General features: G+C 39.3%; 2 protein-coding genes and 1 long non-coding RNA gene across 5 annotated transcripts; 2 read left to right on the forward strand and 1 right to left on the reverse strand.

Moving 5' to 3' along the window:
- Positions 1-14,510: 14,510 nt before the first annotated feature.
- On the reverse strand, positions 14,511-16,766 carry LOC126616580 (pentatricopeptide repeat-containing protein At1g08070, chloroplastic-like). The gene has a single exon (XM_050284652.1). It carries the CDS (start codon positions 16,196-16,198, stop codon positions 14,672-14,674), a length of 1,527 nt encoding a protein of 508 aa, XP_050140609.1. The 5' UTR covers positions 16,199-16,766; the 3' UTR covers positions 14,511-14,671.
- A 30,942-nt stretch (positions 16,767-47,708) lies between these two features.
- On the forward strand, positions 47,709-53,379 carry LOC126615847 (uncharacterized). Of its 3 annotated transcripts, XM_050283763.1 has the most exons (8): positions 47,709-48,185; positions 48,337-48,426; positions 48,609-49,029; positions 49,339-49,412; positions 49,523-49,645; positions 50,288-51,103; positions 51,813-52,026; positions 52,147-53,379. In XM_050283763.1, the coding sequence occupies exons 3-8, from the start codon at positions 48,735-48,737 to the stop codon at positions 52,875-52,877; spliced, it is 2,253 nt and encodes a 750-aa protein (XP_050139720.1). In that variant the 5' UTR covers positions 47,709-48,185; positions 48,337-48,426; positions 48,609-48,734; the 3' UTR covers positions 52,878-53,379. The 3 variants fall into 3 exon arrangements, with proteins under 3 accessions (XP_050139720.1, XP_050139719.1, XP_050139718.1); XM_050283762.1 differs by having other exon boundaries at positions 48,291-49,029; XM_050283761.1 differs by having other exon boundaries at positions 47,709-49,029.
- Positions 53,380-55,816: 2,437 nt separating this feature from the next.
- Positions 55,817-62,561, forward strand: LOC126616241 (uncharacterized). Its single transcript, XR_007621065.1, has 3 exons — positions 55,817-55,881; positions 61,718-61,777; positions 62,394-62,561. It is a non-coding gene; the product is annotated as an uncharacterized LOC126616241 (long non-coding RNA).
- The last annotated feature ends 9,528 nt before the right edge of the window (positions 62,562-72,089 follow it).

A 72,089-nucleotide genomic window follows, 5' to 3' on the forward strand; every position in this document is an offset into this window, starting at 1 on the left:
TTTCTTATCTTTTTAATTCTTTCTTTTTTTTCTTTTCCTTCCACTTTTCTTGTCTGCCATCTTTTGCTTTAAACAATAAGGCAATGATCCTTTCAAAACATCACCCCGTGGAGACAAGCTCCACTTCCATTTCTCTTATTTGTTTTTATTAATTCCTTTTCTCCATTTTGCTTGAAAGTGATCCTAAAATAAATTTAACTGCACATTAACACAAGATAAGGTAAAATGCCACAATTTTAACACAAAAACATCACAAAGACTTTAGAAATGGATGGTATAAATGCATGAAATATATGAGTGATCAAATACCCCCAAACTTACATTTTTGCTAGTCCTCGAGCAAAATAAAGAAAACAAAACACAACCTAAACCTTCCAACGTTTGCCTCAGGGATTTCCAACGCACATGACATGTTAAAAATCATTATTCCCACATATTTTAGTTATCTTCACACTTGAGCACATACTTAATCACAGTCACCACTTACTAGTTCACATTTAACCAATTAAAATGATGTTTTGAATGTAGTAACATGCCTTAGAGAATTTGCTCAATTCCTTACAAGATACTCTCTATTTTCACACATTTTCTGACTACACACCCTACACTAGTTATATGTAAGAAGATTGATGTAAACATGAAAACGAACACTCACATATATGTATAACAAAGAAAGCGATTTTCTGGAGTTATTAAGCATGTTTTAGATATGATCTCATGAATGGAATGCTACTACTTAGATGCAAGAACCAGTGACACCATATGCTCATACCAATTTCAAACTCCACATATTGAAACGCATGACACTCAAGATGAAGTTAAGGGTTGTAATGAGGTTTAAGGGTAATGGCTAACAAAGAAATGATAGGGATAACAAACGTTCTTAAAGCGATATCAAGCAAAGCAATGAAATAGACACTTGGAAATCACTTTAGAATGCATAATCAACTTTTAATTACAAAGGGAAGATTGATGCAACACATAGGGTCGAATTCAATGCTTTGGACCCTTTCTTCAACAAACAACACTTTAGAGCTCTTTCTCATATATTTTTCAACTCTTTTTCACTCTTTTCACAACTTTTCTTCTTTTCATTCTATTTTTCACGAATTTTTCTTTTCTACCCGTGCCTTATGAATGATTTTGGCATACACACACACACAAGAATCACTTCCCCCACACTTGTTTTTCTGCAAGAGTTCAACAAAAGGAATTCCTTCTAAATTATGCTTTACTATGCTTCAAGAACAAGGGTATGGATGGTCCTAATCTAGGCTAGGTGAGGATAGTGTGGGTAACAAAGAACATAGGCTACACAAGGCTCAACGGGGTTAAACTCAAACACATAATGAACAGGATAGGCTTTTTGGCTCTTGGCTCACTAAACAACTTCATCTTGAATATGTGTTATGCAAATCAATAACATGCTTTGAATGAAATAGGCATGAGTTCTAGCATTTGGAACTAAATGATGAAACGCCTTCTAAGTAGCAACTAAGCAAAGAATAATGAGATCATGCAACGACTTAGAAAACAAGGACAGACAGATTATTAACTCTCCAAATAAACGTTTAGGCTCAAGTCTCACAAGGTTGTAGCGTTCATTTGAGTTCCTTCTTTCAAGCATGTTACAAAAACTGATTTTTCCTTTTATGATTGCATGTGAATTCATAAATTATAACCACAACCAAGCATACACCAAAGAGTAAATCAAATTTTCATCCATGTTTTTAACTCTCTTTAACAGTCATGTAATTAAAAACCAAATCCTCATCATTGTGTTGGAAGGTACCCTAAGACACAAATAAACATACAAAAACAATTATTCAAATTTTTATGAGATTTTCGAATTTTTATGTCAAAACACACTGAAACACTCCAAAACAGCTTAAAAACACTTAAAACAGCAAGGAACAACACTAGAAGTAATGGGTGATAAACTCCTACGAATTTCATGCAAAACAATGGTTACCCCCCCCCCCACATTTAAATCAAACATTGTCCTCAATGTTTCAAGCATAAACTCACACAAACAAACAACGAATAAACATGACGAGTATGGCAATGTAAAAATTAGACAGAGTAGAGTTTAAGAACGCAAATCTAGTTTTGGAGATAGATGATCTTGTTATCTTTCCACAGCTTTGATCTCGAACTAGTTTGGAATTCTGAGCGAGGAATATGAAAGTTCCTTTGTTTCAAATCAGACTTCTACTGGGTTGATTTGATTGTGCAGTCTGCATTCTTCTCTGCTTGTTTCTTCTGCACGGCGGGCAGGCACGAGGTAGAGGTGTTGGTCTGTTTCTTTCTTCAATCTTTCCAAGTGCCCACCTCTTGCTTTCTTTCTCCTTGTCCCTAGCTGAGAGAATTGGCAAATTGTCTCCACATGCTTCGAGGTATCATTTTCACTTCCCTTATCTGTTCCCCAGGCAGATGTGGTAGACGAAAAGAAAGCATAAAATGATGAAGATGAGTACTCGAGAGCAAGGCTAGTTAAGCAATCAGGAAAAGGTTCCAGGCAGTCGCTTCCAGATCAGAAGATTGATACCAAGTGCTGGCTAATTGCTCTCTTTCTCCTTGTTCTAAAACAACGACAAGGAGAAGGACAGGGAGAAAGCATGATATGAGATACTCTTGCTTTCAACCTTCATGATATGAAATACTTTTGCTTTGGATGGGTTGTTTGCAGAGGTACCCCTAGGAATAAGGAACATTGAATGACTCGAGAGGGTTTGTTGGAAAAGCATTCTCGAAGATGATGGAAGGTTATGTATGTCTGCCTTGCCATGGAGGGTGAAGGTCGACATTTATAGGAAATAATAACCGGTACTTTTTTCACTCTTGTCGGCAACCGTTGGATGATTGAACAGTAAACTTCACGTGCTTTCTACTTTACCAGAAATCGTCGACAGATTGCCCATGATTTCTGTAAGCTGAGTGTGCATGTGATAGATGCTGACACGTCTGGATAAAGCAGATGCCTCTTCGATATCTGGAATCGGTGCTTCGACAAATTGCCCGTGATTTTCGCAAAGTTGAGCGTGCATATGAGAGATGCTGACACGTCTGGAAAAGAAGATGCCTCTCCGATTTCTGAGCTTGCCTCTTCGAAATCTGAGCTCCGTCGAGTGCAGAGGTTGCATGTGACGAGTGCGGACAAATCTGGAACAAAGGATGGCCCGTGGTTTCTGAGCAAGCCCAACTTTTGAGAAAGCTAGCGCCTCTTCGATTTTTGAATTGGCCTCTTTGAATTCTGAGCTCGCCTCTTCGATATTTGAAATCCCGTCGAGTGTTGATTTTTATAGAGGCACGCAGTTCATTTCAAAGCACACTTGAATTTGCGCTTGTATAAACTCCCTTCTTGCACTTCTAATATCTTGACTTGTCTGATCTCTTCTTTCTTCAACACCTTTGAAAATGTCTGGCCCTTCCGACCGTCGTTTTGACTTGAACCTTGGTGAAGAGGCAGTCCCGCCTTCTCCAGACAACATATGGCGCCCATCCTTCATATCCCCTATTGGCCACCTTACCGTTGGGGATTCGGTGATGAAGAATGATATGACAACTGCGGTGATGGCCCGGAACCTTGTCACTCCTAAAGATAACAGACTGCTTTCAAAACGGTCTGATGAATTGGCTGTTAAGGAGTCTCTGGCTCTTAGTGTGCAGTGTGTGGGTTCTGTGTCCAACATGGCCCAACGCTTATTTGCTCGAACCCGTCAAGTTGAATCGTTGGCGGCTGAAGTGATGAGTTCAAACAAGAGATTAGAGGGCTCAAGTATGAGAATAAACAGTTGCACAAGCTCGCACACAACTATGCCACAAACATGAAGAGGAAAATTGACCAGATGCAGGAATCTGATGGTCAGATTTTACTTGATCATCGGAGGTTTGTGGGTTTGTTCTAACAGCATTTGCCTTCATCTTCTGGGGCTGTACCGCGTAGTGAAGCTCCAAATGATCAACCTCCGATACCTCCTCCTTCTGTGGCCCCGCCAACTGCTGAGGCTCCGCTGACTACTGAGACTTCTCCTAAGCAACCTTTGTGAAGGCTCCCTCTTGTATTTATCTGCTTAATGTTCCTTCCTTTTTTATGAATGTAAAAATACCTTGCATAACTATCAGTGTTTCAAAAATAAACTCACACCAAAAACAATTAAACAAGCAACAAATAAAAATATCAATCATGGCAAAATAAAACTACAGAGAATGGAAGGTTTTTAGAAACGCAAAACTGATTGTTGAGCAATTCAAAAATCTTCCTTATTTGAATACATGGGTTGCCTCCCAAGAAGCGCTTGCTTTAACGTCTTGCAGCCGGACGATACCTCCAGCTAAGCTAGAATAGGACCCAAGGTATGAAGGGGTATGTCCTCCACGGCATGCTCCTCAAAATACTCATACATTGGCTCTCTGAATGGAAGGGAATAGTAATCCTTCCTGATTGGGGCGTTGAGCATCCTAAAGTCAATGTATTCATTCCCACCAGCTCGGATTTGATTGGGGACCTGCACCAAACAAGGTAACAACCTATTAGTTAAAATGGGAATCGAAATTGGAATAGGTGGCTTACCAATGTGTTGCAATGAAGTGGCAGCACTGTCAACAGATTTTCCAAATGTGCTTTCGGCCAAATTATGCATTTGGAGGTCAGTGGTGTGTTCTTTGTGCTCCACTCCAATTCCCTCTTCGTTGGAAATGGATGGTATAAATACATGAAATATATGAGTGATCAAATACCCCCAAACTTGCATTTTTGCTTGTCCCCATGAAACAACAGCCAAGAACTAAGTAAAAGCTCAAAACATCATCCAATAGTTAACCAAATTTCTTTAAACAAAACATTGAAATGTCATGTGTGAGCTAGCCATGTCAATGCAATTCCAAGCTCCTTTAAATCATCATATGCAAACAATTGAGCTTGTCACAAGACATACGCTCATTCACTCATAAGTTTTGGTTAATGTGTTTCACTCAAGTGATCTCATTGTACATGCCGCCATATGCTTGCTTGTCCACCTAACTCGCTATCAATATTTTAGTAATACCTTGGATCAATAGGACTTTATTACAGTTGTAATGGGGCTAAAGGTGATAGGCTAATGAAAGAAAGGATATGGAAATCAAAAATTTTGAGAAAGTACACTTTAGTAGTTTTCCAACACCTCAATATCACACCACCTCAAATTGAAAGCAAAATAATAAAACTTCGAGCACCTGTTACTCCCCAAATTCAACTTCAAAAGGAAATTTATACTCTGCAGACACATTTTCAACAAATCAACACTCTCCAATTTTATTTTATTTTATTTTATTTTATTTTTTTGATGTGGCTAACAAAGAAATGGCTTAGTTAAAGGCTCAACGGGCTACTATGGACACACATAGCATATAAGGTAGGCATGAAAGGCTCAAACGATCCAAAGATGGCCTATATCACTTCCAAGTTATTACATGAATTGATTAATGAATCGAGAAGTATAAAGCAAGTTCTAGAGATACATGTATAGTGAGATCATACGCACAAGAAGGAATGAGATTGATGCATAATGGTTCAATCATGTATAGGCTCAAAAACAAACAAGGTTTACATAATCTCACATGATTCACATATAAAACGCTAAATCATGCTCAAGTTTCACATTGACAAGACTAGGCACATTTATTTATCAAGTTGATTGCTGGAAATCACAGTTAACACAAAGACAACGAAAATAACTTAGACTTCTTGGAAGTAAGAAGGAAATTAAGATCAAATCTCATCATTGAATTGAGAAGTACCTACAAACAACAACAAAAAATACAATTTTTTCTTTTTTTTTTTTTAAAACAAGAAGTAAACTAATGACATATATTTCCACCCCCAAACTTAATTATAGCATTGTCCCCAATGATAATGAAAGGAATTTTGAACAATACGATATAAAACTGGAAGGAAAGAAATATAAAATAAAATCGAGACACATAAAGAAAGGAAAGAACACACCAATTTGTGTAGGTGAGGAGAGCAGCAATAAAAATGCATTTTTGTTCCATGGTAGAATTCCAAATCATCCCCAAACTTGTTTCAATACGTCCCATTATGCATAACAAATGTGTGAGTAACCCGTGGGATTAAGAAACTTTGCAAGAAGTTGTGGTAGAGACTGCAAAAGCATTACCTGCATAAGGGAGCAAAAGTAGGATTTAAACACACAAACCAGAAAACAAGAGAAAAACAGAACAAGAACATTTAAAATTATTCAAACTAAAGATGAAAGATAGAAAGCTTGGGTTTCCTCCCAAGTAGCGCTTTAGTTACTGTCTAGAGCTAGACATTCTGTTGGCAGTTTGATTCAAATAACAGGTTCCTTCAAAGTGATGGAATCCTTGGCAAGATCATATGGAGACTCCTTGTATAACTTCAAGCGATGTCCATTAACTTTGAAGACAAAACCAGTTTGCATGTTTTGGATATCCACAGCCCCATGAAGATGGACCTGTACAACACGATATGGACCATTCCAACGTGATTTGAGCTTTCCTGGGAATAGTTTCACTCTCGAATTAAAAAGCAAAACCTTCTGACCCGGTTGAAACTCTTTACGAAGGATGTGAGCATCATGAAATTTCTTGGTCTTATCCTTGTAAATATTTGCATTCTCATAAGCATCATTCCTTATTTCTTCCAGTTCATTCAACTGCAGCTTTCGCCTCTCTCCCGCTGCTTGGTAGTCAAAATTGAGGTGCTTAATAGCCCAATATGCCTTGTGCTCAAGTTCCATAGGTAGATGGCAAGCTTTCCCATACACTAAACGAAAAGGAGACATCCCAATTGGTGTCTTATAAGCTGTCCTATATGCCCACAAAGCATCAGTAAGCTTTAAACTCCAATCCTTTCGAGATGAACTGACAGTTTTCTCAAGAATCCTCTTGAGCTCACGATTAGATACTTCAACTTGTCCAAATGTCCGTGGATGGTATGGGGTGGCTATACGATGATGAATATGATACTTGGCACAAAGGGCAGCCATGGTGCGGTTTAAGAAATGCGTACCTTCATCACTGATGATAGCACGAGGTACTCCAAATCGGGGAAAAATAGTATTCTGCAAGAAACCGAACACCACAGAACTTTTGCATGTTGGAGAAGCTATTGCCTCCACCCACTTAGAAACATAATCAACCGCTACCAAGATGTAAAGATTGCCATGTGAAGAAGGGAAAGGTCCCATGAAGTCTATACCCCAAACATCAAATAGTTCAATCACCAAAATACTTTGTTGAGGCATCTCATTTCTCTGAGAAAGATTTCCAACTCTTTGACACTTATCACAAGCCTGGCAGCATAGGTATGCATCTTTGAATAAAGATGGCCAAAAGAAACCACTCTGTAAGATCTTGGCCGTTGTCTTTCTTGGTCCAAAATGACCACCACATGCATAGTGGTAAGCAAACTTCAAAATGCTTTCTTGTTCTTCTAAGGGGACACACCGACGAATGATTTGATCTTGGTAATGCTTGAAAAGGTATGGCTCATCCCAAAAGTAGTGTTTTACAGTGGAGAGGAACTTCTTCCTTTGTTGGTAGCTGAACTCTGATGGTATTTCTCCAGATGCCAAATAATTTGCGATGTCAGCATACCATGGTACTTGATGAGTAACCGCTAGAAGTTGCTCGTCTGGAAAGCTCTCTTGCAGGGGCAATGAATCTGCCTCATCAGTGCTTGCATTTACTAATCTTGAGAGATGATCCGCCACAACATTCTCACGTCCCTTTTTATCTAGGATCTCCAAATCAAACTCTTGCAAGAGAAGGACCCATCGAATCAATCGTGGTTTGGCCTCTTTTTTAGACAATAAGTACTTGAGAGCAGAATGATCAGAATACACAATAACTTTAGCACCAACTAAGTACGATCGAAACTTTTCAAGAGCAAATACCACTGCAAGTAATTCTTTTTCTGTAGTGGCATAATTCAGCTGAGCATCATTCAAAGTGCAGCTGGCATAATATATAACATGGGGGAGCTTGTCACGTCGCTGGCCAAGGACAGCACCCACAGCGTAATCGAAAGCATTGCACATGAGCTCAAAACGAAGGGTCCAATCTGGAGCTGTTATAATTGGGGCTGATGTGAGAAAATCCTTCAATTTGTTGAAAGCATCATGACAATCTGCATTAAAATCAAAACAAGCATCTTTAGCAAGTAAATTACAAAGAGGACGACTAATTATGGAAAAATCCTTGATGAATCTTCGATAAAAACCAGCATGTCCCAAGAAAGATCTCACATTCTTCACAGAAGTTGGTGGTGGTAATTTGGCGATCACTTTAATCTTTGCCTTGTCGACCTCTATTCCTTTGCTTGAAATTAGATGTCCTAACACAATGCCATGCTTAACCATAAAATGGCATTTCTCCCAATTTAACACAAGATTAGTCTCCCTGCATCTTTCCAAAACCAAAGACAAGTTATCCAAACATATATCGAAAGAATTACCAAAAACAGAAAAGTCATCCATAAAAACCTCAACAATATTTTCAACCATTCCAGAAAAAATACTCATCATGCATCGTTGGAAAGTGGCAGGGGCATTGCACAATCCAAATGGCATTCGTCTGTATGCAAATGTACCAAAAGGGCATGTAAACGTTGTCTTCTCTTGATCCTCAAGGGCAATTGGAATTTGGTTGTACCCTGAATAACCATCTAAGAAACAATAGAAAGAATGACCAGCTAGTCTCTCGAGCATCTGATCAATGAATGACATCGGAAAATGATCATTTCTAGTGCTGTTATTGGGCTTTCTATAGTCAACACACATTCGCCATCTGGTGGTTATCCTTGTAGGCACAAGCTCGTTGTTATCATTCTTCACCACAGTAATACCAGCTTTCTTTGGAACCAACTGAGTTGGGCTCACCCATTTACTATCCGAGATTGGATAAATAATACCTGCATCAAGCAACTTCATCACCTCAACTCTTACAACTTCCTTCATGATTGGATTTAGACGTCTTTGAGCTTCAACAATTGGTTTAGTCCCAGCTTCCATAAAAATTCTATGCATGCACAAAGCTGGACTAATGCCCTTTATGTCAGCAAGTGTCCACCCCAGAGTATCTTGATACTTGCGAAGAACTCTTAGTAATTTGTCTTCATCCGTGTCATTAAGATCAGCAGCAATAATAATAGGCAAGGTCTCATTCACCTTGAGATGAGCATACTTGAGGTGGCTCGGCAGTAGCTTGAGCTCTAACTTCGAAGCTTGCTCACTTGAAGGAAGAAGGGGCTGCTTAGGCACTCCAAGGCTTTCATAAACATGTCGCCACTTTGGATTATGAATTGGTGCACTATCCAATGCAGCAATGACGTCCACCATATTTTCTTCCATAGATAAAGTAGCATCATGGTTGGTGAGGCAAGTTAACAGCTCATCATTAGATGATTGTGAGGCAAAGTTTGCATGCACAATCCCATCCACAACATCAACACGAAAACACTTTTCAGGTTCGAAAGGACGCTTGACAGCTTCAAAGAGTTTGAATACAACTGACTATCCTTGCACTCTTAAGGTTAAAGTACCTGCTTCGACATCAATAAGTGTCCGGGTGATGGCCATGAACGGTCAGCCTAAAATGAGAGGCACTTCCTTGTCTTCCTCCATGTCAAGTATAATGAAATCAGCTGGAAGATAGAATTTATCCACTTTAATAATCACATCTTCCATAATACCCAAAGGATAGGTCACAGACCTATCTGCCAATTGAAGACTAACAGATGTGGGCTTGAGTTCTCCTTCACCTAATTTTTGAAAAACAAAATAAGGCATAAGGTTAACACTTGCTCCTAAATCAATCAATACTTTATGAAAATCAAGACTACCAATAGTACAAGAGATAGTGAAACTCCCCGGATCTTTCTTCTTGGGTGGTAGCTTATGTAAGAGGACAGCAGTGCATTGCTCAGTTAAAATCACCTTCTTGTATTCCAAGAACTTTTTCTTTTTAGGACATAGCTCCTTCAGAAATTTGGCATATGATGGGATCTGTTTAATAGCATCTAATAGAGGCAAATTAATTTGAACCTTAGCCAACGTCTTCATGAATTCAATGCATTGTTGATCCTTGGAACGTTGTTACTGCCGTTGTGGAAATGGCAAAGGTGGCTTGTATGGTGGCTTGTCAGAAGGTGCAAATAAACTACTAAGGCATTTTTCTTTGTTTGCATCAGAGTTGGGTCGAGATTGCACTTTGTCACTTGTACTAGGATCTGGAATACCTGCTACAAAAATAGCCTCTAACCAAGACTTTGCAGCTAACGGTGCACTTTCAGTAAACTCTTCTTCTTCCACTTCGGCTTCATGGTACACCACTTCTCTGTTGTCATAACTCTTGTCACTTCTCAATGTCCGTATTACTTTGCAATGCTTCATCCCTCTTGGATTTTGCTCAGATTGGCTCGGGAACTTTCCTTTCTCTTTTTCATTGAACATGGTAGCAAGCTGTCCAACTTGAGTCTCCAAATTCCCCAATGATGCCGTGAGATTCTGAATGCTAGTTTGTATGGATTGGACAAAATTTCTGGTGCTATTAGAGAGAGCAGACATATGTTGAGCTAGCTGTGACATTTGGTCTTCAAGAGATGGTTTCTTAGTCTCACTAGTTGATTGGTAAGACTGTTGGTATTGACGTGGCTGTTGGTTGCCACCCCAACTGAGATTGGGGTGGTTCTTCCACCCAGGATTATATGTATTGGAATAAGGGTCACTTCTGGGTCTAATGAAATTATTCACCATATTCACATGCTCTTGCACAAGCTCAGGATAGCTATCCTTGTTGGGGCATTGAGTGATGTCATGAGTTTTCTCACTACAAATGATGCAAGCTTCCTGGGCATTGGGCATGGAAGAGACCTGCATTAAGGCAGCAAACTTAGCATTAAAATTCTTTTCCATTTTAGCAATTTGAGCAGAAACATTAGGAGAACTCTGAGAAATCTCAAAAACTCCCCTCTTTTGTGTTTGTTCTTCTGTCCATTGTTGGGATTCAGAAGCCATCATATCAAACAACTCAAATGCTTCCCTTGCAGATTTTGACATTAACGACCCTCCAGCAGATGCATTCACTTGACTCTTGGTGGTGGCATTGAGACCATCATAAAATATGTTCATTTGAAGCTTAGAATCAAACCCAGCATGAGGACATTTTGTGTACATCTCATTATACCTTTCCCAAGCTTCATGGAAAGACTCGTTTGGTTTTTTAGCGAAAGCCAATATCTCTTTCTTAAGTGCAAGAGTCTTGGAAGAAGGAAAAAACTTATTGAGAAATTTTTCTTGCAATTTTGTCCATGTTGTAATGCTATTGGCAGGCAGAGAATGCAGCCACGCCTTGGCTTTGTCCTTCAAAGAGAACGGGAACAAGCGTAACTTGATAGCTTCAGAAGAGAAACTTCTGATTATGGTGTTGTCACATGCCTCAATAAAATCAGCCAAATGCATGTTGGGATCACTGTTTGGCAACCCATGAAATGATGGCAATATGTTGAGGATGTGAGGTTTGATTTCAAAGGTTGTCCCATCTTCCACATCTGGATATATAATGCACCTTGGCACTGCATTAATTCTCGCTGCCAATGAATTCCTTAAAGGTTGACCTGCTGCAGGTAAGGCTAAGGCCATGTGTGCAACTGGTGCCAAAGGTTGGAAAATAGATGTGCTGCTCTCAGGATCACAGAACAAATCCTTAAGAAAAGTATCACCAAGATTGGAATCTTGCGCTAAATATTTTTCTAATGCTAACTTCCTTGCACTTCTCTCTGGTTCAGGGTCGTAAGGAATAAGCACTTGATTCTTGGACCTTGTTCCAATCACCATATACTACACCTAAACAAACAACAGAAATATTAAGCCGAAAAAATAAAAAATAAAAATAAAAATAAAAGTAAAGTAAAATAAAACTTAACAGAAACTAACTAAACAACAAAAAGGAAAAGAAGTAAGTAAACCTAGATGAATTAAAAACACAATTTATGCAAATTGGCAACCACTAGTTAGTTAAACAAAGACAAAAATCTCACACCACACATCCACTGCACTTAATCAAAGATCGAAATTCAACTAAATTAATTGCTGTTTTTTTTTTTTAATTTTAATTTAATGATTAATAAAAATAAGACTTAAACATAAGCATAAGAAAAATAAACACAAAAGCTCGGGAACAGTTGGCACAGTCCCCGGCAACGGCGCCAATTTCTTGATAGCGATTTTACCACTTGTAAAACAAAGGGTTAAACCATAGAAAATTCTTGCAAGAGAACAAGTGTTTGTAGTATAGAATGGCTCAAGCAAGGTCGATCTCCTCAGGGACTGATATAAACAATTTACGAGTTTTTGTGTATTTACTTATTTAACTCTAAGAATTACACTAATTTTACGAAACTAAATACTATTGGATGTGAATTAAACAAATATCTAAAATGGGAATTTGCTTATAGGAACAATGATTCAACTTAACAAAACAATTAAAAATATAAACTCAAGATAATACAATTAATTTAAGAAAATTAGATTGACAAGGTGCTAGAGTTCAACCTTTACCAACAACACTCCTACGTGGCTCTTCCAATTGCTTAAATAATTGAAAATACCTATTCTTTGAAGGTTGGATTTTCCTTATGTATGTTTTACTTGTGACATTCAAGCTAAAACGCATACCACTACATGCAATTTATTCATGACATTTGGATTAAATATAAACATGAATGATTCATTAATCTTGATGAAAATTAAACCATGTAATCCCTAAGAGTTTGATATTTACCTTAGGAGAAATTACAATCCTTAATCACAAGAAGCATAACCAATTTTAACGTGACATTCGTTCAAAATTGCATCTAATGACTTTTCTAAACATCCTAATGGTGATCAAGCATCAAGACACATAGATAGTTTAATTTAGAGATTGAAAATATCAAAGCAAGCATTTAACAACACTTAAGCAATTGAAAGAGAAATCTACGTAATCATGTTGCGGCTCATGACCTCACTCAAGCAAAATAAATTAGTTACACATACATGTATTAATACATAAGAAATTATCCATAAAAAAATAACAAAGAATGAAAACACCCGTTTTTTTTCCAGACGAGCTCTCCGTTCCCTTTTCTTCCTCTCTTGACTTCCTCTTTCTCTGCGCCTGTTCTCTGCTCACTGCCATGTGCCTCTATTCCTGCCGTGCTCTCCCTCTCTCTGCGCCTCCTTTCTCTGCGCCTCTGCTTCTTGTGTTTCCTTTCTTTCCGCACTGCCCTCCTCTCTCCTCTCTTATCTCCTTCTGTCCGTGTCTCTCTCCTCTCTTATTACTTTCTTTTTTTTTTCTTTTCTTTTCCTTCTGTCAGTCCATGTGCCTTCTCTGTCAGTCTCCATTATGTTATTTCCCCTTTTCCTTTCTGCTGTGCTATCCTTGCTGTTCCTGCTTCTTGTATTCTTTTTTTTTTATGGTTCTTCTACTCCTCTTTGTCTGCCCGCTCTGTCTTTCCACCCCACTATCCCTGTCCCGTGTGCCTTTCTTCATCTTTTCTTATCTTTTTAATTCTTTCTTTTTTTTCTTTTCCTTCCACTTTTCTTGTCTGCCATCTTTTGCTTTAAACAATAAGGCAATGATCCTTTCAAAACATCATCCCGTGGAGACAAGCTCCACTTCCATTTCTCTTATTTGTTTTTATTAATTCCTTTTCTCCATTTTGCTTGAAAGTGATCCTAAAATAAATTTAACTGCACATTAACACAAGATAAGGTAAAATGCCACAATTTTAACACAAAAACATCGCAAAGACTTTAGAAATAGATGGTATAAATGCATGAAATATATGAGTGATCAGCATGGTCTTCCCAGCACCATAAGGGCCCCGCAACTAAAGTCACCGATTTTCTTCCCTTTGAAAATATAGTTGTACACGTCGAATGCGTACTTTATGTTGAAATGTTTTTTGCACTCAACCACTGCCGGCGAGTCATCCAAATGTGCCAATGTTGGAAGTGCGCAATTTGCCAAAAGCAAAATGACCATAATTGGAAACATGTTTAGTCCGGCCATAATGATGGAAATAATGAGTAACTTTTGAATTTCTTAGAAAATAATCCCTTAAATGCAGTTGAACTTTGGTGCAAGGAGTTCTACACTTATAAGGAAAAAGACAAAGGTGAGAGTCATTCGTAAAATGAAAAACGCATTTTCCTTTAAAACTACTTTAGCAACGTATTTACTGATGTGAGGTATCAAATACAAGGGTTTCTAATTTGGTATTTATCTTTGTACCATAAATGCAACTTACAAGTTCCCTTAAAATGTTTAATCAATCTTAACAATCACATAACTATTTATTATTTTGCACAAATATTACTTGTTTGCAAATTAAATTAATTCACTGTCTAGTTTATTACAATAGAGTTGCAAAAACCATGAACTGAACTTACATATCGTGTTAGTGACTATCATTGCGTGAAAAAGTAACGACAATCAGGAAAAAGAACACGACTAGCCTTAATTGTTCTGCAATAAATGGACAAACGTATTTATCAAGTGTTATTATTCCTATTATAACAAAATGAAAATGTAAATATCGTATTGTCTAATAATCGGAGTGTAAAGTTTTGAAGTGTTTGAGAGAGTAGATTTGTTGCTCAATCTAAAAGAACGTTAATGTGTTTGGATCCACATCTATCTGACTGTACGCTGCTAATTTCTTCAACCCCATTTGTCTCATTTCATCACGAACCTTATTAGCCTCATCCCACCGTTCGTGAGTGGCGTATGTATTCGATATGAGAGCATAAGTTCCGATGCTTACTCCTCTACTCTTGAGGAGACCATTTCTGATCCTCTTAAGCATCTTCTCATTCCCATGAATTTTGCAAGCATTAAGCAACGCTCCCCAAACAACGCCGTCTGCTTCTGTTGGCATTTCCTTCATGAAATTCTCTGCTTCCTCTAAGAACCCCGCTCGACCATACATATCAACTAGGCAGGCGTAGTGCAGTGTTTGAGGGGCAATCCGATAAACATTTTTCATAGCATTGAAAATCATCAACCCTTGATCGACTAGACCTGCGTGACTGCATGCTGATAACAAGCCAAGGAAGGTTACATCATCAGGAGGAATCCCGTGGACTAGCATGAGCGAAAAGAGCTGCAACGTGTGTATACCATACCCATTCATGGCCATGCCGCTTATGATGGTACTCCACGAAATGTGATCCTTGCAAACCAGGGTTTTAAAAACAGAAACTGCCATACCTACTTCACCACACTTTACATACATGTTTATTAATGCATTTCCCAGAATGCCATTCAACACGAGATCTGGGCGTGCACTTATATACGAATTCACCCACTGGCCTAAACTCAATGCCCCAATCGAAGAACACGCTGACAATACATTTACAATGGTAGCCTCATTAGGCTCAACTTCCTCTCCCTGAACCATCCCCTGAAAAAGCTTCACTGCCTCATCGCAAAATCCTCTTTGTGCATAACCACCCACCATGCTAGTCCACGAATACACATCTCTCCTGGGCATATTTACAAACAGGTACCGTGCACTCACCAAAGACCCACATCTCATGTAAAAATCCAACACTGCATTGTCCAAAATAACATTCCTTTCAGATAACTTCCTCATACAATATCCATGAACAGATTTACCAAACTTTAAAGCTCCTAAACTCGAACAAGCGGACATGACAATGACAAGAGTAGTAGAATTAGGCGGCACATCCATGGACATAAACTTAACAATTGCTTCCTCCACAAATCCACACTTGTTAAGACCCGAAATCATCGAAGTCCACGAAACAACATCAGGGTTTGGTATGGAATCGAAAACCCTGGTAGCAGATACAATGTCAGCTTGGGTTACGTAGAAGTGAAGCAACGAGTTTTGGATGAAGGTATCGGAAAAGTGCCCGGTTTTTACGACTCGGGCGTGGACTTCCCGGCCCTTGTTGTCATCATGGAGGAAGCAACATGCCTTGAGAGCGTAAGTGAAGGTGTAGTGGTTGTGGGAGGTTGGGTAGTGGAGCATTTGGTTGTAGAGGAAAAGGGCAGTTTGTGGGGCGGGGGAGTTTGTGAGATGTCCCAGTAGAGGGTTTAAGAGTTGGGGTTTAGGGTTTTTGATGATTTGGGCAAGGATGATTTGCTTTAATTGTCGTTTCATTGTATGTTTTGACGAAAATGTATACACAGTAGGTGTCGGAATTGCTGGGCATTCATCTTTTTCTTGAGGAGAAATCGGACATCTGAAACAATTGTGGAATTTGGGTTGCGCAGAGGAAGCGATGCGGAGGAAGGAGGGGGATCCGCCGGTCGGGGTTGGTACGTGCGGTTTGGGGTGGGTACAGGGCTGTTGCAAATATTCTTAATACTAAACAGGGTGGGGCGGGGCAGGTCCTAATATATGAGATTAAATCTCTACCCTTGGTTCTAATCTAAAGCGCAAACAGTCTGACTCTCTGTCTGTTTCTCCTTCATTCATTCTCTCGAACTCGAAGCTTCAACTTACTTCGACTCTCGGACTCTCGGTCTCTCGGTCTCTCGGTCTCTCACTCTGACCCAAATTCATAGCACAGCCGAGCTCCGTTACGTTCGTCGTCGTCAATCGATCATCGAACTCTGTCCTTTCGGTCGAGCACTATGGGTATTTGTTAGTATTGTCCTTGTTCTGTGGGTTTTCAAATTCCATTTAAATTTATTGACTTTGATTAGGATGGGGAGTCTTTAATCCCAACCCTCTGCGCCAAACATAGATTTTGATCAAATTTCCCAATTGGATTAGACTATTTCCTTCAAATTTCCCAGTTCGATTAGACTATTTCCTTTCTGCTTTCAATCTTTAGTTTTGTGTCTGACTGGATTTCGAACTCTTTCGAGGTTGGTTAGGTGGTGTGCTTGTGCTCACGCTACGCAACAAAAGCATTGCTTACGCTGCCCGTAGGAAAGGAACGGGGGCCCGTAGGAATTTGCATCAGGAAAGGAACGGGGGCCCGTAGGAACCGGCCCATTTCAAATGGGCCGGATTAGGTTCAGTTCCTATTTCAATTTTGTAATGCCCCGCCCTGCCTTGCTGTATTTCTAAATGGGTAAGGTTTGGTTCCTTCATTTTTGGGCGCGGCTAGGCCCATGGCCACCCTTACCATAGTGTATCTTATTTAGGTGATGCTATTCATGTACTGCCGTTGGATCGAATAAATTAAAAAATATCAAAAGTCATAAATTAACAAGGAATGTGCGCAAGGTAAAAATAAGGAAAAATTATATTGAATCAACACTTTTTAAACATTAAAAGGAGAGACAAAAGTTAATACATGTGAAATATGACATCATTACCATTTTTTTTCTTTGAAGTGTAGGTTACAAAATTACCCTTTATAGTAAAAAAGTTTTTTCACACCTTTATCTCTTCATCTATTGCTCTGTGTCAAGTGGTGTTCCCTACTAATAGAATTTTGACATCTAAATTGTCTTTATCCCTTTTTAATCAAATAAATTCTTAAAATCTGGAAGTCTAATAGTCAAACAAAAACTAAATCATGTGAACTTCCCCATTAAGCACTTCTGCAACTTGCTTTCGAATTCCATCATACTTCCTACTCAATTTCGAATTCAATCTTGTTTGCCCAACACTCACCCTCCACTTTTGAATTGAAAACCGTAGTCTAAAAGGAGAGGAAAAAATAACAGAAGTCAACTTCAAAGTCTCAAAGCACGTCGTGCCCAAACCCGATTATCTCTCTCTTTCTCATGTTTTCATTTTCTGGGTGTTGGTAAATTTTGTGATGATTTATGAATTAGTGAAAAGATTTACAGAATGAGTAATTGGTAATGGCGGTAAGAGTTAACGGTGGAAGTACAACTACATTAAATTAATTGGTTTTCTGTCGACGATTCAGCATCTCAATTTTTAAGAATTAAAGATATAAAAGAATATTTAGATGTCAAATTTCAATTGGTGGGAACACCACCCGGCTTTTGTGCCGGGAACCCCAAAAAAATTCTCCACAATGAGCTCGCGTTTCTGTCTTCAGATGAATCAATATTGATGTTATTGATAAATGGTTTTGGTTTGGGGTGCTATTTAGGCAATAAGCATTGCTAAGAGATCCAATAAATGGTGTGGGTTTATAGTCACAATTTTAAAGAAACTTTGGTTGAACTAATTATGCAAAAATGGTCGAGGATGGGTTGAACTAATTCTGTTGAACTAATTCTGCAAAAATGGTCGAGGATGGGTTGAACTAATTCTGCAAAAATGGTCGATGACGGGTTGAACGGATTATGCAAAAATGTTCGAGGACAGGTTGAACTAATTCTGCAATAATTATTGAAGACGGGTTGAACTGATTCTGCAAAAATGGTCAGTGATTAGTTGAACTGATTATGCAAAATGGTGGGTTTAATTTATTCTACAAAAATGGTCGAGGACTGATTGAACTGATTCTGCAAAAATGGTCGATGACTGATTAAACTGATTCTGCAAAAAAATGTTGAAAATCGGTTGAACTGATTCTGCAAAAATGGTCAAAGACTAGTTAGTTGAACTGATTTTGCAAAAATGGTGGTTTACAGGTTGAACTGATTCTGCAAAAAGGTGGGTTGAATTGATTATGCAAAAATGATCGATGACTGATTGAACTGATTCTGCAAAAAAGGTCGGGGACGTGTTGAACTGATTATGCAAAAATGGTCGAAAACGGGTTGAATTGATTTTGCAAAAATGGTGGTTGACGGGTTGAACTGATTCTGCGAAAAGGTGCGTTGAATTGATTATGAAAAAATGATCGATAACTGTTTGAACTGATTCTGCAAAAAAGGTCAGGGACGTGTTAAACTGATTCTGCAAAAATGGTCAAAGACAAGTTGAACTGATTTTGTGAAAATGATCGAAGACTGATTGAATTGATTATGCAGAAATAGTCGAGGATGGGTTGAGCTTATGGTATATATTAATTTTGTTGGAGTTGTGAGGGTTGGTTTCTATAACAACCCTAAAGCCTTAGGGGTATGACTGGTATTTTAGAACATTGTTTCCATGTTTCTAGGCTGGACTTTAGTTGTTTTTATGTTTTTGTCTCTCATTGACATGTTTAAAAGCTAGTGGAGTTCCTTGAAATATAGTGAATTTTTTTCTCTATATATAAAGCTCATAGTCCTTGGTGTTTTACCGACCAATCACCTAGCTACCCTATACTTGACATAAAAAGAAGGGAAATACCTCAAAATGGGATAATTTCATAATCTTGGGACATAAATATGATTTTTTTGAATATGCATACAGCATGCACACATTAGGCCTGGCAAACAGGTCAGGTTTCTCGTGTCGTGTTTGTGTAAAACTTATTATCTTGCCAGATCGTGTCGTGTCACACCCGTTATCTTAACGGGTTCTTAACATGTTGGGTCACTTTACCCAACAAGTAAAATGACCCGACCTGTTATGACCCATTAAGAAAAATATTTTTTTTCCTTAAATTTGCACATACCAAATTCCCACATAAATATTACTTCAAAGCATAAAAACACATTTGTCATTAAGTACTACATCTACACTCCAAAATAAGAGCTTAATAAAAAAACACCAATACACTACTAGTCTACTACAAAATATCAAATGTGCAACGATATGCAAAATGAATGAGTTTTTCTTTTCAAAGTTGTGAAGCCTTTCTCAGAAGTTAAAACCTTGCCAATGAAACTCAAAGCTTGCATGTTATTCCTTTTACAAAATCCTTCAATTTCATTGATCACCATGGGGAAATTGTATTGGAACTTTCGCTTGATCTATTGCCTTCAAGAGTTATGTTGATGATGTTTTCAGTAAGGTTTTCCACATCAAAACTCTCTTCCTCATAAACTAAGTATAGAAAAACCAAACATTATAAACCATTCAAATTATGAGAATTTTACCAAAATAATTATGAAAAGAAATAAAACAATAATACTATACCATATAAAAATATATTACCTCATTTTTTCAAAATTTTCTAAAATTTAATTTAATATATAAATATATATATATATATATATATATATATATATATATATATAATTATAATAGTATATAATAGTATATATATAATAGTATATATAATTATTATAGTATTTTTAGGGGTATACAATTATTAAATTAATATTTTACTTGTCGTGTATCAGGTTACCTATGTGTATACTCGGACCAACCTGTTATCTTAACAGGTGCTTATCGGGTTGCCTGATAACGACCCGATTCGTTATCATGTCAACCCGATAACTTGTTAATTTCGTGTCGTGTCTGTCAGGTTAATGGGTCATGTCAAAAATTGCCACACCTAGCACATGCCATGTACAATAATCAGACATAAATAGGATTTTTTTCTACACCTTGAAATGATCAAATTGCCCTTGTACATAAATGAGTTAATTCTTTCCATTTTCTGATTTCTCTACTCTCTCTTCTCTCTCTCTCTCTCTCTCTCTCTCTCTCTCTCTCTCTGTGTACAATAATCAGACATAAATAGGATTTTTTCTACACCTTGAAATGATCAAATTGCCCTTGTACATAAATGAGTTAATCCTTTCCATTTTCTGATTTCTCTACTCTCTCCTCTCTCTCTCTCTCTCTCTCTCTCTCTCTCTCTCTCTCTCTCTCTCTCTCTCTCTATGACATCTACACACTCTGTTCTTCTTCCCAACCCGTATTCAATTTCTTCACAAATTACTAACCCTAACCCTAAATCCCTTTCAATCTGCGATCTGGGTTTTAACGTGCAAGAGTTGTTCTTGAGTTTGATAGCAGATAGCAATTTGCAAAGTTCAAACCCATTTGTTAGGGTAATTAATGGCCGACCATGGTGTTAGGGCTTTACCCTACACATGGCGGCATCCTATTGGCCAAGGTTTTATGGAGAACTATTTTTAAGATATTAAATAGGAGATAATATCTTGAGATAATGAAATAAATATCCCTAATTGACTTAAATAAGGATTACTTACTTGAATGGAGTCAATCTTCAATTGGGAATGTATTAAAGATAGGATTTGGGTAATTAATCCTTATCTTTAATGATTTGACTTTTCCTTGCCAAGGGAAGGTGAGCTGTGGGCAGTCATATTCACCTGCAGACACCTTTAGGGGTGTGACCTGCACGTGGGAGTATATGAGGAACCTGCATATTTAATGAGTGCAAATTTGTCTTTCTTGAGCAATAATCCACACGTCGCCTTTAGAATTTTTGGGATTATTTTAGGCTCCACAAATGCCCCTACACCTGCTGGGCTGCATGTAGGAAAATGGCAGTAGGTGTAGAAATCCCAAGCTTCATGGGCTTGTAAAGTTGTTTCAGAATTTGAACTAGATCTCATTCCTTGATCTGGAGATAGACTTCTTCTAGGAAAAGGCAACCAATTGCCCCTAATACCTATTTAATTCTATCTTAAGCAGGGGATTAAATAAATTTGGAGAATAATCATCATTCCAATAAGGAAGACAGAAGCCAGAGGAAATTTGTTCCCCCACCCCTAGTTTTCTTCTTTTCTTACCCTTGCAAAGAGTCGTCTCTCGTTGTTGCTCTTTTCTTCGTGCCGCACCAAGGTAAGAAATTTTTTAATTTTCTTCTTCTTAAATTTTGGGAGCCTCAAGGCTCGAAAAATTGGCTCGGTGAAGGACGAGGAGGAGTGAAAATTTCGGCATAAGTGCCACGATGCTGCTTTGCCGTGGTAGGTAGCGTGGGCTGGTGGTGGTATGGTAGTGAAGCTCAGCTGGCGTAGGCCAGGTGCTCAGCTCGGCTGAGCCGAGGTGATCAGCACTCTAGGGCACGGGGAGGCCAGCTTAGGCTGAAGGGTCTCCATAGCTGCTGGTCATGGGCTTGTGTAGGCGAGAAGGGAGATAGAGAGAGACCGGCGTGGGCCAGCTCTCTAGTTTCTATAACCTGGGCCAAGAAACCTGGGGTTTGCTTGAGACGCGGGCATGAGAGAAAAATGAGGAGTGAGGCACGAGCCTTCTTCCGTCATAGACCTCGAGGTCTGCTAGGCTGAAGCGGCATGTAGCCGGGCTTGGGCTCGTTGGAACTTAAGGAGAAGAAGAAAAGCATGAGGTACTCGCCCCTCATTGTTGTGGATCTGGGTCAAGGGGCCATTAGGCTTATTGTGGCATGCTGATGAGCTGGGCCGCGGGGCTTTGCGCTGGGGCACTGGGCTTTGCGGACCTTCTTTATTTTTATTTTTTTGTTTTTCTTCTCACGAGCTACCTTTTCAATAATTTTCTTCATACTTTCTTGCAGAAATTTTGAGATGTCTTCTTCCGATCGTAAAAGTGATAAATATCCTCTACCTTTGTACTGTCAATATGGTTCTTCCGGCAAGGTGGGCTACTTCAAGGTTGCACATGTCAAGATCAATTCTGATGTGTTGTTTCAGGATTTTCTCGAGACGTACAAGCATGCGATTCTATTAGGGGTGCACACCAAATAGGTTAAGGATGATAGTAGGTATGAACCGTGCGGCGAAGGCGCCATTGCTAGGAAAAAGGCTATCAAATTCCATCTGTATTACTAAGTGTTGGGATTTACTTTTCCTATGTTGCGTCTTTTCTAGGAGGTGATCTGCATCATGAAATGTGCGCATGCTTAGTGCTCCCCGAATGCAATTTGTGTGATGGTGGGATTTTCAAACTTGAGCAGGTTCTTTGATCTTGGCTTGACCATAAATAAGTTCTGGTACTTATTCGAAATTGGCCGTAAGGAAGACGTAGGGTAGCTGAAGTCTCGTCATAGGCTTCTTGATGCTTCCTGCAAAGTTGTTCACGAGTGGGCGAGAGATACCTTGGAGGTAAATGGAAAGTGTACGTCTGACTCTTCTCCTTAACTGCGTGTTCCGACTGTCTTTATCAGTGGTAAATGAACTACTTCAGTTCTAGCTTGTTTGAGTTTTTGTTAAGCTGCTTTATGACTTCAATTTATTGATCGTCCTTCTTACTTTATGTAGATTCAAAATTTGGCTCAACTCCAAGAACTTCGATAGATATGAAGAAATTGCACATCACCTAAGGTATTCCTGCTGAGTACCATGAATGGTGCTGGTTGCTCAATCCTCTTCGTAGGGAGAAAGGCAGGCTGCCTCCGAGAAGAGATAAAATGGATCAAAGAGGAGGCGTTTGCTCGTCTAATCGCTGTTGTAGAGCCTGCTACCAATAAAGGTGGAAAGAAAAAATCTTCCTCACCTACCAGTGAACCTTCGGCTGAGAAGAAGCCAAAGACTTCCTTTGCTACTCGTGGGGGCTCGTCTGCTGCTGAGAAACTTATCATTGATTTGACTTCCTCCAAGGGGAAGAAAAAGACTATTGAGTCTAAGCCTGTGAAACCTGCTGCTCCGAAGGTGGCCATGACCATTGCTAAGAAGATTGCCTAACGGAAAGGTTCGATGGTGCCCCCAGTGTCTGGTTTTGTGTCGAACGCACATCAGGAGCTAAGTCTGGTTTAGCTTCTGAGAGGCTTACCGCTATGAAAAGCGGGAAGGTGGATTTTGTTACTAAGGTGGTGCCTAGGCCTATCCTTCACTCTGCTGCGACTTATTCATCTACTAAGAAATGGAAGTCTGCTCATACAGGCAGTAGTGAAAGATTCACCAAGTATGGAGCTGGGGAGTTTCCTGAGGTTTATGCACTGTTGAAGGTTGACCTGTTTGAGAATGTCACTGGATGCGCCAAGTTAGTTGATAATGTTGGGAAAGTTGTTGTCCGCTTAGACTCTTTGACGAATCATCCTGCTACTAAAGGGGTCCTCCTTGGTTGCTACAATGCATAAGACTTTAATCCTATAACTGAGTCTATGCTCGTTGATCAGGATGTTGTCAAGTATGCTAAGGTGGCCGAAGTGGTGTTACTGGCTCATCTTCGCTCAATTGTTGAAAAGATCAAGAAACTCGAATCTGAACTCACCGTTTTGAAGGAGTTTGATGTATATGCTCTCACTTCTGTGCAACTGGAGACCGTTCATTAAGAGGTCGTTAGTTTGAAGTTTAAGCTTAGTACGACTCAAGCGATGTTGGAAGCTACAGAGAAAGAAGTCAGTCGTGTTGCACTAGTGGTCAAGGACCTTGAGCATGTTAATTCGGGGCTACGATCTACTTTTTTGCCAAGGACAAAGAGCTTAAGTTGTAGGAACACTGGGCTTGTTGAGGAGAATGTGTAGCGGAAGAATGAGAAGGTCGGTCACAAAGTGGCGCTTGCTTCTTGTCACTTCGATTTCTACAAGCTAGGCTATATAGACCATCTTCAAGGTAGGCCGTCAGATTATGAGTTTTTCGAGAACGACTTTGAGAATTTCCCTATTTCTCCAGTTGATCTGCTTGACTTATCGTCTGAGACTGCCTTTGGTGGAGCAGCTGAGAATCAGGCAGTCCAGACAAGGGCGGCTGATGATGAACTGATGGAACCATTAACTGCTAAGAATGGTATGGCTGCTGAAGGTGTGGCAATTAAGGAACCAGTGGTTGTGCAAGATGCTGATGAGTAGTCTTTTTTCTTAGACTTAGGAATTTTCTTCTTTTCCCTTTCGTTCTGCCTTATTTGAACTTTGTTGGTCTTCGAGCCAGTTTATAAATTTGCTAGAAATTTAATAAACAGCTATCCTTGCTTTGCTTCATCCTTGCTATTTCGCTATTTTTTTGCAAATCTTTACCGTTAGACGGGCAGCTAGGCGAGCTGGGAAGCAATTGATCCCATGGCGTCACATAGGTTTTAGTTCCGGCTTCGGGGCTTCGGAAGCCTTGCCTGCTTAAGGCGACTTGTAAAACTTTACCGTAGGATGAGCGACTAGGTTGACTACTTTAATGAAGCAGTCGATCCCACGTTGTCACTTTAGGCTTTAGTCTTGGCTTTGATGCTCAAGGAGCTTTACCTGCACAAGGAAAAAAATGAAAAATTCTAACTTATAAAGTCGGCAGCCGAACTCATAGCCTTCATAGAAAGCAGGCGAGTTTGCGTAGCTGCTATAGCCATGCATCTCGACTTTAGCAGCTTCACAAGCCATGGCTCTCCTGAGGCATGTTGCTAAATTTCTAACTTATAGAGCCGGTGGCTGGACACATGCTTCTCATAGAAAGCAGATGAGTGTGTGTAGTTAGTATAGTCGTGAATCTCGCTGATAGGAGCATATTTATGCGACTTAGTTATCTTGTTTTCTTGCATTTTCATAGTTAATTTCTGTTTATTATAGTAATTTAAGCTATTTTCGTGTGTTTGTAGGTCCAAATGACAAAGTTGGCAAGAAAGTGCTTTTTGGAACATTTTATAGCAGTTTTGGGCTGAAATTGATAGTTTACATATGGAGCATAAAGAATGGACGAATTTGAAGTTCAAGAGAGGCTAGGAATGTGCTAAAGAGTTGAAGAAATTAATTCAAGACAAAGAAGATAAGGAATCAGTTAAAAGGAACATTATCCAAACCAACCTTATCTTATCTAGTCTTATCTTATCTTATCCCTTATTATCCAAACATTATCCTATTTAATCCAACATTATCTAAACTTATCTCCAGCTGCAAAAGGAGTCCTTATCCTATTCTAAATCCTTCCCATCTGAATTTAGGAGTCCTAATCTATCTAAACACATTAATTCTTTTCCCCTAGGAATTTGCTATACAAATCCTTCTCCTCTACAACCTTTGTGCCATACCCTAGGCCTATAAATACATATTTATCACCACAATTTCGTACAACACACACACAAGAGCAAAAACATCATAAAAATACAATTGTGCCACAAATTTGCAAGGAATGAAGGTGAAAAGACCCTTGGAGCCGTGCCCTGCCATTCAAGCTTGGATTGCTGGACATTCCTAGGTGTATTCTATCCTTAGTTTTAGTTCAATGTTTGTTTTAATTTGGTTTTATGTTTTCAAAGACATGAGGAACTAATTTCTTTATAGTTGAAGGTGAATTCGAAGCCATGATTATATGTTTAATATGAATTGATTACGTCTAGTTATTGTTTCTTGAGTCTTGAATGTGATTTTCTTATCTGAGTTATCAAAACTTATTTATGTATGTAGACTGAGGGTCGACACTTAATTTGCATGCATGAATTTGATGCTAGAGTATAAGGGAGTTTCACATAATCGTTATGAACTTATATTCACAAGTAGTGGAAGTTACTAGTCATGATTGTGTTAAGTGAATCCTTGGCAGGAGTATCATGCTTTTCATAGTTACGAATGCTTCGTCAATGCTTATGGTTTTCAAAGAACTTAATGACCTTTGATATGTCTTTCTATCATGCTTTTCATAGTTAGGAAACTTGATAAGGATAATTTGGTTGCGATGCGTATTCCATCCAATTCAATGAGTTAAGGAAAATCTAATGGTTAATTTGTGCTATCATGGTTAACTTGGGGTGTTGTCATCCATAGTCTAAAGGAATAATAACTGGAAATTGGTTTGTATGCATATGTCATGTGTGGAGAAGGACCCTCTAACTAGCCTCACCCTTTTCAATTCACCAAATTCGTTTTTATAAAGTGTTTTATGCAAAGTTTCCGTTTTAAGTTTCAAATTCGTAAAAAACAATCCCCCATTCATTAAGTCTTGTTAGTTGAGTCATAATCTGTTTTCTTTTAATCTTTTGAGTCAAGTTAAGTTTAGTAGAAAGCAGAGGAGTCTGCATAACATCTATAGTTGTACATTTCGGCTTTAGCTCTTGCAAAAACTTAAACCATTGACCGTCGGTCGAAAACACTACTTTTGAATAAGTAGACGGGTCCACGTAGTCATAGTAGGTGTAAGTCTCGGCTTATAGATTTCCTAGGGCTGCCAGCCATTAGGTCATCTATCGGGCATATTACTTACAAAAGTAGACGACCACTTTAGGCGTTGGCCCTAGCTCTCAGAGGCGTTTTAAGCTTAAGTTATATGCAAAATCACGACTCAATGGCCTTATCCTTCCGAGCTACTGGTCCTTTGATCTTCTAAACTGCACGCAGCTCGATACGGATCTCTTGGGCATCAATTGTAACTGATTCTGCATGTTGTTTAACTAGTATTGCAACTTTAGAGTCAAGTTACGTTCATGAAGATTGCATATCAGGGACGGACCATCTAGTCACGCAAATTCTTTCATGGGCTGGGATATCCTACACTTAGCGTCTCTTTCGGTTAAAGACCAGAGCTCCTGCATAATTGAATCCTTCAGTTGGCTGACTCTTTTTAGGAAAAGGTCTATTGTGGTAAATTATGGGAGCTGTCCGGCGCTGGTAGTCAATGCATTTAGAGGGACTGAGCAATCAAACAACTCATCCATGTATGGATATCTCGGATCAGTTTACCCTCTTCTAATGAAAGAGCACACACCATGTTTGCAAGGGCAGGGGCGTCTTCTACTTTGGCAGGAATGGTCAGTTGGGATGTTTCTGCATTCGGCCCAGGCTTGTGAATAGAGAAATGTGTTAACTTTTCTTGTAGGCAGAAATAACATAACAACTGATAATCCTCGGTATGCGAGGTCTTGTTTGTCGAGCTGTTTGAGTCTTCGAACTTGAATTGTCTTGAACAGGGTACAAAGAATGGTAAGAGGTCATACGTAGTACTTTCTCAAGTTATAGGCATTCCACTGCTTTTCGATCTCTTTGTCGCTCATAGTAGTAAGGGTGTAGTTGCCCTTCCCGCCAAGCGGTTATGAAGGCTTTTCTGAGGACCTTCCCAGATGGGAGCCATATTTTTTTAGCCTTCCCGATGAGGGGTTATGAAGGCTTTTCTGAGGACTAAGTCTCCTTGCTGGAACTGCTAGATCTTCGCACTCTTGTTGTAGCTGGAGATAAGCTACTGCGGATAGGCCTCAATGCGGGTGATAACCTTTTCGCGCTATTCCTCTGCCAAGTCTAAGTTTGTGGCCATCTTATTCTCATTCTGCTCAGAATTCGACAATATAGTGCTGATGCTGGGCACCACAACATTGGGAGGAATTATTACCTCAAATCCAAATGCCAGGGAGAACGGAGTTTCACCGGTTGTTCATCTTTTGGTGGTGCGATACACCCATAAAACACCTGAGATCTCGTCTGGCCACTTGCCTTTCTTGTCTGAAAATGGCCTCTTGAGGTAGTCGAGAATGGTCTTGTTGGACGCCTGGACTTGCCTATTGCCCTTTGGATATTGGGGCGTGGACATGTGCTGCTTGATGCCATATTTTTCAAAGAATTTTGCCAAGTCTTTGCCCACTAATTGCAGACCATTGGCTGTGACGATGGAGTGAGGGATGTTGAAGCAACAAATGATGTTCTTCCATATGAAACGTTCTATGTCCGTCATGGTAGTTGTAGTCATGGGTTCAACTTTGATCCATTTAGTGAAGTAGTCGGTTGCTACGATCATAATGCCTCTGCCCTCAATGGTAGGAGGTATTAGTCCCACCAAGTTAATCGCCCATTGCATGAATGGCCAAAGGCTCATCTGCGGGTGGAGAAGTTTGCTAGCAAGTAGTACGGGCACAGGCTTTAAGCGCTAGCAGCTGTCGCATCTTTGTACATATTTCTTGGCATCTTGATGCATGGTTAGCCAGTAGTAACCTATGTTAAGATTTTTTTATGCCAAAGAGCAGCCTCCAAAATGGTTTCCACATATGCCGTCATGGATTGAGGTAAGAATCTTCAGGTTGTTGGGAGGCGAAAGGCAGCATAAATGTGGTTCTGAGAAGGACTTACGAACGAGCATTTCGTTCCACATGTAATAGTGCGCTACCTTCATTTAGAGCTTCCTATACTCCAGTCTTTCTGCAATGAGCGTTCCATTGACTATGTAGTAAATGATGGGATCTTACAACTCGGGTCCTGAAAGGATTTTTCGCACTTGTTATCCCATTTGTCTTTCTATGTCGTCTTGATCGCCTTGAAGAAGGGCTTGCATCGGTCAGTGGATCGTGAGAAGAAATGATTGAGTGCAAATGCTCGTCGGTTAGACTTTGGATCTCCTTCAGAGTCATGAGAGACTTCATGTCCAGGATTGCTCTAATTTTCCTTTGATGAGCTTCAATTCCTCATTGGGTTACAAGGTACCCTAAGAATCAGCCTGAGGAGACTCTGAATGTGCACTTGGCTGGGTTGAGCTTTATTTTGTACTCTCAGATGATGTCAAAAGTCTCTACCAAGTTGCTAATGTGGTCTGACCGTTGCTTGCCTTTCACCATGATATCGTCGACGTATACCTCCATGGTTACTTTGATCAGCTTTTTGAACATTGTGTTAACAAGTCGTTAATAAGTATCTCACACATTCTTAAGGCCAAAAGGCATGACCTTGCAGCAGTATGTGCCTTGCTCGATCACAAATGTGGCTTTCTCCTTATCAGGCTCGTGCATGGCAATCTGATTGTAGCCTAAGTATGCATCCAAGAAGCTGAGCAGCTGGTTCCCAAATGTTAAGTCAATAAGCAAGTCGATTCAGGGAACCGAATAATTTTCTTTAGGGCACGCTTTGTTGAGGTCGGTGTAATCCAAACATACTCTCTGTTTGCCTTTCTTTTTTTTCATCACTAGTATGACGTTGGCCAGCCATGCTGAGTGCGCCATTTCCTCAATGAATCCAGCCTCCAGTAGTTTGTCCATCTCCACCTCAATAATCATTACTCGCTCGGGTGCATTGTCGTATTTTCTAGATCACGAGTTTGGCAATAGAGTCGACGTGCAGCTTGTGGCAAGCTATCACTGGATCAATGTCTGGCATGTCAGAGGGTGACCATGCGAAAACATCACTATTTTCCTTAAGGAAAACTGTGAGTTCCTCCTTCTCGATCTGGCTAAGATGTGAGCCAATCCTTACCGTCTTCTCAGGCTGGTGAGGGTTAAGAATAATGTGTTTTGTGTCCTCTTCGGGTTTCCATCTTCATTCATCTGCCAGGGCATTTTCAACCTTGATGCCATCTTCTTGACCCGTCTGCTGAGATTACTATTTGGTAGAGGTAGAATCATCTTTTTGTACTTTAGCTGCTACTGTTGGGGCGAAAGACTTCTTCTTCGAATCCTTGAGAACTTGTACAGTGCATCACCTAGACATGGCCTGATCACTTTTGATTTCTCTGACTGCTCATCCCGGGATATGAAATCAGATTTTCTGATACTTGATCTAGGTTATAGCTCCAATCTTCACTAGCCAAGGTCGGCCCAGAATCCCGTTATAAGGGGATGGGTCGCTGACGATTATAAAGGTCTGCGATGAGATAGTTGGAGGGCTAGTTACGTCAAGCGTGATTGTGCCAATGACAATTAAGGTAAGTCAATTAAATCCGGTCAAGATCTCCGTTTTGAGTTTAATCGTCATTTCCAGGCCCATTTGGATGATTGAAAGTTGTAGAATATCGACTGAGTTGCCATCAACGATGACGTAGGCCTATTAAACAAAAATCACCAAGGCGTCATCGTAGGGAAAGTCTACTCCCTCAGCATTCTGCTCGATGAAGCCGACGATCGGTCCAGGTACAACATCTATGGCTTGAACTTGAAAGACCGATCTCGTTTGCTAGATCTTCTTTTTCTTGGAAATGTTAGTGGCCCCCAGATGCTTGGATTTGGCAAAGATGCCATTGATTTCGATCATCTTCGTTAGGGGTTAGGCATCGGCTTCTGCTTCTCGCCTTGGTCGAGCAGCTGGCCTGTCGACATACTGGTGGTACTTGACTTCTTTCACGAACCTCTCAAGGTACTTCATCCATGTGATGTAGTCATTGGTTGCATGCCCTGGACCTCTATGGAATGCACAATATTTCATCTGGTCCATCTTGGAAGTATTTCCCTTCATGGGTTACGGTATCTTGAACCACAACTTGTCCTTAAGGTAGTCAATGATCTAGTTGATAAGGACTGAGAACTTGGTGTACACCTTAGGTGTCGAGCTTCCTTTCACCGGGGATCGGTCCATACATCTGCTTCCTGACTTGTCTTTGTCATTGAGTGGTTTATTGCCCACCTTCTTCTAAGTTGGCTCCATGTCTTTGCACGGCTACTCGAGCTACTTCTAGGAGTGCTTGGCCTTATCCTAGAGGGAGTGCTTTTCTGCCAATGCATAAGAATGTGCCAAGGTCAAGTTTTCGCCCATGATTAGTTTTCCGAAAGGTGGGTGATTTGCTGGAAGCCTCTTTCGGAAGGCTGAGATTACAATGCTGCCATCACATCCGACTATCTTTTCTTTCTCCATCTTGAATCTCTTGATGTATATGCGAAATAACTCATTCAAGTCATTTCTTTATCGTGCGGTATGACGAATATTCCTTAGTGAAAATTAAGAAAAGTTTGCTAAAGTTTCAGATTGAGCATGGCAGTAGGGTGTGGAACCAGTCTTGTGCCTCGCCTTGGAGCGTCATGGCAACGATTTTGCACATTAAAGTGTCATTGTTGCCGTAAAAGGGTCATGACGCTTCGGTAATGCATCACTTGCGTGTCCGGATCTTCGTCTTCTTTGAATAAGGTGAAATATGGCGGGCTAAAATTTTCTGGTGGCTCCATATGCTCGATCTCATCTGTAAAAGTGACCAGCTCATGTTGGCCATGTCTCTATGAAGGGCATCGTCGGTAGTCTCAATGATTTGGAATTCGTGCAGATTCTCTGCTACGAGTTTTTGTACTTCCTCCGGTTTTCCCCAATGTTGACCTGCTGATCTATAGTGCTCTTCTTCATGTCCTGCTCGTTCGTGTTGCGGTCGCTATGCACGTGGTTCATTTTGTGCTGCTTATCATAGCTATTGGCAGGGTCTGTCAATGGAACTCTAGCTAGACTACTTTCGTGCTTTACTTGGTTTATCACATGGCTGCCTATTCTAGTGCCTCATAGGACAATCTTTTTGTCGGCCTAGCCTCGTATGAATGCTTTGCTTGGAATGTTCGGAGTGCTCGTTAGAGTGTGGACCTAACCTTGAATGCACATTGACTTGTTAGTCAAGTAAAGAATGAACGATTCTCTATGCACTAAAGTGGGAGAAAATGTTTTCCCAATGGCCCAAACGAGAGTGCACACTACCCGAACGCATAACTAGTGGGGGCTGAGCGGTTATTTGCCTATACGTTGCTGGAATAAGTCACGATTATCTGCCCTTGTCCTGCTTCGGGACTTCATCTGGGGTGCACTGCGTCTCGATGCGCTTAAGAAGCTGGTTTACCAGAGTGGTTTGTTGTGCGAGGGCATTAGTCAAATTAGCGACCTACTGAGGCAGGTGATGCTCGCCATTTGGGTTGGAAGAGTTTGCATGATGGGCATCTTCATGTGTAGTGGAAGTGTAATGGAATGCAGGTACAAAGCTTGAGCCCAAAGTGGCATTCATGCAAAAAAATCGGGTGAAAATAACTTTGGGTTGATCACGGGACAAGTGGGCAAAATCAGAATCGTCGAAGGTGGCATCGGATCGGATTGGGCCTCAAGCTAGGTAGTCGAAGCGGGTCGTGGGGTGAGCCAACCCGGCTGGGTGGACGGAGCACATGCGGGGGCGCTGTGGCCTCGCACCTGTGGCAACTGGCCTTGGGCCTGCCCTGTGGATTGGGGTGGTGCTTGCTCTTCACAGGCTTGGGCCTAGCTGACAGTAGCTACTGCAGCTTGGGCTCGGTTCTGGGCATGTTGTGCAATAAGGCCTGCTCCTGCAATGGGTTGGGCCTCCTGCCCTCGGCCAGTTGTGGTAGCTGTAATAGGCTGGGCCTCTTGTTCGTAGCTTATTAGTGCTATAGCAGTATAGTGGGCCATTGCAACGCCCTCCTGGGCCTCGGTTTGGGCTGCTGCTGTTACAATAGTCTTTGTCGTGGGTTGTAAAGTGGTGGATGTGAATGTGGTGTGGCTCAAAGGGGGTGGGGCTCTTCCCACCATCACGTTGAATCTTGGGGATCGTCATTGTGAGGCTACGTCCTCGTCTAGGATCTTCAGTCCAAATCCTTGTACATACTGGGTTTTGTTTGTCGTGGTTTCCGAATGTCCTACCATCGTATCCTTTCTCCAAGGATTGATCAAGAAGCTTTTCTAGGAAAAATTAATTGATGCAACGTGTGAGAAATTCAACTTAACAGAAAATTCAAGATACCAAGTACAAAAGGCTTCTTTAAGTATTTGAATCAGCTTTCAATGAAAGCACCAATTCGTCGATGCAAATTTCCGCCGTCTCTAGTTTTGACGAAAACGAACCTGCAAAACAATTAACTCCTTTGATCAAGGACCTAAGCCTCACACGCCCACGAGGTGGGGGGTGGGGGGGTTAGGCCAACGGAACTACGATGCCTAAGTTAGTTTCTCTGAAAAAAGAGTAAGTGTTTAGGGCTTTTAGGGATAGAAAAAGCTTACCAAAATTTGGTAGAATTGGGAGTATATATAGGGGGAGTGGCTGGCCATGGTGTTAGGGTTTTACCCTTCACATGGCGATATCCTATTGGCCAAGGTTGTATGGAAAAATATTCTCCATATATTAAATAGGAGATAATATCTTGAGATAATGGAGTAAATATCCCTAATTGACTTAAATATGGATTACTTACTTGAATGGAGTCAATCTTCAATTGGGAATGTATTAAAGATAAGATTTGGGTAATTAATCATTATCTTAAATGCCTTGACTTTTCCTTGCCAAGTGCAGGTGAGCTATGGGTTGTCGTATTCAGCAGTGGGCAATCGTATTCAGCAGTGGGCAATCGTATTCAGGGGTCTAAGTTGAGCGTGGGAGTATCTGAGGAGCCTGCCCATTTAATGAGGTCAATTTTGTCTTTCTTGAGTTAAAGTCCACGTGTCGCCTCTAGAATTTTTGAGATTATTTTAAACTCCACATTACTCTTTTAATTCGTTTGGTATTGCTCTTTTGATTTGTTGATAGATTTGTGCAGATGAGTTGAGTTTAAGACTCAAGCTTGAAGTGACGAGGGTAAAAGTCCAACAAAAGAAAAATCACGTAAGTTCAAATCCAAACTTAATAGAACTGATCATATTGACCCGAACCGAACCAATTATTTGTATTTTATTCAAGTCAATTTTAGTTTTGGAGTCGAGTGTTTCAGTTACCAAAATCCTTGTATCCAAACAAGCACACGTGAAAGTTGTTATTTTATCTCCTCCAGTGAGAGCACTTTCTCACCGTAGTGTGAGTGAATTTAGGTTCCGTTTTTCAGCGTACCCGTCGGCCCTATCTATGGGCAAGGTCGGTGCCAGTACCTTGCTTTCCCTTTGTCTTCTTTTTCTTTCCCGTACTATTTTCTGCAATAATCCTAGTCCCGGTTCCTTGTCGATCTTATCTTCACATCTAATCGTCTTTCTACTTTTCTTGCCTCTGATTCCACCTACTAGAGTCCTAGATCCTGGTCACCTGTTTCCTCTACCATCTCCATCAATTGGCTCCATTATAATTCCACTAATCCTCAATTCGATTTGGTTATTCTGTGATTTTTCGCATTTATATGAAAGGATGCATAGAGCTTTAGCTTGAATGTTCGCACCACCACCTTTGTTGACCCTTATTGGTTCTCCCTGCTGTTTGCGCTCATTGGTGACTTCACTTGTGGGAACTTTTTTCTCGCCTACTTCCTTTGTTTCATAGTGGTTTTCGTTTTGGTGGTCCGTGGAGGATGGTGCGGCCTATGTCTTCCTCAATTTTGGAATTTGTATGGTGTGATAACAAGCGTTGTCGGTGGGCAACAGATGGTGTGCTTCGTTCTTGTAACCCATATCAAATATATACAGAGCACTATAGTGGATGTAACATAATTTTGAGAGTGAACCACTTAAATTTTGTTGCCAATGACTTAAAATTTTTACCCTGATCCCATCAAAGGTTGACTATACTGATCTTTGTTGACCTCCCAGTTTTGAGCATTAACAACCACAATAATGTAAGCGAACATAACTTAAGCGGAATATTATAATTTGTAAAGCATAAAATTGAGTTCATAAATCATGATGAAGATTTCATGAAATCAAGGCTGAAAAATTATGAAATGGAAACCGTGTTTAAAAGTTACTTGGATTGCGTTACGAGGATTTTGAACTAATTTGTAGCGGAAAATAACCTTTATATTATGTAACAACATTAGGAGTGTACTGTTAAAGTGTTGTGGCCTATTTCACTAAAGGGAAGAGAGAGAGGATGCAATAACAATTATGGAGAAAAAGGCTTAAGAAAACTGTAGTGTGTTTCCCTTGTGCCAGTACCTTTATTTATAGTAAACAATAAGGGGAGATGAACTTGCTCCCAAAAATACAAATTCTAATAATAAAGAACCATCTAAGATTATATAAAAATCCTAATCCAAAATCATTAAAATATATTTAAGTATCTTTTTATTTTGTTTTTGGTCAACTAGATAACTTTCATTAATAAAAACTAATACAAGAAATGGAAGGCCCATAGACAATCCTAATACAAGCATAAGCCAAAAGTAAGTACAACTGAAAAGCCTATAAAAAGCAAGCCTACAACAACAAAAATCCTAGATCTGGAAGAGTGCAAACTCCACCACGCCAGCTGCACCGCCATCGCCAATCTGTCACCACCACCAAGAGAAAAAACCCATGAACAAACTGGATGAACGGAAAATGGTGTTGAGCGAGCCACCCGTGCAAAAAGCACTCCCATAATCCTAGTGCTAAACATACTTTAGCAATCACCCAACACCAATGTGTGCCACCGAAGGGAGACACGTGATAGGGAATTTGAGACAAGGCTCATGGAAGTTAGAAAATAAAAGAAAGAACGCAAGGAAAGAAATGTAGGGAAATAAAGGGTAAGCAGAAATGAAAAGGAAAAGAAACCAAGGAAAGAAGAGGAAGACTTTAGCCAAGGAGAGAAGAAGGATGGAGTTGGGAAGCAAATCCCAGGAAAGTTGGGGAAGGAAGAAAAAAGCAGAGGGGTGGGTAGACCTGGCAATTTCTTAAACGACTTGTTAACACGATACGTAAATGACACAAAAATAATAGGTTTTGGGTCGACATGATAACTAATTGGGTTGTTATTGGGTCACATGATAAGAACCCTTTAATAACGGGTCCTTAACAGGTTTATACGAGGGTAACACGTAGGTAACCTGTTTCAACACGTTAAGAAAAATGTTATTTTAATGATTTTAATTTTTTAAACTATTAAAAAAACTTACTATAAAATACCATAGCCATAGTGTATATGTATATATTATATATGTGACAACTCGTCCCTAATTTTACGATTTTATTAATTTTTAAAAGAGTGAATTGACGAAAGAGCCCCCTACTGGCAAGATTGTTAATTTTCGTTGACTGTCATTTAGTGACGCGTGCAAGTTACTATTTTACCATACTCTCGAAGTTCTTTGACAGGATGATCACGTAAGCGTAATCTAAATCGAAACTGGAGTTACGATAGGGGTTTTACGAAATTACAAATCCAAAAAATACTTTTGTAAAGATTACTATTTATTATTTTATATATCTCTCATAGTTATTATATTATTATTTTAATATTAGTTGAGAGAAATGAAGGAAAGGAGAAGGATGGACGGAGGAAAGAAGGGAGAAATGAGAGAAAATGGGGGATGCTGCCCAATCAGATGAGAGAAGGGAGAAAGGAGAAAGATGAGGGTGGATGTCTAATTAGAAAGAAGAGAAAGAATGAGTGGCCAACTAGAGAGGAGAGAAAGAAGGGAAAATGAGGGAATGGATGAGCACCGGATCACCCTTGACCAGGTTCCACCCCGTCGACCCGACCCGGTTTCCAAACACCCCAATGCCGATTTCGGCGTTTTCCTGGGGAGATGACCATCGCCACTACCCAAAACCAACTCCACGACCTTCCTTCTTCAAGTTCCACCCCAAACCCGACTGTTTTTTGTCTCAGTTTCGTGGGGATAGCATCGGCACCATGGGGGAGATCGGCAGAAATCTGCCATTTTTGAAGGTGAATCATTCGACCACCACACCATTAGCCTCATCTTGAACCCAGGAACAAGTCCCAAGCCTTAGTTGGTGCGCCGGAACACCGGAGGTGACGAATCAAAGCACACCCTTTATAGTGTTTCCGGCGGGTTGTGGTAATTTCAGGCCACTTCTCGGCTGAATTGGACTTCAGCCCAGGTATGAAAGTGGTCCTCTCATTGAGATCTTCATTCCTGTTAAATTTGAGAATTTTTGGAGTTGTTTGATTTTTCGGCGAATTTGGGTGGCATGTGGCCGATAGGCCAACGCTACCTTTTAAAGTTAAATTTGATGTTCTAATTTTAATTTGATAACCGTTTGTTATAGTTCGATAGTTTGAACTTAGTGTGGAATACTACGCCACTTGACCATTTTATGATTTGAAGATCCGACCATTGGATCGTCACCACACTTTAATACATTATAGTACATAATGATTGAGGACCATAGGAACTAACGGATTGGGAATCCGATGTACGGATCTTCCCAAATTGAATTTCTAAGTTTGTAAAACAAACATTGATAACAACCTAATTCTAGCAATTGGTGGAGATCCGACCGTTGGATTGTAAAGAAGTTTTAGCATGTTGTTCTAGAAGCATAGTGTGGACTTTGGGAAGTTAAGAATCAGAAATCCATGGGCGGATGTTCCAGATTGACTGGTATAGGGTTGTGGACCCTCCTTAGCATATTTCGACGCCTCGATTAAAAATTCGCACTCCATTTTTCCAAATTTAATTGTTTTAGTGGAGTTTTACTAATGGGTCCTAATATTATGCTTAGGTGTGATTATTATCAGTGACTTCAGCTATTCTAGTTCGAACGGGTTCGGCTCGACGACATGATCTGTTGGTGGGTCTTTTCTTTATATATATATATATATATTGGTTAGTTTCCATATATATAATTATTAATAAATTCTCTATGTGATTGCTATGATTAAATTAACGTTTATAAGAAATGTCTTATTGTTGGGAAATGATGAACTAATCCTACAGGATGCACAGGTAAGCTTATTATTAAGGGGATGCCTTATATTAAATTTATGGTTATGAATAATATTAAGTTGACTAGAATTATCGAATCAATGTGGCATGACTATATTTATGTTATCTGCTTATCGTTTGTTGCACCAGTGTTAGTACTTGCCCGGGCTAGGGCCAATCTTTCACGTGTATGTGCACATCGCACCGTACACTCACTTGGATCTATTGTAGGTGCCAGTCTTGTAGTACAGGTTGCAATAAGCAACTCCGACTCGTATGTGTTGCGCATAGTGCTAGTCTTCACATGATTGTAATACTAGAGCGTATATCATTATTACACCAAATCATGTTCATGTCAGAATATCTCTGCATGAACTCATGTGTCAGCATTTGTCGATGAGCATTCGATGTGATATGTTTATTTATGCGCAAATATGTGATTACGGACGTCATGTACTCATTTATGAAAGTTGTGACGTATGGCATCCTTGAAATATTGCTGGTTTTGGCAAGCATTTTTATACTATACGTAGTATGTATATTTTGGAAACTATACTTGTTTTACGGCGAGAGGTTATAAAGTTTTCAGAAAGGTTTTTATAAAAGTTTATTTTCAGGCCCACTCATCCTTGTTTTCGCTCCTCCAGGTTTAGTGGTTGAGCTTTCTCGTTGACGAGGATTTCTGGCAAACTGTTGTAATGGAAATGCTATTGGTGGTATAATTCCTCTATTACCCTTACGATACTTTACTTATGCTCTGACATCACATGTGAAATGAGTTCATTCACGCTCACATGCGCACTCTTATATTTAGGAACTTTTAGGTTTAAATTTACTCACAATTTCCACATCACTACACTTTATGGCTTTGTCACATTTCAAGTGTCGACCAACACAATTCGAATCAGAGTCCTAGTGGACATTCGGGTCAGGGTGTGTTAGTATATTAAATATGTAAGTTTGTATTATTATTCTATATAAATTAAAAAAATTTCAAGTTTTATTTATTTATTTATTTTTATAGTATATTGTAGGCAAATAGTGACACTAAAAATTATAAACACATTAAAAAATAAAAATATCAAGTAATTTAAAAATACAAACACATTAAAAAATTATAATAATTAATTTACAAGTGTGAAAAATGTAAAATTATAGGAAAACGCTCGTGATTGCATTCTCTACGCTTTGAGGATGGGTACATCGCCTTTTGAATTTTTAGAACGATACAAACTCTCATGAATAGTATTTTAAAGGGAGTTCAAAATAAATAAAATTTATAATCATTAATGTACAAGTCTGAAAAATGTGAAAACATATATAAATGCTTGTGATTGCATCTTCAACCTTGAAACGGAACTCCCTTCATTTTGCTTATCCTTGGACATTTGATATTTTGTAGTAATATACTAATGTTTTTTCATTATGTTTTTGCTAGCTATGGTTCTTGATGATTTGTTTTCTTAAATGAAATTCTATGAGGGTCACATAGGGGGAAGCTAATGTTTTTCTTGTTACTTCGTGTTCTTGTTTTCTTTGTTTTGCTCGAGGACTAGCAAAAGTTAAGTGTGGGGGTATTTGATCGGATCATATTTATATATATTTTTACTTCGAATTCACTCGTCTTTTCTTAAGTTAGTTCCTTATATTTTGAGCTATTTACGTTATTTTTGTGTTTATAGGATTTGTTTATGCAAAGAAAATAAAAATGGCACAAATGAGTTTTAAATAATAAATTCATCGAAAATTGCTTTAGTCGTTCTCATTTTGTCATGGGTTATTGGTAGAATTATGTCACGGATTATAGGTCATGGAAGTTAGGCTAAATTTATTAGGTATGCATTAGAAATTATATGGCATTAGAAATTATATGATATATCTAAAATTGAAGTGTTTTGCAGTTGGTGAGTAAAGAAAAGAAACATAAAGAAGCTGCCTTTGCAGCTGGAACAAATGGAAAAAAAAAGGATCCAAGAGACAGCAAAACGTGAAAGAATAAAATAAGGGAAGCTGCCTTTGGGCAGTGGAAAAATAAGAAGAAAAAGGAGAATCCAAGGCATGAGACACGGGGGAATAATAGTGGAACAAAAAGAATGGCAGAAAATAAGAGGAAGTGGACAGAGTTAGGTGGGATAGAAGAAGAATAATAAGAGAGACAGCGTGCAGGTTGAGTGGAAGCTGCGGGGAGACAGTGGGGCGACAGAAGCCAGTGTGCAGCATAAAATAAAGGGAAGAAAAAGTCATACAGGGCCAGCGGGAGAGAGGTGCAGGAGAATAAAAAGAAGACGGGGGTCTTGGAGTGGGAGAAGGGAGCTGCCCTTTGGGCAGCTCGCAGAGACGCAGGAAGGAGAGAAGGTCAGAAAGGAGAGTAGCTGCCTTGGCAGCTGGGGGGGAAGAGACGTGGAGATACGGGGGTGGTGCAAAGAAGGTGAGGTCAGTGGAGCAGCACGGAAAGGACGCTGCCCTTGGCAGCTGGTTGACACGGGTCCAGAGGAATAAAAAGAAAGAAGGAGAAATATGGACAGGGGAGCAGGTTAGAAGCGGAGCGGGGGACTGACGAGAGAAGGCTGCCTTTGGGCAGCTTGTGAAGGTCAGCACGCAGGAATAGGCGCAGAAAATAAGGAGGACAGAGTCAGTACAAAGGTGAGGACGGTCCAATACAGCGTGAAAGGAGAACGCAGACAGAGATCTTCACCTCTCTTTCGGTTTAATCTCTCTAAACTTCTATTTTATTTCTATTTTTAATAATGTGTAAATAAACTGATTTTGGCTAGAGGTTAATTCAAAGCCATGATTATATCTGTAATATGAATTGATTACCTTCAGTTGTGATTTCATAAGTTGTGAATTCAATTTACTTATCCGTTCGTATAAAAACTGATTTGTGTATGTTGGTTGAGAGTGCACGCTTAATTTACATGCATGAATTTGATGCTAGAATATAAGTGAATTTCACCTAATCGTTATGAACTTATATTCACAAGTAGTAAAGGTTGCTAGTCACAATCACGTTAAGTAAATTCTTGGCATAAGTTTCATGCAAATCATAGTAACGAGTGCCTCGTCAATGCTTATGTTTTTCATAGAACTTAATGATTCTTGCTTGTATCTCTATTATGCAATTCATGTAGGGAACTTGTAGGGAATGTTTTGGGTTTTCGTATGCAATCATCCAACCCAATAACTTGTGGAAAAACTGAGGGTTAATTAGTGCAATTCACGGTTAATTTGGGGCGTTGAGATTTACAATTTATTGAAAGAACAACTGAAAATCAATTTAGGTTGCATATGTGTCATGTGTGGAGAAGAACCCTCTAGCTAGTCCGTCATTTATCATTTTACCTTAATTTTATGTTTTTGTCAATTCTGTAATTTAATTAAGTTTAATTTACTTTTCATTAAAAAAAAAAAAAAAAAAAAATTCCAAACGAAAAATTGAAAATCACGATAAAAGACAATGAATAGAACTAATAGGTGATCATTGGTCGTGCTTGTTGACTTTCCACAGCTTTCCTCTTGAACGGGGTGACACTTAGTTTTTTACTTGCAAGTGATGATTTGATGATATTGTACGGCGGAGCTTTGCTCTTTGGGAATGTTGCAGTTCCTTATTTGTTCTCCAAGCAGATGTGGCAGCTTCTCTAGTTCCTCAGCTCGGACTCCTTCCGCTGGGATGATTGTGCAAGCTGCATTCTTCTCTGCTTGTTTCTTCTGTACGTTGTCTCCACATGCTGTTGGAATCATTTTCGCTTGCCTTATCTGTTCTTCAGGTAGATGTGGCAGCTTCTTTGGAAGTACATCAGCAGTGGAAGACGAGTACTCGAGAGCAATTTCTCCATGTCCTGCAGGTTAGAACAAAGACAAGGAAAAGGACATGGAGAATGCATGATATGAGATACTATTGCTTTCAACCTTTATGATATGAAATACTTTTGCTTTGAATGGGTTGTTCGCAGGAGTATCCCAAGGAATGAGGAATACAGAGTGACTCGAGAGGGTTCTTTGGGAATACATTCTCGGAGATGAAGAAGTGCTGAGAGGGTGTGCCTTTGCTGTGGAAGGCGAAGGTAAATACTTATAGGACTTTTCTTCACAACCGGAACTATTCTCTCACTCATTGTCGGCAGCCGGTAGATGGATGAATAGTACAAATTACGCGCTTTCTGACAAAGCTGCCCGTAATTTCCGCAAAGCAGATTCCTCATTGATATCTGGAATCGGCGCTTCGAGCTCTGAGCATCGTCGATTGTAGAGGTAGCATGTGACACGTGCGGATAAATCTGGAAAAGAAGATTTGCCCGTGGGTTAAAGCCCAGCTTTTGAGAAAGCTAGCGTGTCTTTGACTATTGAATTTCCCTCTTCGATTTCTGAATTGGTGCTTCGACAAACTGCCCGAGAATTTCGCAAAGCAATTTGCGTGTGACAAGTGACGACACGTCTGGACAAATTGATCTTTTGAAATCCGGGGTTCGGCTCGTGGTTTCTGAGCAAGCCTAGCCTTTAAGAAATGAAACGCCTCTTTTGAGAAAAGAATCCGGCTTTTGAGAAAGGAGCCCCGACTCTTCGATTTGCGAGAGGACGCTTCTCTGAGGAGCGCCTCTTTGATTTCTTCTTTTTATAGAGGCGTTAATTTTGTTCCACAACACACTTGAGCACCCTCCTGTAAACACTCCCTTCTTGCACTTGTTTAATCTTGATCATTCCGACTCTCTTCTTTCTTCACCACCTCTGAAAAATGTCTGGCCCTTCCGATCGTCGTTTTGACTTGAACATTGGTGAAGAGGCAGCTCCGCCTTCACCAGACAATATATGGCGCCCATCTTTCATATCCCCTACCGGTCCCCTTACCGTGGGGGATTCGGTGATGAAAAATGACATGACTGCTGCGGTGGTGGCCCGGAACCTTGTCACCCCCAGAGATAACAGACTGCTCGCTAGGCGGTCTGATGAATTGGCGGTTAAGGAGTCTCTGGCTCTTAGCGTGCAGTGTGCGGGTTCTGTATCCAACATGGCCCAACGCCTATTTGCTCGAACCCGTCACGTTGAATCGTTGGTGGCTGAAATACAGAGTCTCAAAGAGGAGATTAGAGGACTCAAGCATGAAAATAAACAATTGCACAAGCTTGCACACAGTTATGCCACAAACATGAAGAGGAAAATTGACCAGCTGCAGGAAACTGATGGTCAAATTTTACTTGATCATCGGAGGTTTGTGGGTTTGTTCCAACCGCATCTGCCTTCGTCTTCTGGAGCGGCACCGCGTAGTGAAGCTCCAACTGATCAACCTCTGCTGCCTCCTCCTTCTGTGGCCCCGCCGACTGCTGAAGCCCCGCCTACTACTGAAGCACCACCCGACCAATGAATACTATTAGTTTACATCATTGTAAAATATTTGTACTTTTTTTTAAATTTTTTTTTATTTTTTTTTATTTTCTTTATTTTATTATTATTATTTTTTTATGTATATATATATTTTTTTATCATTAATTTTAAATTTTATCTTTTTTTTTTTTTTTTTTTTTTTTTTTTATATGTAAATTAATGTAAAGAGACTTTGGTTAACCTTCCCCCACACTTAAACTAAATAACACAAACTCACAGAAATCAACCAAATAACACAACTAACTAAACAAAACAAAATGAAAGCAGTAAAGATAAGGGTGGAAGAATGCAAAGCTGATTGGGTTAGTGATTCCAAAGTCTCCCTTCGTTGAATGCTTGGGTTGCCTCCCAAGAAGCGCTTGATTTAACGTCTTTAGCCGGACGCATCTTTCCTTTAAATTTCCCTCGGCTCCATTTGAACCTAAAATCAAAGAAAGAAAAATAAATCAAAAATCAAAAGTAAAATACACAAACACCAATATAAACATAAACAAAAACAAAAATAAAAGGATTAGCAATCCCTCCTAATCCCCGGCCTAGAACGATACCCTACTTACATCTATACTACAATTGTCAAAAAGGGAAGAGACTCTAAGAAAAGACTTAGAGTACTTGGTTCTAACGGAGGACATGACACAAAACCGAGCGCAATGGCGTTCTAGGATTCATATAGCCGACCCCACTTAGTGGGAAAAGGCTTTGTTGTTGTTGTTGTTGTAATGTTTTGAAGTAAATATACTAATTTAGTATTATGATTTCATTTTTTTGTCAAATTATGTTTTTCATTTTTATTATTTATTGACTTAAAATATATTTTCTTTAACGGATAATGAGTTGAGTTATATTATCTGATAATATTAACATGTCAATTTCGAGTCGGGTTATATTACTCGTTTACTTTAACGGGTGTTAAACGATATATGTCTCGAAAGCGACACGAACACAAAAAACACAATACGAATGTCAGATCTAAGGAAAGAATCGGAGAGAGGGGTGGAAACCAAAAATAGGGAAGGGAAAGGTTGGTGGGGGTGTGGGGTGAGAAAGAAGATCCAAAGTAGGCCTGCCCAGTGAATAACTTGGCTTGGGGCTAGTGAGTTTGTTTGATTGTGACCACGAGCAAGATGAAAATTTTCATAATCTTTTTTAGCCTTAAATGAGTGGATAATCGTGACTTGTCACCAGTTGTCCTCATTTTGAAAAAAAATAAATAAATAAATTGAAGAACTCGGCCCCAATTAGACCTGGCATTCGTGTCGTGTTTTTCGTGTTCGTGTCGTTTTCGTGTCATACCCGATATCTTAACGGGTCGTGTCGTGTAACATCCTTTAAAATAAACGGGTAAAATGACCCGACCCGAAATCAACCCGATAATATTAACAGGTAATATGACCCGACCCGTTACCCGTTAAGGAAAATATATTTTAAACCAATAAATAATCAAATGAAAAACATAATACTAAATAAGTATATACATTCCATATTATCACATCCAAAACATAAAAACGCAATTTTGTTTTAAGTATATTTTCACTTACCTAAAGTTTTTAATAGTTTTTTAATTAATGTAGAAGTGTAAAAAAATATAGAAAAAATATATAAACACTCGTAATGACAAGCTTTTTTCAACGATCCAACCGTCAAACTTATTTGTACACATTCCAAGATTGCATACGTAAAAAATTGTAAAAAAACAAACATTCAAATATTACGTAACGGAACAAAAGTTATCGACGGTTATAAACGAAAAATCACAATTTAACGGTTATTTTAACTCCGATTTTGATGATTTTTTTACAGATACACTCCTCGACCCTATAAGAATGTAATGAATAAATTTGATCTTTAATTTAAAGTATTTACACTAGTAGATACCACAAAAACTTATTTTATACTTAATAGAAGTATAATATTAACTTTAAGTATTTGTTTAATCTATTGTTTTGACGCAATATGCATTCTACGAAACTTTTTTCAACGATCTAACCATCAAACTTATTTGTACACATTCCGAGATCGCATACATAAAAAATCGTAAAAAACAAACATTCAGAGATTACGTAACGGAACAAAAGTTTTCGACGGTTATAAACGAAAAATCACAATTTAACGGTTATTTTAGCTCCGATTTTGATGATTTTTTCATAGATACACTCCTCGACCCTATAAGAATGTAATGAATAAATTTGATCTTTAATTTAAAGTATTTACACTAGTAGATACCACAAAAACTTATTTTATACTTAATAGAAGTATAATATTACCTCTAAGTGTTTGTTTAATCTACTGTTTTTACGCAATATGCATTCTACGAAACTTTTTTCAACGATCCAACCGTCAAACTTATTTGTACACATTCCGAGATCGCATACATAAAAAATCGTAAAAAACAAACATTCAGAGATTACGTAACGGAACAAAAGTTTTCGACGGTTATAAATGAAAAATCACAATTTAATGGTTATTTAAGCTCCGATTTTGATGATTTTTTACAGATACACTCCTCGACCCTATAAGAATGTAATGAATAAATTTGATCTTTAATTTAAAGTATTTACTCTAGTAGATACCACAAAAACTTATTTTATACTTAATAGAAGTATAATATTAACTCTAACTGTTTGTTTAGTCTACTGTTTTGACGCAATATGCATTCTACGAAACTTTTTTCAACGATCCAACCGTCAAACTTATTTGTACACATTCTGAGATCGCATACATAAAAAATCGTAAAAAACAAACATTCAGATATTACGTAACGGAACAAAAGTTTTCGACGGTTATAAACGAAAAATCACAATTTAACGGTTATTTTAGCTCCGATTTTGATGATTTTTTACAGATACACTCCTCGACCCTATAAGAATGTAATGAATAAATCTGATCTTTAATTTAAAGTATTTGCACTAATGGATACCACAAAATCTTTTTTTATACTTAATAGAAGTATAATATTAACTTCAAGTGTTTGTTTAATCTACTATTTTGACGCAATATGCATTCTACGAAACTTTTTTTAACGATCCAACCGTTAAACTTATTTGTACACATTCCAAGATTTCATACGTAAAAAATTGTAAAAGACAAACATTCAGAGATTACGAATGGAACAAAAGTTATCAACGGTTATAAACAAAAAAATCACAATTTAACGGTTATTTTATCTCCGATTTTGATGATTTTTTACAGATACACTCCTCGACCCTATATGAATGTAATGAATAAATTTGATCTTTAATTTAAAGTATTTACACTAGTGGATACCACAAAAACTTATTTTATACTTAATAGAAGTATAATATTAACTCTAAGTGTTTGTTTAATCTACCGTTTTGATGCAATATGCATTTTACGAAACTTTTTTCAACAATCCAACCGTCAAACTTATTTGTACACATTATGAGATTGCAAACGTAAAAAATTGTAAAAAACAAACATTCAGAGATTACGTAACGGAACAAAAGTTTTCGACGGTTATAAACGAAAAATCACAATTTAACGGTTATTTTAGCTCCGATTTTGATGATTTTGTACATATACACTCCTCGACCCTATAAGAATGTAATGAATAAATTTGATCTTTAATTTAAAGTATTTACATTTTTTATATATGAGTGATTGTATATATATATTTTTACATTTTTTACACTTCTACAATAATTATTATTAATTTTATTAATTTTGCCCTCAAATAAAAAACATTATTCATGAGGGTTTGAAGGATTTTAAAAATCTAAACGATAATATAAGTATAACAATTATCTATTCGTGAAGGAATAATGATAAATCACGAGTGTTTATATATTCTTTCACATTTTTCATACTTGTATGTATGTCTTCTTAGTTCTTGCATATACAAATACTATACTAGTATATTTTAATTTTGGACAAGAATATGTTATGTAAAATTTATCCTAGTAATGATAATAAGGAACTCTCATAATAAAAATAAATAATGACTAAACCTTTTTTTAATTTTTTTATAATTTATATAGAACATAATACAAAACTATATAATTAATATAGAATATATTGTATATATTAATATGACTATTGTATTTTATAATAAATCTTTTAGTAATTAAACTTTAAAATTATTAAAATAATTTTTTTCTTAACGGGTCGAAACGGGTTACCCACGTGTTACCCGCGTGTATACCTGTTAAGAACCCGTTATTAACAGGTTCTTAACGGGTCACCCGATAGTGACCCGATAAGTTATCGTGTTGACCCAAAACCCGTTATTTTCGTGTCGTTTTCATGTCGTGTCACCGTATCGTGTAAAAAACTGCCAGGTCTAGCCCAATGATGTTTTAAGCTGCAACGCAACAGTTTTGTCGTGGTAAATAATCCACCCAACCAGCTTCCTCCTCCTCCTACCTTCCACCACTTCCTCAAAAAAGATAAACAAATAAGTAAACTGTTATTTTATTTATTTATTCCTTTAATTTAACAAAATAGTCTACCTTTGTTTCTTGTTCAACCAAGTTCCCCTTCCATAGCTGCTGGAGACATACATTTCCAAAGCTCTGCAACTCCCCCACTTTCCATGTCCATGGCCTCTTCCACAATCCTTCTTCTCTCTCCCTTTCTCCCTTCATCTGCTCCTCCTCTCCTCCCTCACTTTCTCTACTCTCCCTTGTACCTACCAAGGCAATTACAGAGCTCTCTCTCCTCAGCCTTCCCCTAAAACTCTCCTTCCCCAGCAACTTCTACTAGTTTTTGTTCAATCAAATCCCTTTTTCTCAGCTGAAGTTTCTGTTTATGTCCAAATTACAGATGCCCATTTCAAATTTGCTCCAACTCTCTTGGAAAAGGTAGTCAAGGCAATGTCTTTGTGCCCCTTTGAGCTTCCAAGCTGATACCTAGTTGTATTGAGTATTTGGTGTTCTGATCTGCCCTTGGAGGTTAAAAAACACAGGTTTTTTCATATACCGAGTTCTTGTTTGTTGGTGTTCTTCAAAGTCTGAACTGAAAAGTTCATGGTAGAGTTACTTAGTGATCAAATTCTGCCTTGTTTGAATAGAATATACCCTCCTGATTCTGCTGGGTCTGCTGGGTTTCTGTTTCAGAAAATTCTTGAACAAATTGGGTTTGCTGTCTGAACCTTTTGCTACTGATTTGGGGGAGTTTTCAGCTGCAAAGTCAGGGCTTTTGATCTGGTTAGGTTAACAAACCCTAAGATTTCTTATTCTGGTCAGTTTTGTGATATACCAGTTTTTCTTTTTTGTAGAGTGGTTCCAACTTGGGCAAGATATATTTTGTTTATTCTTAGGATTAAGGTGATAAATAATTTCAAGATTGTAGCTTTTGGCCTGAAAATTACTCCATTGTTACTTTTTAGGCAGTTAAGTGGTTAAGGGTTTGACCCCTTTTGCCATCTTACATTTTGGGGCATCATCTGCTATGTAATTAGACCTTGAAGTAGGTTTCTGGTGTTTCGTTAACCCCTCTTTGTGCGTCTGTCAAAATGCCTGGAGATGGTCGCTTTTTCGTGGAGTGGAAAGAACAGTTTGTTTCGCAGGAGAGGGGCAACCGTGTGGTTCACTATTTCTTAAAGGATTCTTCCGGAGAATCCATTCTTGCAGTTGTGGGTACTGAGAGGAGTGTTAGGCACATGTTCTATGTTGTTTCTGAGGAGTTTTTGCAAGCGCACGGAAACGAGAGCTCCAATAGTGCTAACTATAAATGGAGGTCAAGAAGGGAAGTTGTGGATTGGCTTACATCTATGCTGTCAAAGCAGCATGTACGTGGAGATCTGTCCGGTATGTGTTGCTACTTTGTAATTTCTAGTTCCTTATATAGTCTATAAAGTGTGCTCTTATGTATGCCATTAAAAGCTTTTGTAAGGCAAGGATTTTAACTTCCCCTACGCCTCAGCATCAGTTTCTAGTTTAAGTGACTGGTAAAAGAATATTAAATAAATTTTACCACGTATGAATATCTGTATGAAGTTAGTTAATAAGAAATCCAATATTAGTACCTAATGGCTTATTCTCTTTACCTGTATTTGCAAGAAATGAGGGATATGTATAACTGGAAAATTATGATTTTAACACACATTTTTATGACAGAATCACCCCAACATGATTCATCACAAGCTTTGTGGAGTCCCGAACATCCAATGAAAGGAGTTAGTGGTCACCAGGTACCCAATAACTCGGTATCTTTTTGTTGTGTTCCTTATGAGTATTGATTTTGTCCTTGTGATGCTTTCAAGTTTTGCATACAATACTGACTCCGTAACCTGTTTATCAGGGCCATCTTTCAACGACCTTGAAGGGACGCAATCCAGACATTGTTTGGTCAGGTGTTGCATGGACATGTGGTAAACAGCTCAAGCATTTCCCTGCATTCTGTAGGGACGGAACTACAATAGTGGTAAGGATTTAACCGTCAAAGTGTGCAACTGTACAAGGCATAGCTATCCATGCTTAAACTCTCAAACTTACATAAAAGTCACATTTAATTTGTAGAGCAATATTATGCAAGAAATGCTGTAGTGAAAACTCACTACTCCGGGAATAATTTCTGTGACCTTATGTATCGAAAGATGATTAATGTTGCCATAAGATAAATACATCCCTACATGGGTACTTGAGAAGTAATGAATCATTTGTTTCAAGTTTCAAAGCTTATATAGAAGATAAAGAAAGTATGTCTTTATTTTGTTACATTGAACTATGGTTGCTTTCATTAATAATGCTTGAGAATACGTCACAATTATGTGATAGTGACACTAGTATCCTCATGATGTTACATGTCTCATATGCTTCATAGCCTGGGAAATTTGCACTTCATTCAAGTATGATATATTATTGCATGAACTTCAGGAGATTTAGTTGAAAGACTAGTCGCCAAGGTATTTTGTTGAACATTGCCTTGATGTGTACATCTTGGTCAGGTCAAATCACTAATAACCACTTATATTCTGTCGACGATGGAATTGACATGCTACTCTGATTTTTGCTGTCAGCTGCAATACTTTTTCTCTGATTGTTTTGCTTTTCCCTTTGCATCCAGATTAAGTCCTTTGTCTTTGTCATGGCAAAGGGAGAAAATCACTATGTTGCTTATATGGAGGATATGTACGAAGACAAGAGGGGTCAGAAAAAGGTCAAAGTGAGGTGGTTTCACCATAATCAGGAAGTCAAGGGGTTAACTCCTGTAAGAAATCCTCACCCAAAGGAAGTTTTCATCACACCATATGTGCAGGTCATTAGTGCAGAATGTGTTGATGGTCCTGCAACAGTCTTAACTTGTGAACATTATGAAAAATGCTTAGCTCTGTTTCCTCAGGCTTTATTGGCCAAAGTACATCTATGCTATAGGCAGTTTAGAAGTAACAAGGTGAAGCCATTTGATTTGAGTAAAATGCATGGCTATTTTGATCAGCCAATTCTCTCTTGTTTCGGTCTCGAAGTTTCCAAAAAATCTGAGTTTAGAAGTGATAGCTTGATTGGGGAAGAAGATGAATTGGGTCCAAGTGACTATGTAAAGCAAGGATCTAAGAGGACTAGAAGTGGAAGGCCATGTCAGAGGTTTTCAACTGGTCGTTCAAGAGCAAGAAGTTCTACAATAGATAACCAGATGATGACATATAGACCTCAGAACCCAAACTATGGTTTACTAGACAAGCGGTTGTTGTCCATGAAGCTTGTTGATTGTCAGCCTTGGTATACTCCACTATTTAAGGTTGACGAAAAGATAGAATTGCTTTGCCAAGATAGTGGCATTCGAGGCTGCTGGTTTAGGTGTACAGTCTTGCAGATAACACGAAAACAGATGAAAGTTCAATACGAGGATTTGCAAGACGAGGAAGGAAGTGGCAATCTTGAGGTATCTTTAGCCACTACTACACTTTCTTTGTTTATTGTTTGGGTAACTGGGTTGAACTCTAAGTTGTGCAAAACACTGTGACATCATGTCTGATTTATTTACTTGGGATCTGGCTTGAGTTAGGTACACAAGAATTCCATCCAACTTTCTGTTTTAATCAACTATTCATTGTGATTCCAATTCAAAATACTTGTTCCCTCTTCTTTATTTGGTGCTTTCTTGCATTCTGAGATGCAGTCTAGCATGTTTAGATTTTAAAGTTGCGTGTATCTCTCTTTCTACATTGTCAACTCTTGAGCATCTCCTTATTTGAACTCTGAACTCTTACCCTGAAATGCAAGTTAACCTTCACTATTTTATGATGGTGTGTCCTGGACACTATCGGTTTCACTGACCCTCAGATTATCCCTTGCTAGCTGTTGACACCATTCAGTTCTATGTGATTTGAACCTTTTTGATCCGGTCAGTTTTCATGTAAGCTCGGTGTTCAGTTTGTAAATATAGTTTAGAAATATGGTCCTATTTTTGGGTGTTGCAGGCTTTTCAATGAAAGAGATGCAGGAAGATTTTCTTCTTCATTTCCTGTATGCATTGACTAGATTGGCACATAAGCTCCTGTGCTCTCTTGAGTGATTATTCTGTGTTCTTGATTTCTTTTGGGTTCTGAACTGTAATCCGAAGGCATGACCCTCAGTCTCCCAACTTGTAGGAATGGATCCCAGCTTTTAGATTGGCTATGCCTGATAAACTTGGCATAAGGCGTCTAGGCCGCCCAATGGTCCGGCCAGCCCCTCCTAAGGAACAAATGGGCCTTGCCCTTGAGGTTGGGGTTGCAGTTGATGCATGGTGGAGCGATGGCTGGTGGGAAGGGATTATAGCTGAAGTTGGCAGCTGTGGTGACACCTTTCAAGTTTTCATTCCTGGTATGCTTAGTAGAAACTGGATCTAGTTTTTTCCCTGCATGTTCCTGTTACATATTTTCTCCGTTCATTTGTTTGGATGTAATTGCTTTGGCTGTAATGTAATTGCTTGGGCTGTATCAGGTGAAAGCTTACTGTTGAATATGCACAAAAATGATCTAAGAATATCCAGAGATTGGTTTGGGGACGAGTGGGTTGATGTTGAGGCAAATCCTGATGTACTATCCGCCATATCTTCAACAATTAGCTCACGTACTCGTCCCTTTACGTTGCCCGTGGTTGTGAAAGATGTCGACTCTGATGGGTTTGCTTTGTCGTATGTTGAAGTTCCTTCTAGTACTAAACATGTGGAAGAGGAAAAACTGAACTTGGCCACGTCATATATTGAAGTTCCTTCTAGTACTAAACACGTGGAAGAAGAACAACAGAACTTAGCCATATCTGCCAGTTTTGAAGCTCCTGATAATATGGACTTGGACAGTGATAGGAAGTCACCATCACTAAATGATGTTGGTACTGAAGGTGTTGATGTCAACGACAGTTGTGGTGATGTACAGGATGTCCAAGGTAATGATGTTGATGACAACAAGGGTGATAAAATTGCCGAGGATGACAAAGGTGACAACGGCGGTGGTGATGGCAAAAACAATGGTCATTATGAGGGCCAAGAAAGTATGGAAGTGTTTGAAACTGCCTGTATTGAATGTGTTGACGGGAGCGACAGTTGTGGTGATGTACATGATGTCCAAGTTAATGAAGATGATGACGACAAAGATGACAACAATGGCGAGGATGACAAACATGACAACGACAATGATGAGAGCAAAAACAGTGGTCATGATGAGGGCCAATAAGGCATGGAGGTGTTTGAAACTGCTGGGGAGGGGAGCCCGAAAGCAGTAGAAATCATGGAAGTGATTTCATAAGATGTCTAACTTGAGTTGGATAACCGTAAATTGTGTCAGTTAATGATGTTAATGTTGTCGGCTAATGTTGAAAGTGTCAGTTAGGATGTCTGTAAATAGTTACACAGATGTGTTGGAGAGAAGCTCACTGCATTGTTTGGAGTTGGTGGCCTTCCTGGGTGTATAGTATGAGATAAGAGTTCTATGATATTTCGCTTTTTCTGGTTTTCCACGGTTTTATTAGAATTCAGATTCCTACGATAAGAAGCGATTCTCACCTACGATTAGAAGCGCTTCTCTACGGGTCAGTTCTACGTTAGTGATCACATTCATCTGCTTCTGCTTGTAACTTTGTATCAAAGATTCCGAGGTGTCCTGTAATTTTAAGTACTATTTCTTGGCTCCGTTATTAGAACTTGTTAATGAAAACCTTGAAAATGTATTCAAATAATTATCCGTTTCGAAGAATCATCAAACTGCGAAATTTAGAAATTTGTAAAGACTGGAAACTGAAGTAATACACCTGTTTGCACCCAAAATGTGCACCATTTCACTTACTTGGGCCATTTGGGTAAAATATGGCATTTGGAGGATAAATGTGCAAGAAAGCTAACTTGGAAAGATATTTGGTTATCAAGTGGGATAGTTTGGCATTAAAATAATGTTTTTCCCTTTTTATGTGGGTGGTGGAGGTTTGTCAAGAACTTTGTTTAATCAAAATAAATGTTTGCTTTTGGATTGGAAGATAACATGCAGACACGGAAGTGGACATATGGATGAAACAAGCCACCTTGCTTCTTTTAAATGTTAGTTTATTGCAAGTGGTAGAGACATGTGGTGAAAGCATGTGGTGGAGATACAAACTTGCTTATTTTACTGTTATTTCACAATGCAAGTTGTAGAGGAGTTTCTTTCGGGCAAGTTCAATATGCTCATCAATGGGCTCTCTCAGTTCTCTATATAAAGAAGCAGAAGCACAAGGATTAGGGACACTCAAACAACCAATCAATCAACTCTACTCAAATTAGCTCATCAGCTTCCTTGTAGACATTTAGCTTTAGCCAAGCATCCATTGTTTTCCTTATTTAGTAGCTATGTTGCTCATTAGTAGTATCGATCTCATTTGTAGTTCATGTACAACTCATTTCCAGTCATTTAATTTACCAAGCAATCTACAATATTAGTTATTCACTTTCCTCTATCATTTACATTTCCAAGCAACCTTGCCAATTTCACTTTTCTCAATCATTCAAAACCCGTCTACTAGTGACATCTAGTAGTGGCATGCTCGCACCTACCAATTTCATGTTTGAGTAAATTTCTGGCATGCTTGCGAGCCCCATGGCAAATTTAAAGAGTAAACAACACCGTCGAATTTGCTTGACTTATACACACAAAGATTATAAAGATTTGCCTATTTACATTTGAATAGTAGAGGGAAGAAAAAAAAATGTGGATATAAAAAATTAGTGTTGTTTGTACCATACTTGACCAATCCCGAAACTATCAAGCACCGATCAACTTCATACCTTTAAGGACCCATTGAGGGGTTCTTGTTGAGGCATCCAAGTCGAAGCACAAGTGTTTCCTTCCAACCAGGAGGCCAATCACAGAAACGTCAGAATAAAGCTCCTAGAGTCCTACATCGACCGCGGACTAAAGATGGAGACTTTCCTTAACTATAAAAGAAGATCATTCTCCTACAATTAATCCCTAATGTCATTATTTTACTTAAACTAGTCATTAGAACCCATTAATGATGATTATACTTGAACCTATGTATTTTTGTAAACCCTTCACTTTTAATGAGAATTTCTTTACTCCGTGGACGTATCCAAACTTAGCGTGAACCATATACATTTTGTGCTTGCTTCCCTATCTCTATCTCTTTGCATATTATCCTCACTAGGTGACTGGAACAACCAAGTGAAAGTCACGAACTTGACACTTTACGTTGTTCTAAAGTCTCAATGATTTTGTGCATCAACATTTGGCTCCTTTTGTGGGAACGACACGTATTACTACTTTCACCAGCCTCGTCCAGCTGGTTTCCATTGTTCGTATACTCTCTTTTGATTAGACATCCCTTTCCAACATGAGGAGTGAAGGAAGCCACAGGACGTAGAACGACACTCTCCTTGTGCCTAGTGTGAGGCAGCGAAAGAAGGAAAGAAAAAAGTTTGTTCTTCATGCTAAGGTCGAAGAGCTTGAAGCTCAAAACCACAAAATAACGATCAAGAATGACATCCCCCAAGAACAATATGAGAAGCTCTTTGAGATGCTCCATGAGGCTAGATAGGCTCAGTCTCATGAACTCTTCACCCCCATAATTATAGATCACCATATGACTACTCTGTAACGCGAAGGTTCACATGTCTTCAACATGGGAGCTCTTAATGAGGAACAACTTTGAAACACCCCAACCCCCTTTTATATTTTAAAATTGGTTTAGTCCTTAATTGGTGAGCCCGTGGGGCCCACCTTGTTTTATTTTTATGTTTCCCGATCTCCCTCTCTCCTATCCCAATTCTCTTTCTTCCTCTTTTTCTTCCCTTTCCCGTATACCTCTCTCATCTCTCTCTCCCTCTCTATCACCGTGAACACCCACCACCATAACCACCTGCAGCTACTCTACTCGAGAACATCATCATCATCAAGCATTGCTATAGTCTATCTTCCATCGCAGCGAGATTGGTGAAAGCAGAGAAAAGGAACCTCCGGCAAGCACCGCCCTTTTCGAGGCCATTTCTGGCCAAACCACGGTGTGTTGGCCGGCGTGTAAGATATCAATCTCTTCGTCTCGTCGAGAACTACAACTTTCCTTTTTGTTTCAGTCAATTTCGTTGAGTATTGAAGAAGTTATACTCATTTGAATCTTACCCAGTTTCCGGCGACCTCAGTGGCTTTCGAGGCATTTTTCGGCCAAACCACGATGAGTTAGATGTCGTGTGAGGTACCATTCTCTTCGTCTCTTCAAGGGCTACAACTTTCTTTTTTGTCTCGCTTGTTTCGTTGAGTAGTGACAAAGTTATAGCCATTTAAAGTTGGGTGGTTTTCCGGCCGAATCTCCGGCCTTCTTCTTCGGCAAAACCAGGCCTCTCAGGCCCTTTAGAAAACCCCACGGGCCTTAAGCCCGTTATATCTTAGCCCAAAACCCCAGCCCGCATCCTTTTTGTTTTTGTTTATTTGTTTTTAAAAACCCAAAGGCCTTGGGCCGATTTTTGGTTAAGGGTATTGGAAGTAGGGTTCAATGTTGGAAGAATAATGCAAGTAGGGTTCGTAGGGTTCAATGTTGGAAGAATAATGCAACCCTTTGTTTAAGTTTTTTGATGGATAACAACTCACTTAGTGCTAGTGTTAGCTAGTTGTTATTCCACCAGCTTTGTAAAGCTAATTAGTAGTTTAAGTTAGAGAGAGTGGAGGACACAATGATGCTTGCTTAGCTGCCAGGTGGTCACAATGATGCTGCCATTATCCTCCACCTTTCCATCTCCACTCTCCTTCCTGTTTTCTTATCATATATATGTTGGACCTTGTAGCTGATTCATTTTCATGAAATATACATTAAAATTCAATATGGTATCAGAGCAGGAAAAATAACCTGCTGCTGCATTCCTACCATCTCCGATATGGCGGAAGAAAATTCTTCTTCGTTTGAAGCTGAAAATTCCCAGATATTTTCCTCCTCAACCTTGTCTGAGGTGGATGTCAACCCAAATCAAAGATTAAGCTCGGTCTTGTTAAATGAGTTTAATTACTTGCCTTGGTCGAAAGCAGTGAGTCTTGCCCTAGGTGGAAGGTCCAAGCTAGGGTTCATAAATGGAAGCATCGAAGCTCCTGATGCGTCCTCACCAACATACGAATCCTGGCTTTGCAAAGATCAGCTAGTTATGTCATGGCTCCTAAATTCCATGGAACGTAAAATAGCTGAAATATTCAGTTATTCTGAATCATCATTCAAGCTATGGGAAACAGTCAAGGAGATGTATGGCAGTCAGAACAATGTTGCACGTGTGTTTCAATTGAAGAAGGACATTTCCAACCTACAACAAGAAGGAAAGCCCTTTGTTTAACTTCTAGGCAGCATGAAGAGCATGTGGAATGAGTTGGAAATGTATCGGCCTCATACAACTGAAGCGTCCGTACTTCTGAAAAGGGTAGAAGAAGACAAGATATTCCAACTCTTGTCAAGCCTCGATTCTGGATACGAAGACCTACGAAGCCACATACTTATGAACCCCGAACTACCTTCCTTCACCAGTGTATGTGCAACAATCCAACGTGAAGAAGTAAGAAGGAAAGTCATGAACATTGGCACAAAGACCAGTGTAACTGAAGCAAGGGCTTACCTAACTAACGAAAGAAAATACAAAGTGAAGAATCCACACTTGAAGTGCCAACACTGCAACTATACTGGTCACGTTAAGGAGACATGCTGGATCTTACATCCAGAATTAAAGCCGGAGTTCATGAAGGATAACAAGGGCTCACAAAGACAAAATTGTGCACCAGACAAAGCCTACAAAGCATCTGCATCAACCTCACATGGGTCTGATGCACTCAAGAGCTTCACAGCAAATCCGACTGCACTCATAAATGATTTTGCAACATATCTTCAAAGCAAAAAAGAAGGGATTAAGAGTGATCACACAATTGGTTTTGAAGATGGAAACTCAACAGCTTTGCTAGGCAAGTTCAATGGTTTCTTAACAGACACACAACACATGCCCCGAGATGACATGCTAGGTATCGTGACTGCTTTCAAAACTGCTCTTAATATAAATATGATGCATGATTTTTGGATTGTTGATTCGGGTGCCACAGATCATATAACCAATCATGTTTCTAAGTTTCACAAGTTTGAAAAATTTTCACAACCTTCTCAAGTCTCAACTGCAAATGGTGAGAGTTCTAAGGTTTTAGGCAAGGGAAATATCAACTTAATGTCGGACAAAATTGAGTCAATAGCCTTATATGTTCCTTCTTTTCCATTTCAACTTCTATCTGTGGGAAAAATCACCAACACCTTAAATTGTTTAGCCATCTTCTCTTCTCACAATGTCATTTTTCAGGATTGTCTCACCAAGAAGACGATTGGTGAAGGGTTTTACCTAGATGGTCTCTATTACATATCAAAGAGCAGTCCTAGAGGATTTCAAGCCAAGTCCAATCCATCCCAGGATAGTCAATTGTGGCATCAATGTTTAGCTCATCCTTCCCAACCTGTTTTGTCATCTTTGTTTCCAAACTTAGGAAATGATTTAATTCAGTGTGAAACATGTCATCTGTCTAAGGCCACTAGATTGCCTTTTCACTCATCCTTATCTAGGACTAGTAAAGTTTTCGAACTAGTTCACTCAGATGTATGGGGACCAACGTTTGAATCTTTTGATGGTTATAAGTATTATGTAATCTTTGTTGATGATTTCTCTAGAGCCACATGGTTGTACCTTTTAAAGTCTAAGAGTGAAGTGATAGAAGTTTTTAAGGATTTTCACAACCTTGTTAAGAACCATTTTTCCTATCAAATTCAAACCTTAAGATCTGACAATGGCACCGAATATATGTCCCATATCATGTCACAATATTTGAGCAAGCATGGTATCATGCATCAAACAAGTTGTGTTGGCACACCTCAACAAAATGGTGTAGCCGAAAGAAAAAATCGTGACATACTGGAAAAAAAACGAGAGCATTAATGTTACAAATGAATGTACCAAAGAGATTTTGGTCCCAAGGAGTCATGGCGGCTGTGTACATCATCAATAGACTTCCTAGCCGAGTCTTGGAGTTTAAATCTCCCCTTGAAGTTATGAAAGGAAGAAAAATCGACCTTTCACATCTTAGAGTCTTTGGTTGTGTCTGTTTTGTTCATGTTCAGTCACACCATCGAGCATCTAAATTGGATCCTAGAGCTCTCAAATGTGTTTTTCTTGGTTATTCATCAACATAAAAAGGATATAAGTGCTATGATCCTCAACTGAGAAAAATAATTGTATCCAAAGATGTTTGATTCCATGAAGCTAACCCTTTTTTCAGCAAATCACATGAAGCCACAAGTCAGGGGGAGTGTATCTTGGACCTGCTTCCTCTACCAAGAATCAGCATTCCAGATGTTTTAAACGACAGAGTGTATAACCATGACAACACCGATGCATCTCCTACACCTCTCACTGAAGTCAACAATGAAGGCATTCATCCTGATGGTTCTGTGCATGATGATGACAACGGCAATCAAGGAAATCTTCAAAGTGTGGCTGATAACTTGAACGAGGATGAGACAACTCCCCCAGTACCTCGACGCAATCCTCGGCGTGATAGACAACCTCCCACAAGGTTTCAAGATTTTGTCACATATAAACCGAGGCATCCAATCTCCAATTGCGTGTCGTATCAAAAGGTAACTCCATCTCATGCTGCCTTTCTTAACACCATTTCAAGTCACAGTGAGCCTCAAAACTTTCATGAGGCTAATAACCAAGCTGTATGGAAAGAAGCAATGCGAGATGAACTCAAAGCACTAGACTAACACAAAACCTGGAGCATCACCAAACTTCCAAAAGGAAAAAGGGCAGTGGGCTGCAAATGGATCTATAAGATCAAGTTTAATTCTGATGGTTCAATTGAGAGGCATAAAGCCAGGCTGGTGGCTCGAGGATTCACTCAAACATTTGAGGTGGATTACAAAGAAACATTTGCTCCTGTTGCAAAAATGAACTCAGTTAGGGTTCTATTGTCTGTTGCTGTCAATAAGGGTTGGTCCATGTACCAAATGGACGTGAAGAACGCCTTTCTACATGGTGATCTTGAAGAAGAGGTCTATATGAGATTGCCACCAGGACACCCTCAAAGCCAGGAACCTAATTTGGTGTGTAAATTGCATAAGTCGATTTATGGATTGAAGCAATCGCCTCGTGCTTGGTATGCAAAACTAAGTTTCGTTCTTCATAGTGTTGGTTTCAAAAGGAGTAATGCAGATTCATCATTATTTGTTCGCACGGGAGCTGTGAGCAAATTAGTTGTGTTGATATACGTGGATGACTTAATAATCACAGGTGATAATGATGCAGAAATCTCCACACTCAAACAATCACTTCAACAAAGATTTGCAGTTAAAGATCTCGGGGTGTTGAAGTATTTTCTTGGAATCGAAATGGCATCTTCACACAAGGGACTATTTCTTAATCAATGGAAATACGTCATGGATCTACTCAAGGAAGCTAATATGAGTGAGGCTAAGCATGCACCTACCCCTCTCGATAGCAAGCTTAAACTTGACTTGGGAGGCACGCCACTCTCGGATATCAGCTTCTATCAGAGGCTTGTCGGCAAGCTGATCTACCTAACAATCACCAGACCAGACATCTCATATTCAGTAAGTATCACCAGTCAGTTCATGCACTCCCCCACCATCGAGCATCTAAACCTTGTAAAAAGGATCTTACGTTACTTAAAAGGGTCCGTTGGTCGTGGCATCCTCATGGCCAAGAATGACAACACTCAAATAATGGGGTACTGCGATGCAGATTGGGCAGGAAACGCCATCGATCGCAAGTCCACCACTGGTTACTGTACCTTTGTTGGTGGAAATTTGGTCACGTGGAAGAGCAAAAAACAAACTGTCATCGCAAGATCAAGTGCCGAAGCTGAATATCGTGCAATGGCCTCAACCGCGTGTGAGCTGATATGGCTAAAAGAACTTTTATGTGACTTAGGTGTGTTCACGGCTCAACTAATGACCTTATTGTGTGACAACCAGGCTGCCATGCACATAGCATCGAACCCCGTCTTTCAGGAGAGGACAAAACATATTGAAGTCGACTGCCACTATGTCCGTGAACAAGTACAGTAGCAGGTGATCCAGACGCATTATGTAAAAAGCTCCGATCAACTGGTTGATATATTCACCAAACCTATGGCTTCTCATCAGTTTCAAAGGCTGCTCTCCAAGCTTGGATCCATCAATCTTCTGGATCCAGCTTGAGGGGGAGTATTGGAAGTAGGGTTCAATGTTGGAAGAATAATGCAAGTAGGGTTCGTAGGGTTCAATATTGGAAGAATAATGCAACCCTTTGTTTAAGTTTTTTTATGGATAACAGCTCACTTAGTGCTAGTGTTAGCTGGTTGTTATTCCACCAGCTTTGTAAAGCTAATTAGTAGTTTAAGTTAGAGAGAGTGGAGGATACAATGATGCTTGCTTAGCTGCCAGGTGGTCACAATGATGCTGCCATTATCCTCCACCTTTCCATCTCCACTCTCCTTCCCGTTTTCTTATCATATATATGTTGGACCTTGTTGCTGATTCATTTTCATGAAATATACATTAAAATTCAATAAAGGGGCTCTAAGCCCAGCCCTTTAATAAGGCCTTAGGACCAGCCCGTGTGTGTGTGTGTGTTGTGTGGGCTGTGCACTGCATGTGCAGCCCGTGTGTGTGTGTGTGTGTGTGTTTGTTTGTGGTGTGTGTGTGTGTGTGTGTTTGGGGTTTAAGCCCAAACCACATTTCTTCACCCTAAACTCTTTTAACCCAAAAACCTTAGAAAACCCAAACCCAATATATCCTAATCCTATTTAACCTAAACCCTAATCCGGATTTCAAGCTTAAAACTCGTTAGACCTAATTTGACCATTTACCCCCAGTCAACGTTGACTTTAGGGTTGACTTTTCGGGTTTTCGTCCGGGGCCCTTCTTAGGGTAATTCGACGTTCTGAATCCATTTCCAATGTCCGTTTTCCCAAATTCAATTTCTATTATATAGTTTTATATATTGGACACTTTATGTGCTTAGGGGCAATTATTGTGACGTTTCCGTCTTCGCTAGTGGCGCAGCTTTTGGCAACTAAGTACTGTGAGTGGACCCCTTTTAAAATTACATGATTTTATGGTTTAATTGCATAAATGAATAGCATGCCTTATGAGTTTATGATTTGATTTATGATAAGCATGTTTATGGAATATATTGAATATTGTCACGTGTTTTGGGTGAGGAATTAATTGTGGTCTATATTGAGCTATATTTTAATATACTGTATTTTCTATTAAAACCATGAACTGGTAGACTATCTGGTGTTGGCATTTAGGCTGGGAGAAATAATCCCTAGCGAAAGGCTGAGGGACACGGTGACAGGCACTGGGCCAGGAGGGAGTTATCTCTGGCTACAGGCACAGAGACTTAGGTGCAGGCATTGGACCGGGAGTTATATTTATTTGGTGATCTTTCTAGCAGCACACCGCGTTTACAAGACGATTTATGAGACGTTTACTGTTTTGATTTCAGCGATGTTATTCCGCGATATGACTTTTGAGATATTTTTGGCATTCTAGGATTTTTATTAAATCCATCACTTATTATGCTAGTAGTTTTCATTTATATAAATTGTGGGGGTTAGTATTTTGATAATTGTTTTATTATTATTGTATATATGAACTTGGTCCACTCACCTTTGTTTTGCGCCCCCATTCAGGACTTAGGATCAAGGCACCTAATCCCGGCGTGAAGGCACTTCCGCAGCAGCATCTTCGGATCCTCTCGATGTAGGACCCACTTCTTTATTCATTCAATTTTATCTCAATTCTTTTTAGTGATTAGGTTTAGTTGTATGTTCTGAACATGTTCCTCAATTATTAACTTATTATTTTTAAATTCTTAACCCTTATTTATTTCTTATTCTTAGCTTTGTATCAATTAATGGCTTTCGTCACCCTTGGGTGTCGGCCAGCACGTGTCTATCCTGGTATTTGGGGAATATCAGGGTCGGGGCATGTCAAATTGGTATCAGAGCGTGGTTTGTTCAGAGCATACTTAGGATTCCCTTCTATTCTAGTAAAGTCTTGGTTTTGACATTATTTGGATGTCACGACTTCCGGATTTTGTGCCAGTCGGTGCAGTTGTGCAAATCTTTCTCTGATTAAATTGTCACTTTCTGGTTGAAATACAAGAATTTGTGTCGGGATTGTGCCTCAACAGTGATGAAGTGGATTGTTGGATGACTTTAAACATCAGATTGATACTCAGCGACGTGTTTTAGAAATCTCAATTTGAGGAATTCTGGTTAAGACCAACCGTAGATTCGAAATGGCGATGCCACTCTGCAACATGCGTTCCCTAGGAATTGCGGGCAGAGTCGGCTCTACATCGAAATCTTTGGAAACTCCTCGGCAGTAGACGCTATTCTCACCAATTTTCTGAAATGAGTTGCAATTCTCGTTGTTGTTGTAGTTGGACTTGGATGATGAATATCCAGTCTTGTTTGGATAAGCAGATTCCTTGAACTTCACCTGGGTTTGGTAGTTTGCGGTAAACCCTAGCTCCTAGCCTTCGTACTTTTCAGTGGAAGTGAATTTAGCCTCTTGTTTACCACCTAAATGTTCAGCCTTGTAATTTTCAGTGTAATGGCTTGAGACTCTACCATGTTCATCATTGTACAAAGATCGAGCTTTACTCTGAACTTCTCTGGACTCATTGAGTTTTGGTTTGCTCAAGAGCATCACTTTAAGGTAGCCAATCGTGTCACTGCATGCATACACATGTTGCTTTGTATCTTTCTTCTTCATCATTCTGCTGATTCAGAGGTTCTATATTTAATTTCTGAATTTTTAAATGGCTTTCACAAAGTATTGTGAATTTCAAATTGTCTTTGGCCTAATCAAATCTTATTTTCAGTTCTTAAATATTCCTGAGTTTGGACCTATTTCCTTTTTGGCTAAGAAACCAGTTGACCATACTGTGATGATTTGCAAAATAATCATAAACAGTGATTTCTATTTCTGCATCTTTATCTTCCTTCGCTTGTTGGTTTCTCAATGTAAAATTGAATCATGCCGGAACAATAGGAGTTTGTTCTTGGCGTGGTTTCTGGTTCAAATCCTGATTTCTTGTAATCTATCTTTTTATGGAATTGTTTTGACCCTTAAATTCTTGAGTGTTCTTTCAGCCTTCTCGACATGGTTTCTTGCTTAATTAGTGAGAAATTCATAATTGATCGTTTTGGTGAAAGTGTGCACCCAGTTCGTGTTGATTCGGACAGGAATGTTGGGAGCATAATCTTTTCACAAGCTTACCAGACTTACCATAAAGAGTTCATCGTGGGTGTGAAGTTTGAGTTGTCCTTTGGTAAGAGACTGGTGAAGATTTTGGTGCAGAAGGTCAGCATATTGTATCACCATCTTACTAGAATTCATGGGCATCACATCGGTTATTTTCCAACGATATGTGGTCGTCTCGACGCATATTTCCACTACTTCACTTCTGAACCTTATTATTGTGAGTACCTGGTTGTTAAACATTAGCAGATCTGTTTGGTGCATTCTGGAATGGCACTACAGGACGGTCGAAGCGAGAATTGGATAATCTTTACACTTCTTTCGAAATGTGTGTTCTCTCTTTTGTTGTTAGGTTGACCATTTGCGAGTCGTTCTTCTTTCCACCAACTTTGATCTTGTTTGACTTGAAATCTGCAACTAAGCAAAAATGGAGAGGTGGATTGAGCACTACAACAGTTCCCAAGAGATACTGTGTGATGAGGAAGATGACTTCTCGTTTTCTGCTTGCTTGGTTCAAGCTTATGGGTCTACTACTAACATGGTAGCCACTTCTCTTGAATCCCAAGGTACAGTATTCAAATGGGTTAATTATTGGCAAAATTTTGAAGTAGTTGGTCACATTTGGAAGAATTGAGGAGAATATGATGCTTGGTGGTGGATAGAGTTTTACGACGGCAGTTTCTGTTTTATTTGGTTTGGGTATGGCACTGTTGCGACATGGTACTAGAGTTTCTACAGGTAACATTGGTTGTTAGAGGAGTTGTGCAAGCTTGTATTCGGAGGATCGAATTTACGACGTGTAAAAATTGTGCATCCTCAGGGAATTACTACTTGCTTATCAAGACAACAAATGTGAGGTCGATATTGCGGGCTGCAGACTGTGATATCAATAGCTTATTTGTTGGGTTCTTTAAGCAAGTGGGTGGGAAGACTCGTTTACGACAGTTGTTACAGAATTGTTATTCTTGGGACTCGACCCAAAGACACATCTATTTTCGGAGTACGTGACGTTTCGAATTCTTGGGCGAGACCCATTCTCATTTTTCAGTTTTGGTTTTCAGTATAAGTATTTTAACTTCATTTACTCTAGTTAATTGTTTTGGCGTTACAAATGTTTTTGGAAAAGTATTTCTGTTTTCATTTTTAAGTTAATTCAAGTCTTTGGAATATATGTTAGTACATATCTATTTTGGCGTTATTTGGCCTTAAATTATTTTGTGTTTTCGACTTTATATTTTATTAAAGTATGTGTTCTATTTTTACATTGATGGGGAAAGAAAGTATGAGCCTGGGGACACGAGAGATGGAATCATTGCAGCCGATCGCGACAGCGTGGCATTTTCCCTTTTGTGTAACCGCTCTTACCTAATATCTTCGTTACATATATGTATAATTCTTCTTCCTATTTTCGAGTATTTTCAGCGTAGTATGTTATTTTAAATTTCGAGGACGAAATTTTTTTATAAGGGTGGTAGATTGAAACACCCCAACCCCCTTTTATATTTTAAAATTGGTTTAGTCCTTAATTGGTTTAGTCCTAAATTTCGTGGGGCCCACCTTGTTTTATTTTTATGTTTCCCGATCTCCCTCTCTCCTATCCCAGTTCTCTTTCTTCCTCTTTTTCTTCCCTTTCCCGTATACCTCTCTCATATCTCTCTCCCTCTCTATCACCGTGAACACCCACCACCATAACCACCTGCAGCTACTCTACTCGAGAACATCATCATCATCAAGCATTGCTCTAGTATCTCTTCCATCGCAGCGAGATTGGTGAAAGCAGAGAAAAGGAACCTCCGGCAAGCACCGCCCTTTTCGAGGCCATTTTCGGCCAAACCACGGCGAGTTGGCTGGCGTGTAAGGTATCAATCTCTTCATCTCGTTGAGAACTACAACTTTCCTTTTTGTTTCAGTCAATTTTGTTGAGTATTGAAGAAGTTATACTCATTTGAATCTTACCCAGTTTCCGGCGACCTCAGTGGCTTTCGAGGCATTTTTCGGCCAAACCACGATGAGTTAGACGTCGTGTGAGGTACCATCATCTTCGTCTCTTCAAGGGCTACAACTTTCGTTTTTGTCTCGCTTGTTTCGTTGAGTAGTGACAAAGTTATAGCCATTTAAAGTTGGGTGGTTTTCCGGCCGAATCTCCGGCCTTCTTCTTCGGCAAAACCAGGCCTCTCAGGCCCTTTAGAAAACCCCACGGGCCTTAAGCCCGTTATATTTTAGCCCAAAACCCCAGCCCGCATCCTTTTTGTTTTTGTTTATTTGTTTTTAAAAACCCAAAGGCCTTGGGCCAATTTTTGGTTAAGGGGCTCTAAGCCCAGCCCTTTAATAAGGCCTTAGGACCGGCCCGTGTGTGTGTGTGTGTGTGTGTGTGTGTGTGTTGTGTGGGCTGTGCACTGCATGTGCAGCCCGTGTGTGTGTGTGTGTGTGTGTGTGTTTGTTTGTGGTGTGTGTGTGTGTGTGTGTTTTTTGGATTACAAAGAAACATTTGCTCCTGTTGCAAAAATGAACTCAGTAAGGGTTTTATTGTCTGTTGCTGTCAATAAGGGTTGGTCCATGTACCAAATGGACGTGAAGAACGCCTTTCTACATGGTGATCTTGAAGAAGAGGTCTATATGAGATTGCCACCAAGACACCCTCAAAGCCAGGAACCTGATTTGGTGTGTAAATTGCATAAGTCGATTTATGGATTGAAGCAATCGCCTCGTGCTTGGTATGCAAAACTAAGTTCCATTCTTCATAGTGTTGGTTTCAAAAGGAGTAATGCAGATTCATCATTATTTGTTCGCACGGGAGCTGTGAGCAAATTAGTTGTGTTGATATACGTGGATGACTTGATAATCACAGGTGATAATGATGCAGAAATCTCCACACTCAAACAATCACTTCAACAAAGATTTGTAGTTAAAGATCTCGGGGTGTTGAAGTACTTTCTTGGAATCGAAATGGCATCTTCACACAAGGGACTATTTCTTAATCAACGGAAATACGTCATGGATCTACTCAAGGAAGCTAATATGAGTGAGGCTAAGCATGCACCTACCCCTCTCGATAGCAAGCTTAAACTTGACTTGGGAGGCACGCCACTCTCGGATATCAGCTTCTATCAGAGGCTTGTCGGCAAGCTGATCTACCTAACAATCACCAGACCGGACATCTCATATTCAGTAAGTATCGCCAGTCAGTTCATGCACTCCCCCACCATCGAGCATCTAAACCTTGTAAAAATGATCTTACGTTACTTAAATAGGTCCGTTGGTCGTGGCATCTTCATGGCCAAGAATGACAACACTCAAATAATGGGGTACTGTGATGCAGATTGGGCAGGAAACGCCATCGATCGCAAGTCCACCACTGGTTACTGTACCTTTGTTGGTGGAAATTTGGTCACGTGGAAGAGCAAAAAACAAACTGTCATCGCAAGATCTAGTGCCGAAGCTGAATATCGTGCAATGGCCTCAACCGCGTGTGAGCTGATATGGCTAAAAGAACTTTTATGTGACTTAGGTGTGTTCACGGCTCAACTAATGACCTTATTGTGTGACAACCAGGCTGCCATGCACATAGCATCGAACCCCGTCTTTCAGGAGAGGACGAAACATATTGAAGTCGACTGCCACTATGTCCGTGAACAAGTACAGTCGCAGGTGATCCGGGTGCATTATGTAAAAAGCTCCGATCAACTGGCTGATATATTCACCAAACCTATGGCTTCTCATCAGTTTCAAAGGCTCATCTCCAAGCTTGGATCCATCAATCTTCTGGATCCAGCTTGAAGGGGAGTATTGGAAGTAGGGTTCAATGTTGGAAGAATAATGCAAGTAGGGTTCGTAGGGTTCAATGTTGGAAGAATAATGCAACCCTTTGTTTAAGTTTTTTTATGGATAACAGCTCACTTAGTGCTAGTGTTAGCTGGTTGTTATTCCACCAGCTTTGTAAAGCTAATTAGTAGTTTAAGTTAGAGAGAGTGGAGGACACAATGATGCTTGCTTAGCTGCCAGGTGGTCACAATGATGCTGCCATTATCCTCCACCTTTCCATCTCCACTCTCCTTCCTGTTTTCTTATCATATATATGTTGGACCTTGTTGCTGATTCATTTTCTTGAAATATACATTAAAATTCAATAAAGGGGCTCTAAGCACAGCCCTTTAATAAGGCCTTAGGACCAGCCCGTGTGTGTGTGTGTGTGTGTTGTGTGGGCTGTGCACTGCATGTGCAGCCCGTGTGTGTGTGTGTGTTTGTTTGTGGTGTGTGTGTGTGTGTTTGGGGTTTAAGCCCAAACCACATTTCTTCACCCTAAACTCTTTTAACCCAAAAACCTTAGAAAACCCAAACCCAATATATCCTAATCCTATTTAACCTAAACCCTAATCCGGATTTCAAGCTTAAAACCCGTTAGACCTAATTTGACCATTTACCCCCGGTCAACGTTGACTTTAGGGTTGACTTTTCAGGTTTTCGTCCGGGACCCTTCTTAGGGTAATTCGACGTTCTGAATCCATTTCCAATGTTCGTTTTCCCAAATTCAATTTCTATTATATAGTTTTATATATTGGACTCTTTATGTGCTTAGGGGCAATTATTGTGACGTTTCCGTCTTCGCTAGTGGCGCAGCTTTTGGCAACTAAGTACTGTGAGTGGACCCCTTTTAAAATTACATGATTTTATGGTTTAATTGCATAAATGAATAGCATGCCTTATGAGTTTATGATTTGATTTATGATAAGCATGTTTATGGAATATATTGAATATCGTCACGTGTTTTGGGTGAGGAATTAATTGTGGTCTATATTGAGCTATATTTTAATATACTGTATTTTCTATTAAAACCATGAACTGGTAGACTATCTGGTGTTGGCATTTAGGCTGGGAGAAATAATCCCTAGCGAAAGGCTGAGGGACACGGTGACAGGCACTGGGCCGGGAGGGAGTTATCTCTGGCTACGGGCACAGAGACTTAGGTGCAGGCATTGGGCAAGGAGTTATATTTATTCGGTGATCTTTCTAGCAGCACACCGCATTTACAAGACGATTTATGAGACGTTTACTGTTTTGATTTCAGTGATGTTATTCCGCGATATGACTTTTGAGATATTTTTGGCATTTTAGGATTTTTATTAAATCCATCACTTATTATGCTAGTAGTTTTCATTTATATAAACTGTGGGGGTTAGTATTTTGATAACTGTTTTATTATTATTGTATATATGAACTTGGTCCACTCACCTTTGTTTTGCGCCCCCATTCAGGACTTAGGATCAAGGCACCTAATCCCGGCGTGAAGGCAGTTCCGCAGCAACATATTCAGATCCTCTCGATGTAGGACCCACTTCTTTATTCATTCAATTTTATCTCAATTCTTTTTAGTGATTAGGTTTAGTTGTATGTTCTGAACATGTTCCTAAATTATTAACTTATTATTTTTAAATTCGTAACCCTTATTTATTTCTTATTCTTAGCTTTGTATCAATTAATGGCTTTCGTCACCCTTGGGTGTTGGCCAGCACGTGTCTATCCTGGTATTCGGGGAATATCAGGGTCGGGGCATGTCAAACTTTCTCACCAAGATATGGATCAACACAAGACTTCTCTTAACCCAATTGTTTCATATTGAAGGAAAAGAAACAGATGAAGGCATTTCTTTGCAGAAGGAATAGAAGGGTCAAAAGCCGTTTAATATGATTGTCGAGACTTCTTAAGGTAGTGTCGAGAAAAACCTATCCTCATAGGCCCAAGGATCATCGAATGACTTAGTTACAGCAACCCAGGCCAGCCTCCAATCCAGGAAATGAACAACAAGCCTTGGGGCAAAAAAAAAAGGCGTAAGAGACTCAAAGGACTTTCAATAGGCACATTTTGACAGCCAGTATGTTGAGTCCAAAGAAAGGCCACATGTCCTTGATCGATCTTCCCTACTTTCAAGAAATGATGGAAACTTACAAAAGAAAGCTTTCAATGGTGCTTGACTCATCTTAGGACCCCCTTATCTTGCAGCTTATTGAGGAAATGAACAAGTTGAAGGCTGAGCGTCAGGCCATGATACTTGACTGGAATCAACCAAGGCCAGAGCCTTTGACAATGAGAATCATTTGCACCCCTCTACAAGGAGAAATGAAAAAGAAGCTTGTCTTGTAATCGTATACTGGGAGGGAAGATCCAATTGAACATATTCATGTCTTTGAATCCACCATGACATACTGAAGACACAGTGATGAGGAATGATGTCTCATTTTCCCCTCTAATATCTCTAGTAGAGCTTTTAATTGGTATTGTCGTCTTCAACCTGATACGGTAGATTCCTTCGCTGAGCTAAAGAGACTTATTATGACTCAACATATCTTCCAAGTTGATCGCTTGCACTCCGCTGATAAGTTATACACCATTTGTTAGAAATCAGACGAGTCATTGCGTGAATATGTCGGTCGCTTCAACCACGAGTACTCTTGTTGTAATGAGGCATATGACAAAACAACACTCAGGGCCTTCATGATAGGCATGTGTGAATGCCTCTTCAAGTACATGATCAATGCTAACACTTAGAAGACTTATTCTGAGGTGATGACATAAGCTTACAATCATGCCTTTGGGGAGGGAAGGACATACCAAGGGAACCTCCTATGGTTAACCCCTACCAACAAGTGGGGAACAAATGTCAAGTTTTACCAAGTGAGAAGGTTTTGGCCATCCAGACACTCACTGCATCCTCTGCTGCCCTACTTAGCAACCTGCCAGGTCACTAAACGTATTCGCCTCTTAGCAAGATGAAGGATTTTTACTCTCAGCAAGCTTAGTACAACAAGAGGAATAAAGGTTCGTATCAAGACAATCGAGTCTAGATGTACCTTCAACTGTTATGACCATGGGGTTATGCATCGATATTTCAAAATGGAGGACCAGGAACTGAAGAAAAGACTATTATAGAAAGGTATACGTATTACAAATGTTTCAACCTTCTACCGTTTGGCATCCTTTGTAATGCAAGCCATTCGAAAAATATTTAATGAAGAGGCAATTTAGACAACTTTGTCTAAGTCTTTTGAATTCCGAACATTAGAACATTTGGTCTAACTTTAACTTAGAGCTTCAACATACATACTTTAACACCAAGTAAGTGAAACTAAGTGATATAACCAACACGGTTCACATATCCAAACAATGGATTCCTTCATGCATAGCAAAACATTCATAAACAACATGCATCTCATGAACACCACTCAAGTTAATCAACAAAATTTATACCATTCAAAACATTCGTACATAAAAACTGAGTTACGAAAGGGTGTCAACATACATTTTTTCCTTTCAGCCCATGCTATAATGTGCCTCGACAACTTGCCGTTCTTTTCACCAACCAGGTGATGAAGGCACTCGTCTTTGTATCACTAACCAAGCGATGAAGAGTACAACCAGTACTCTAAGAAACAATTTTGAGTTTCGACAACTTGCCACTCTTATTACCAACCAGGTGATGAAGGAACTCACTTTCATATCACTAACCAGGTGATGAAAAGCACAACTAGTACTCTAATAAACAATTTTGAGTTTCAGCAACTTGCCATTATTCTTATCAATCAGGTTATGAAGGAACTCACTTTCGTATCACCAACCAGGTGATGAAGAGAACAACCAATACTCTAGTAAACAATGTTCAAATTCGACAACTTGCCACTCTTCTTACTAACTAGGTGATGAAGAAACTCACCTTCGTATCACCAACCAGGTGGTGGATGATACAACTAGTACTTTAATAAACATTTTTGTCTCGGCAACTCCCTACTCTTCTCACCAACTGGGTGATGAAAGATCTTACATTCTTTTCACCAACTAGGGAAGAACAGTATAACCAGCACCTGTGGATTCTTAGCATTCATAAGCAGTCGAAAATTTTCAAGCCTTCCACACTCTTGCTTAAGAATGTGGAAGCAAAATCATATTTTTTTACGAGTTAAATAAAATCTAATTATTAATTACTCAAAAAATTAATTAATCATATATTTAATTGTATTAATTATTAATTAATCAATTAATTAGTTATTAATTAAATTTGACATGTGGAGGAAGCCAGCAAAAGCTTCAATATGTGAGATAAAATTACATGTAGATTGCCTTCCACA

The sequence above is a fragment of the Malus sylvestris genome, chromosome 3 (genome assembly GCF_916048215.2).
Source record: "Malus sylvestris chromosome 3, drMalSylv7.2, whole genome shotgun sequence".
NCBI lineage: Eukaryota > Viridiplantae > Streptophyta > Magnoliopsida > Rosales > Rosaceae > Malus > Malus sylvestris.

Excerpts from the sequence above, each read along its gene's own strand:
- LOC126616580 (XM_050284652.1), bottom strand. The coding sequence starts at position 16,198 with ATGAAACGACAATTAAAGCAAATCATCCTTGCCCAAATCATCAAAAAC.
- LOC126615847 (XM_050283761.1), top strand. The coding sequence starts at position 48,735 with ATGCCTGGAGATGGTCGCTTTTTCGTGGAGTGGAAAGAACAGTTTGTT. Across the intron at positions 49,030-49,338 it reads TGTACGTGGAGATCTGTCCG|AATCACCCCAACATGATTCA; the intron begins GTATGTGTTGCT and ends TTTTTATGACAG. Across the intron at positions 49,646-50,287 it reads GGGACGGAACTACAATAGTG|ATTAAGTCCTTTGTCTTTGT; the intron begins GTAAGGATTTAA and ends CTTTGCATCCAG.